The 72089-nt window shown below is 37.4% G+C and overlaps 2 protein-coding genes and 1 pseudogene across 2 annotated transcripts; 2 read left to right on the top strand and 1 right to left on the bottom strand.

The window, feature by feature from the left end:
• Positions 1-25532: 25532 nt before the first annotated feature.
• LOC120088714 (GDSL esterase/lipase At2g30310-like) lies at positions 25533-27233 on the top strand. The gene is made up of 3 exons (XM_039046145.2): positions 25533-26165; positions 26687-26948; positions 27043-27233. Exons 1-3 carry the CDS (start codon positions 25533-25535, stop codon positions 27231-27233), a joined length of 1086 nt encoding a protein of 361 aa, XP_038902073.2.
• A 4916-nt stretch (positions 27234-32149) lies between these two features.
• LOC120088950 (GDSL esterase/lipase At1g06990 pseudogene) lies at positions 32150-34012 on the top strand (annotated as a pseudogene).
• A 6099-nt stretch (positions 34013-40111) lies between these two features.
• On the bottom strand, positions 40112-57959 carry LOC120088948 (uncharacterized). Its single transcript, XM_090306292.1, is given in 10 exon segments — positions 40112-40345; positions 40541-40645; positions 53409-53509; positions 53574-53704; positions 53858-54605; positions 54672-54691; positions 54765-55379; positions 55836-56093; positions 56497-57626; positions 57693-57959. Coding segments are annotated over 10 exon segments (3609 nt in total).
• Positions 57960-72089: the final 14130 nt, after the last annotated feature.

Raw genomic sequence — 72089 nt, 5'->3', positions numbered from 1 at the left:
CGGTCCTAACTACTGCAAGTATCACAAGATCATTAACCACCTGATCAAAAAATGTTGTGTTGAAGGAGTTGATTCTAAGGTTGGCTCGTGATAGCTTGTATAAATACAAGATATTGCAGCCTTTTACTTAGAATTATGAGGGTTGATAAGTAGAGCATGCATTGATATTGCTAAAAATTCATGAGGAATAATAAACTTGCATTGATCTGCAATAAAAATCCCCACTAACCCTGTATCATGCGTTATCTTGTGTCAAAATGTCCATTTTGTAGTTGTGACGGGAGTCGATCACATGCGTTGATCCCAAAGCATCGCAAAGTTGGTCGCATACGATGATCTCAAGGAAGAAAAATTGATCACATGCATAGCCACAAGATAGAAGGATGATCGCAAAGAGTGGATGGAATACATTGATCCTTCAAAATAAACGATCATGAACGGGAGTATCAAAGAGATAAGTTCATGATGACATTCTCACCTACCGCGTCAGTAATGGCAGTGTTTCAAAGCAGGATTATCAAAGTTGTCGATGTTTTGGCTCTATAAATAGAGCCTTAGAAACTAAGATTAAGGCATCCGAAACTTTTGCCTTGGGCAGATTTCTGTGATCACAGACGAGAGCATGAGCAAGAAATACTTTGAGAGTTCTTCACTTCCACAACTTCGATCAGAGCTTCGCTGGAGATAGATCTTGAGAGGAACTACTCCACCACCCATCCATTGTATCAGCGGCAGCCTTGACACACATCTGATGGAAGCAAGAGATTGCCTATATCTAGCCATCCATTTCTCTTCTCACCTCTGTATTGTATTACATTTTGGCTTAAGACATTAATACGTTTTATAATCAATGCATCTCTTTAGTTCCATCAATATCATTTACATCATATTCTTTTACTCCATCTTTTAATCTAAGCGGCATGAGCTAAGTACAGATTGCAAGAGTTATTGCATACTCAATCCTGCATCATAGAGATATGATGCATGTAGCAACCACCAAGAGGTGTGCATTACACGAGTATAGTGAGTCAATCCTGTTTGCTTTGTGTGAGACTATCGCAATGTTTGTCTATGAGCGGAGTAGTTATAACCAACTGCCCGATAGGGTAAGTAGTGGAACTCACTAAACGAAGTAAGCAGTGTTCCTAGAGATAGGAATAACCTTATATTCAACGCAACCATACGGTATAGAGATATAAAGCATGTGGCTGACCACCAAGAGGCGTGTGATGCGCGAGTGTGGCGAGTTGAGATTACACTTGCAACCAGACTTAAGGACTTGGTGAAACCTCCTCCCCAACCCTACTTCTCCATGCATCTTATTATGCGTTAACAGTTGCCGCATCTCTACCGATTCTCATAGTCAAACTTCAATTGTTCAGTCTGTTTAGCTAAGAGTAGAAGTAGCGCATAGTTAATTAGCTTCTTTCTTTTTAATTTTTTTATTCTCTACCCCAAACACGTTACTTTACAATCATCTTTTAGTTGCAAGTCCCCGCGTTCGACTTCGGATCACCCCGAGTAACTTGTGATCTCGTTATACTTATGATCATCGCATACACAATTAAGCATACTCTTCAGACCATCGCATGATCATCGCAGAACCATCAACGCATATCAATTAATGCAAACCAATTATTTTCCCAATAGCTCATGATAGAAAAATTGAGTTGGATCTAGACGAGGTTGCTCAAAAAAATCATGCCATAATGGCAGTAACTCTGAGTGCTCCAACATCAAATATGTGTTATGACAAAAAAGAAAGTTTACTCCAGTTAGGGACCTTTGAACCTGTAATCATTTGTTTTAGAAAGTGGTTCGAATGAGAGATTTTCAAAATAAAGAAGAACATGTTAATGATTATAATGATGAGGGATATATTCTCGTAATGCATCGAAAGAAGAGAAAGTTGAGTTCTACCCAAAAAGATTTGTGCTTCTATCGAAGTTACAGAAGAGGGAACATGACTCAGGAAAGGAAAAGAAAAAAGAAGACTTCGAAGCCCAGGCTTGTTAAGGAGGAAGATGAGGACTTCCCTCAACCCAGGTGACAGGTGACGTTAGCAAATTTCTTGCCAGAGAACTTCTATGGCCGCTATCGAGGAAAACACCAAAGGTTGTTGCATGTCACACCTTCAGCACGTCAGGAGAAGAGGATACTCTTCTAAGTTCATCGAAAGTGATGGAAGAATCAAAAGACTTACTATTGTTCAGCATAGATGACCTGTTGTCACTCCCTCAAGCAATTAAGACGACTCTCAATGATACGTTGTTAGAGTCCAATGCATCTAGTGTGCCAACCTCTACGAAGCGCATGTATGCCTCTTGATGTACGTCTATAGGTCTCTCAGACGAGGATCTATTGTTGGGATCAAACCTGCATAATAGGCCTCTGTACGTCTTAGGATACATTCGAGAATAGAGACTTGGGCGAATTCTCATCAACAATGAATCATCCATCAATATAATGCCTAAGACGACCATGAAGCAATTGGGCATACTCATGGAAGAATTGTCGAATAGCAAGTTGGTAATTCAAGGTTTTAACCAAGGAAGCCAAAAGACAATAGGCATGATACGCTTAGAACTCCTCATTGGTGACTTGAAGGCCGACGTGTTGTTTCATATCATAGACTCGAAGATCACTTATAAGCTGTTGTTGGGACGTCCTTGGATTCATGGAAATGGGGTGATAACGTCAACACTGCATTAATTTTTTAAATTCTACTAAAATGAGATTAAGAAAGTTGAAGCAGACTTTAATCCATTTTCAGAAGCTGAGTTTTACTTTGTAGATGCGAAGTTTTATTTAAAGAGTGAGGGTGTTGGTGAGGTAATGCCTATGGAGGTGAATTCAAGTCAAAATCATAAGTAGATGCAAGGAAGGAAACAGGCAACAAGGCACGAGCCTCTAGTTCAAAAGGGAGTAAGGCATCCATCAGAGTTACAAAGACACCGATTTTAAAAGTTGAAAAGGCTTCAAGTCCTCCAATCTTGTGCTATGTTTCTTTATCGGGGCACAAGAAGGGCGAGTCACCTTTTATATAGTGCTCAAAAGGCTTAAAGGTTGGGGATATTGAAAATTTTAAAGAAAGTTTTGTTACACCACTCATGCCGATAATGAAGTAGAAAATCCATGAACCTAAAGGAGACTTGACAAAGTTAAATCTGCCCAGAACACGAATGAAAGACAGATTCGATCCTAAATCTTACAAATTGCTGGCAAAAGTAGGGTATGACCATAACTCACACCAAATTTAAGAGTTTGAGCATTTATGAGCAACCCGAGCTTTCACTGGCCCAAAAGAAGCTTTTGTAAGAGGGGCATGTTATACCTGTATCGAGGAAAGGAGTTGGATATAAATCTTCAGAGCCAGTTCACATAACCAGAAAGGCGAAAGAAAAGGTGGTCGAAAACAATCATATAACTCTAAAAGAAGTCGATGATGTAGGAGAAAAGAAGGGCAGGGATAAAAGAACCTTTGCCTTCGATCGCATCAGACCACCTATCACGCACACTTTGGTCTTTAAGAGATTGAGCATGATGAAAGTAGAGAGAGAAAGTCTAGACACAACCCCCAACTTTACTCGATACTTGATGCGTTATTTTATGAAGTGAAAATATGGAATGAAATGCGGTGATGGAAATGCATTGAGCAACAAGTTTTCTCGATGGAATCCAAGTATAAACCCCACTGAGTTTCCTGGTAAGTCCAGGGTCGAACTCAGGGACTTGGGAAAACGATATGCGGTGGTAATTTCTTAGAAGACTTTACGGTAACCAAATAAATCAAGTAGTTATTTGGATTGTTGTTTGCGGTAATAAAATAAACAAATGCGGCGGAGTTACGAAAATAGTTGATAATACAGAAGATACGATGAGTATGCGGTGAATGGGTTGAGAAGGGGTTCGGCTAACACTTCCTAGGATGCGTTCATGTTACGCGACCATGCAACACACATATGATAGCAAACCATCTCTCGATGCGAATGCTACGACTTCTAATACTAGAACGCATGCGATAAATGCTTGAGTCTATAGGACCTACACATAAACCTCTATTCTTATCCATGTGATGACAAAATGACACACACACAAGACCACATAATATCATAACCTATCTCTAGAGTGCATGCATGCAGGTTGGCAAACAGAGCTTATCTCTAAGTCCCTATCTCTTGCTTATGCAGATCTAATCTTGCTCTCTCGAGTCTAGATTCTAACCTAGCTCTCTCAAGTCTTAGGTTTTTTCTTTATACTCTCTCTCGAGTAGCTCTAGAGGGATGTTGGGCACAGCATAAAACAAGATAATCGCATGCAATGAAAATCCTAGGTCATGTTAGCTTAGTTCTTCTCAACCCATTCGATAAGTTTATCTACTCATGCGTACTAAGAGAGTGAACAGATGTAGATAAAAAAATTCCATTGTATAGAAATAGAGTTGAAATACAAAATAACAATGCAAGAAGAGAATAAAGAGCCCGGTAGCAATCTCTTGCTTCCCAAGGCTTTTATACTGTATTTTCTACTCTGTTTAAAAGATAGTTTCGGTCTCGTGAGAGTCGGCCCACTCTCTGCTTTCCACGCCTCCAAGTTCTCTCTCGAGTTGCCCTAAGCAATCTTCTAGCATCTTTTCCCTTTTCTCGTTCCGCCTTCTAAAAATAAAGTAAAACTATGAACACGACTATTCTAAGGAATAATTCTTATAGAGCTTCGGGGTGAAAGGCGACTTCTCTCTTATGATTGCACAGATGGAATGGCTTTAGTTCTCTGACTGATGCGTTGAATATTTGTCACCGAAAAGCTGAGTGTACTTGTTATCGTTAGCGCCTTGTCAACTTAATTCGGATTCGACCGTCATCAGCTTTCTGTCCCATCGTGATTAATTATGTTTTTCACCCAGATGCGCCCATCAAGTTGCGTCGGCTCTATGCGGAAATCCTTCTTGAGCGGATGTTTGCGAGCACAAATCACCGCAAAGCCTTGCGGTAATGCTGCGCTCGATCATTGATTTCTTGTGATTGCATTTTTCGCCTTGCATCAACGCATATTCTACATAAAAATACAAAAGTTAACTGTTTTTATGCGATAGACGCATGCGACCACAATGCCATGAACTTAATGCTTTTTGGATGCAATCTAATATATCTTATCAACGTAAACCTTCATTGTTTAATAACTTAGCACTGTAATAACGTGCATTTCTGCCGTTATCACACCTCCAAATTTAAACAATGCTTGTCCTCAAGCATAAGCTAAAGATTTCCTTTAGAGAGTCGACCGCGATTTCTTTTCCTAGATTTCTCAAGGATACTTCATTTAAATCCTATACACCAAAATTTCCTTGAGTCTTATTGAAGTCTCTTCTTAAAGTATTTCCAAGACCTAGGGACTGAAATTTTAACCTTCAAAAGGACTTTACTAGATTCTAGGACATCACATGATTTATTTCAAAAAAACTTTTTCACTGGGGTGTTAAATGATTTTTATCCTTGCATATTTTTTCTGACCTTGCGCTGATTCAAGTGCCTCGCCTTCGTTTTGGCTTGCCCCCACGTGTCTCATGCGAACATCCAACTACGAGCAAGACACTCCTTCTCAGACTAAACTCATACCTACTTGGCAGCGGAGTTGCGGTCATTTATTTATGCATTGATCCTGGCGACTTACTTTCGTTTTGGCTTGCCCTCACGTGTGTCATGCAGACATCCAACTATGGGTAAATGCCTTTCACAACTTAACTCTTATCAACATGGGTTTCCCCACTGCGTTGACAGTGGAGTTGTTATTCTCAAAATTTTCCTTTTTTTTTTATAGAGTTAAAAATAGCAAGATCGAAAATAAATACCTCACCCCTAAATTTAAAATGCGGCAATATCCTCATTGCCAAAAGATTGAAAGAAGTCATGCGATGTTCTTAGGAAGTTTGATAAAGGGTCAATTTGAAAGAAGGCTAGCAGACCACTAACTTCTAGAAATATTTCATGAGGTAACTTTTCTAAGATTAAGTTAACTCTAGCGTATACGAAAAGATAGAAGCATGTGTGTCATCATTGAAATCATAATTGGCAAAGAGAAAGCATGGGTGACTTACTAAATTTATCAATATTAAATGATTGTGGTAATTAAAGAGGACGCGGTGATAAAACTTTCAAAATTAAAATGCGATGTGATAGTGCAGAAATTGGAATAAAGTCAAGGAAGAATACAACCCCCAAATTTGTGCTGTCGTCTGCATTGTTTGTTGACGCATCCTACATTGCGTCAATCTCTTGTCTTTAGATTGCGGTGACGATATAAAGTAGTTACGTCTTCGTGTAGCGCCTCCATAATCGTTCGCCTCGATCGTTGCAAGAAAAACATTGAGAGAGTCAAATAATTTTTAAACAAATCAAAATCTTTTACCGCAATCTTTCAGCGCGATTGCTCTTTTATATATATATATATATATATTGAAATAGATAGTGAAATGAAAATATTGAGGAGTAGAGAAAAGTTGAAGATTTCATGATTCCAACGGGTACTTCACAAAACTTGTGTCCCTGATGAATTTCGATCATCTGACAGCGCAGGGACCACCCACTTCTTTCTTATTCATAGTTTCTCAGTTCCATAGAGTCGACTTGGCGATGCCAGCCTTCTCCGTGGTACACATTCACTCATTGCCCATTAACTTTGAATGTGTTGGTTCCATCATCATTAGATAACTCGGCTGCACCATGCGGGAATACCTCTCTGACTATGAACGATTCGGACCAATGTGTCTTTAATTTTCCAAGGAAGAGCCGTAGTCATGAGTTGAATAGTAAGACCTTCTGTCCGACTTGAAGGTTCTTGCCGCATATGTGTTTGTCATGCCAGCGTTTTGCACGCTCCTTGTAGATCTTTGTGTTCTCATATGCGTTGATCCTCCATTCCTTCAGCTCGACCAATTGAAGTTTTCTTGCTTCTCCTACTGTCTTTAAATTAAAGTTAAGCTTCTTCACCGCCCATAGCGCTTTATACTCTAGCTCTAATGGCAAATGACATGCTTTACCAAATACCAACGCATATGGAGACATGCCTATCGGTGTTTTATAAGCAGTCTGGTATGCCCACAACGCATCGTCCAACTTTGTTGCCCAATCTGTTCGCGAAGGTTTTACCACCTTCTCCAATATCAACTTAATTTCTCAATTGGACACTTCAGCCTGACCATTCGTCTATGGCTGGTATATGGTGGCCACTTTATAGAGGATATTATATTTCAGTAGTAGATTTTTTATAGAGTAATTGACAAAGTGGGAGCTTTCATCACTTATTATGGCATGTGGAGTGCCAAAATGCGTGAAAATATTTTTCTTCAAGAATTTGGAGACTACTACCGCATCATTTGCGACGCATGTTATTGCTTTTACCCACTTGGACATATAGTCGACGGTTAGCAAAATATACTTGTGATCATTCGAAGGTGGGAATGGTCCCATTAAATCAATGCCCCATACGTCGAACAATTCCAGTTCTAGAATGATGTTCATGGACATCGCATGTTTCCATGAAATATTACCCGTGCATTGGCACCGGTCACATTTCATTGCATAGTCTCTGGCATCCTTAAATAATGTTGACCAATAGAACCCACTTTGTAAGACTTTTGCTACGGTACACTGCCCTCCAAAGTGTCCACCATATGGTGAATCTTGACATTGTGATAATATGCGTTGATGAGTAGCCTCTGGTACACATAGTCGCATAACCTGGTCTAACCCCCTATTATACAAATTCAGCTCATCCCAATAATAATATTTGCATTCATGTTTGAACTTCTTCTATTAATGGTAGGTATATTCTTCAGGAAATTGCTCACAAACCAGATAGTTGACTATGTCAGCATACCATGGCACTTCTTCAATCTAAAACAGCTGCTCATCTGGAAACACTGAGCTTACCTCTGACTCCTTGCGGTCAACCTCAGGATTTTCCAATATGGATAAATGATCCGCAACTTGGTTTTCTGTCCCCTTGCGGTCAATTATTTCCATATCGAATTCTTAGAGAAGGAGAACCCATCTAATCAACCTCGGCTTTGCGTCCTTCTTTGTCATTAGATATTTTATCGCCGAGTGGTCAATTTGGATGAGTACTTTTGTTCCCAGCAGATATGCTCTGAACTTTTCTAACGCAAATATTACCACAAGCAACTCTTTTTCTGTGGTGGTGTAATTAGTCTGAGCAGGGTTTAACGTCTTACTTGCATATGAGATGGGATGCAATATTGTTTTTCTCTTCTATGCTAATACTGCTTCTATCGCATACCCGCTCGCATCGCACATTATTTCAAAAGGAAGTGTCCAATCTGGCGCGATCAAAATGGGCGCAGTCATTAGTGCGTTCTTTAAAATCATGAATGCGTTGCGGAAATTATCATTAAAGTCAAATTTCCTATTAGTTTCCAACAATGCACTCAGCGGTCGTGCTATTTTTAAGAAATCCTTGACAAAACGGCTGTAAAATCCTACATGCCCCAAGAAACTTCTTACAGCCTTTACACTTGTTGGAGGTGGGAGCTTTTCAATTGCTTCTATTTTTTCCTTGTCCACTTCCAATCTGTCTCGAGATACCTTGTGCCCCAGCACAATTCCCTCCTTCGTCATGAAATGGCATTTTTCCCAGTTAAGTACGAGATTCGTCTCCTCGCATCTTTTCAATATCTTCTCCAGGTTGACAAGACAGACTTCGTATGTGTGCCCATAGACAGAGAAGTCGTCCATGAATATTTCAACGGAATCCTCAAGATTATGAGAAGATGGCCATCATGCACCTTTGGAATGTGCTCGACGCATTGCAGAGGCCAAATCACATGCGGCGAAAAGCAAAAGTTCCATATGGGCAGGTGAGTGTGGTCTTTCCCTAATCTCTGGGAGCAATCATAATCTAATTATAACCAGCATACCCATCCAGAAAGCAGTAGAAGTCATTTCCAGCTAGACGATCCAAAATTTGGTCAATGAATGGTAAAGGGAAATGATCTTTCTTTATTGCCACATTTAGCTTGCAATAGTCCATGCAAATACGCCACCCGGTGACGGTTCTTTGTTGTACCAGCTCATTATTTTTTTTGGGGACTACTGTCATGCTACCTTTTTTCAGCACGCACTACATGGAGCTGACCCACGTGTTGTCTGTTATCGAATAAATGATGCCCGCATCTAACCACTTGATTATCTCCTTTTTAACAACCTCTTTCATCGCAGGGTTGAGTCTGCGCTGATGTTCGATCGATCCCTTGTGGTTTTCTTCAAGACGAATTTGATGCATACAATATGTGGGGTTAATTCCTCGAATGTCTGTGAGCGTCCAACCAATTGCTCGTACATGTTTTCTTAGAATTCTTATCAATTCATTCTCTTGGTCTTCATTAATTTTCAAGGAAATAATGACTGACAGCTTTTCATTCTACCCCAAAAATGCGTACTTTAGGTGATTCGGCAGGGTCTTCAACTCTATTATTGGTGGTTCTTTCAAGGACAGTTGCATTGTTTTTCTTTCTTCATTTTCTGCTGGCTCTTCTTCTTGGGTTGCGATCATCTCATCTTCCTTGTTTGTTTTTTCTATGATCTCATTACATGTCACAATGAATATGCTAGCATCCTCTTCTTCATTCTCATCATTAGGCTTCTCTTCTTCATTCAAACTCTAGTCGTCGTCAGATTCATTCAGGTCTTCGTCGTCATAAAACTTCATAGCACAGATGATGTTGAACTTGAGCTTTTGTCCATTCACGCTCAAGGTGATCTCTCCTTTGTGCACATCAATCTGGGCACGACCTGTTGATAAAAATGGTCGCCACAAGATGTTAGGAATATCTTTGTCGGCTTCGTAATCTAAGATGATGAAGTCGGCTGGTAATATAAATTTGTCAATGGTAATCAGCACGTCCTTCACCTTCCCCTCTAGATGCACCAGAGATCTATCTGCTAGTTGAAGAGTCATGGTCGTGGGCACAAGTTGTCCCACATTTAGCTATTTAAAGATTGATAGAGGCATTAAGTTGATGCTGGGTCCAAGGTCACACAATGCTTGCCCGATGTACAGTTCTCCAATGGAGCAAAGTATAGTAAAGCTCCCAGGATCGCTCATCTTCGGTGGGATTATTGATTTCAAGCTCTGTGTCAAAGCTACCGTGGAAAACTTACCAGTGCCCCTCTTCTTGGTTACCATATCCTTCAAAAACTTCGTGTATTTTGCAGGCATCTCCTGAATCGCTTCACTGAACGGAATATTAATATGCAATTGTTTTAACATAGTCATGAAGCATTGGTACTGTACCTCATCATTCTTCTTCTTTCTGAGTCTCTGCAGGAAAGGTGACAACTGTACTCTCACGGTCATCTTTTCTGTGGGCTGTGATGTGGACACAACTTCTGGTTTCATCACTTCTTTTTCTCATTCCTCTTCTTGAGCCACCACAATTTCAGGTTCCAACACAGTTGGAGTCGTTTGGCTAGGCTCTTTCCTTTCCCCCACCACAATCTTTCCACTCCGCAATGTCACGACCTGACATTGCTCTTTACCTGTTCCCCCTGGGTTTTGTGGGAGTTCTGTTGAACTCGGTAGGGCCCTTTGCGGTATGTTCTTTAGCTCGCTCGCAATCTGGCCCATCTGTAATTCCAAGTTGCAGATGGACGTCGCCTGGTTTTGAAGCATGATTTCATTTTTCTCAATATACTGCTTCAACAAACTTTCCAAGAAGGAAGAATGCGGCGGTTGCGAGCTACTGGCTTGGCTGCTCGTCTGACCGTTATTTCGCGGGAAGAATCCGGGTCGCCCTTCTTTCTGCGCCACAGATTGGAAACTTTGCTGTTGATTCTACCACGCAAAGTTAGGGTGGTTTCTCCACCCAGGGTTGTAGGTGTTCGAGAATGGATTATTTTTCACAAAATAAATAGTCCGTGGATTCTGCAGGCATTCTTCCATTGCGTGTCCGTCACCGCAAGTTCTTGCGACATTCTGATTAATTACGTTTACTTGCCCATTATACGGTGTTGGGCTGCTGATCGTAATTTTCTGAATTAAGTTCATCATTGCGGTCATCTGACTATGAAGCGAAGCGATAGCACCATTGTTTGCGTCGTTATCCTTTATTCTCAATCTCTAATCACTCTCCCTCCAATCCTCGTGATTTTTAGAGATGCGATCTAAGATGTTCTTAGCCTCATCATATGTTTTTTCTAGCAGACCACCAGTGGTTGCCGCATTGGCAGCGGTCTACGAAGCGAGATTTAAACCGTGATAAAAGATCTCCATTTGCAAGCAGTCTGGTAATCCGTTGTGTGGACAGTCAGTTGGTAAGCATCGCTGAGCGATTCGCCCATGTCTTGTTCAAAATTGGTTATTAGTTTCCTTCGTCTAGCATTCTTAGTAGGTGGGAAATATTTCTTCATAAACTTCTCTACGACCTGTTCCCATGAAGTGATCTATCCCAGATCGAGGGAATACGCCCATTTTCTTGCCTGATCACATAGATAAAATAGAAAGAAAGTTAGTCGAACTTTTTCAGCAGAGATATTCGGAAACACAAAAGTGTTACAGATTTCTATAAAGCTTCGGAGGTGGGCGTGCGGGTCCTTGCCATTCCTTCCTCCGAACTGTCCTACAGTCTGGATCATCTGCAGCATCACCGGTTTCATTTTGAATCGGATTCCATCAAGGATAGGCCTCATGATTCCTGGAGAGAAATCATAGAGGTTTGGCGATGCATAGTCCTGAATGGGCCTATTGCAATCGGTTTCCAGTAGGATTGGATTTGCCATGACGTTGTTTTCGTTTGGTGCTCCGTTTCCAGGCTGCTCCGCCATATCGTCTTTGTCTGGCTGTTATTGTTGGCGGCTATCTCTTAATCATCGTCGAAACGTCCTCTCAATCTCTAGGTTGTGATTCTCCAGAGATTGAGAGCTGCAAAGAAATTAGAAAAATTACCGTTAGCACACTGATTTTCCGAAGTCCCCGGCAACGGCACCAAAAACTTGATGCGTTATTTTATGAAGTGAAAATATGGAATGAAATGCAGTGATGGAAATGCGTTGAGCAACAAGTTTTCTCAATGGAATCCAAGTATAAACCCTACTGAGTTTCCTGGTAAGCCCAGGGATGAACTCAAAGACTTGGGAAAACGATATGCGGTGGTAATTTCTCAGAAGACTTTGCGGTAACCAAATAAATCAAGTAGTTGTTTGGATTGTTATTTGTGGTAATAAAATAAACAAATGTGGCGGAGTTACGAAAAGAGTTGATAATACGAAAGATACGATGAGTATGCGGTGAACAGGTTGAGAAGGGGTTCGGCTAACACTTCCTAGGATGCGTTCATGTTATGCGACCATGCAACACACATACAATAGCAAACCATCTCTCGACGCGAATGCTACGGCTTCTAATACTAGAACGCATGCGATATATGCGATGAGTCTATAGGGCCTACACATAAGCCTCTATTCTTATCCATGCGATGACAAAATGACACACACACAAATAAGGCAACCACATAATATCATAACCTATCTCTAGGGTGCATGTGATGCAGGTTGGCAAACAGAGCTTATCTCTAAGTCCCTATCTCTTTCTTATACAGATCTAATCTTGCTCTCTCGAGTCTAGATTCTAACCTAGCTCTCTCAAGTCTTAGGTTCTTTCTTTAGACTCTCTCTCGAGTAGCTCTAGAGGGATGTTGGGTATAACATAAAACAAGATAATCGCAAGCAATGAAGATACTAAATCATGTTAGCTTAGTTCTTCTCAACGCATTCGATAAGTTTAGCTACTCATGCGTGCTAAGAGAGTGAACAGATGAAGATAAAGAAATTCCATTGTATAGGTATAAAGTTGAAATTAAAATAACAATGCAAGAAGAGAATAAAGAGCCTGGTAGCAATCTCTTGCTTCCCAAGGCTTTTACACTGTCTTTTCTACTCGGTTTAGAAGATAGTCTCGCTCTCGCGAGAGTCGGCCCACTCTCTGCTTTCCACGCCTCTGGGTTCTCTCTCGAGTTGCCCTGAGCGATCTTCTGGCGTCTCTTCCCTTCTCTCGCTCCGCCTTCTAAAAATAAAGGAAAGCTATGAACACGACTATTCTAAGGAAAATTCTCTAACTCTCCGAACTTGTTGAACCCTTTTCTGAAGGTTGCCTTCGGTATTTATAGAGCTTCGAGGTGAAAGATGGCTTCTCTCTTATGATTGCACATATGGAATGGCTTTAATTCTCTGACTGATGCACTGAGTATTTGTCACCGAAAAGCTGAGTGTACTTGTTATTGTTAGCGGCTTGTTAACTTAATTCGGATTCCACCGTCATCATCTTTTTGTCCCATTGTGATTAATTATGCTTTTCACACAGATGCGCCCACCAAGTTGTGCTGGCTCTATGTGGCAATCCTTCTTGAGCAGATGTTTGTGAGCACAAATCACCGCAAAGCCTTGCGATAATGCTGCGCTCGACCATTGATTTCTTATGATCGTACTTTCCGCCTTGCGTCAATGCATATTCTGCATAAAAATACAAAAGTTAACTATTTTTATGCGATGGACGCATGCGGTCGCAATATCATGAACTTAATGCTTTTTGGACGCAATCTAACATATTTTATCAACGCAAACCTTCATTGTCTAATAACTTAGCACTGTAATAACGTGCATTTCTACCCGTTATCAATGCTCAACCTTTCGAAGGTTGATTTTGTCTTACGAAGGAGAAGAGGAAATTGTCTATCAATCTTCGTAGTGACGCGACCACTGGCCTTCGAAAGATTAAGTTCAATTTCAAAGAAAAGCGAAGGAAAATCCCGTGCGTCCTTTTTTAATTGCCTTAAGCGCAACAGTGTTGAGGATCACTTCAACAAGCTTATCTCCAGTGAGATAAGGGTAAAGGAGAAACTCACAGTGTCGTCCCCAATATAGCCATAAGAAAGAAGGAGTCGATATCTCATGCGTCAATCTGGTGGCACTTCAGCCATAAGGATATCGAAAGTCCATCAGGTGAGAAATCATCTTGTGAGGCAAGAAATGACAAGGAACTTCGTAGTACTATTCCTTCACATATGAAAAGAAAGACCTTCGTTACTCTCAACACAAGCGAAGGTTCATTGAAGGTGAAGAGGCGCGATGTTGTCTTCACTAACCCTCAAAATGGAAGCTTGGAGCATAAGGAACGTGAAACTTCATGTCACCACATTACCATCATTGAATAGTCCGAAGATGAAATGACAGAAGAGGAGGTGGAAGATGCTCTACTAGGTCTGGAGGATGGTGGTCAATCCATGGTTGACAAACTCAAAAAGGTGAATCTTGGCACAGTAGAGAAACCGTCCTGACAAAGCAAATATATTAGTTTGCTCACTAAATACAAAGATGTTTTCGCTTGGTCATACAAAGAGTTTTCGGGGCTTGATCCGAAGGTAGCAGTCCACCATCTCACAATCAAACAAGTGTGTTAGTTCGTTAAGCAAGCTCAACAACGCTTTCGACCAGAACTTATTCCCCAGATTGAAGCTGAAGTCAATGAGTTGATTGAAGCAGGGTTTATCCGTGAAGTCAAATACCCAATGTGATTAGCCAACATTGTCCATGTTAGAAAGAAGAATGGACAACTTCGTGTTTGTGTAGACTTTTGTGACCTAAACAATGCATACCTGAAAGACGATTTTCCATTACCCATCACGGAGATCATGGTTGATGCGACAACAAGGCACGAGGTCCTATCCTTTATGGATGGATCGTTTTGGTATAACCAAATACGAATGGCTCTCGCTGATGAGGAAATGACGGCCTTTCGAACTCCAAAAGGAATATATTGTTACAAGGTAATTCCCTTCAGGTTGAAAAATGTTGGCGCTAATTACCAACGTGCCATGCAGAAGGTGTTTGATGATATGCGGCACAAACATGTAAAATGTTATGTTGATGATCTTATGGTCAAGTCCAAGAAACAACAATATCATTTGAAGGATCTGAAAGTTGTATTCAACAGCCTATGAAAATACCAGTTGAGGATGAACCCTCTCAAGTGCGCGTTCGGTGTAACCTTAGGAAGTTTCTTGGTTTTTTTGTAAGGCATCGGGGGATCGAGATAGATCAATCCAAGATCGATGCCATTCAGAAGATGTCAAGGCCAAAGAATTTACATGAGTTAAGAAGTCTTCAGGGATGTCTAGCTTACATCCAAGGTTTATTTCCAATTTGACTGGTCGATGTCAACCTTTTCAAAGGTTGGTAAGAAAAGGAGAAAAACTCAAATGGGATGAGACCTGTCAGAATGCTTTTGATAGCATGAAGAAGTACTTGCTTAGCCCTCCTATCTTAGGTGCTCCCGGAGTAGGCAAGCCATTGATTTTGTACATTGCCGCACAAGAAAGATCGTTGGGGGCATTGTTGGCATAAGAAGGGGAGAAGGGAAAAGAGCGTGCTCTCTACTATCTATGCATAACTTTGACCGTAGCTGAAATCCATTACTTTCATACTGATAAAACGTGTCTTGCACTCTTTTTTGCTGTCGATAACCTGAGAAACTATATGCAGGCCTTCACCGGTCAACTAATTGCGAAAGTCGACCCCATCAAGTATGTTCTATCTAGGTCAATCATCTCTAGGCATTTGGCCAAATGGGCAATCATGTTTCAGTAATACGACATTGTCTATATGCCACAAAAGGCAATCAAAGGACAAACATTGGCCAACTTCTTAGCAGATCATCCAATTCCATAAGATTGGAAGTTACGGCAAGACTTGCCCAATGATGAAGTTCTCTTCACAAAAATCACGGACCCTTGGATCATGTTCTTCGATGGTGCAACACGAAGGAGTGGTGCGGGGGCATGCATCATGTTCATTTCACTGGAGAAACACTTGTTGTCCTATAGTTGTGCACTTACTGAATTATGCTCAAACAATGTCGTCGAATACCAAGCTTTAATAATTGGCCTCCAAATGGCTTTGGAGATTGGGGTATCGTGCATGGAGATTTTCGATGACTCAAAGTTGATAATCAATCAACGCTTACTCCTGTATGATGTGAAGCATGATGACTTGTAGCCTTACTTCATTTATGCCAGAAAATTGATGAAGAAATTCGACAGCGTGACGTTGGAGCATGTCCCAAGATCAGAAAATAAGAAGACAGACACCTTGGCAAACTTGGCTCCTGTCCTGACAATTCTAGATGATGTATCCCTAAGTATATCATTTTGTCGAAGGTGGGTTATACCTCCGATCAAGATTGAATGTGAAGAAATGAATGCGATAGCAGTTTATTTAATTGATGAGGAAGATTGGCATAAACCCATTATAAATTACCTTGAGCATGGAAAGCTTTGACCTCCGCCAAAAACTCGAGATCCAAAGAAGAGCTGCTCACTTCATTTATTACAAAGAGGTTTTATATCGCCGCTCCCTTAAAGGACTTTTTCTTTGATGCCTTGGAAAAGAGGAATCAACGAAGGCTTTAGAAGAAGCGCATTCAGGTGTTTGCGGCACGCATCAATCTGGACCAAAGCTACAATTCCAACTTAAAAGGATGGGTTACTACTAACCAAGAATATCCAAGATTCAATGGAGTATGCAAATAAGTGTGAGGCCTGTCAATACCATGCAAACTTCTTTTATCAACCATTCAAGCCTCTATATCTGACTATAGCTTTGTGGTCTTTTGAAGCATGGAGACTTGATCTTGTTGGCCCTATAACACCTAAGTCATCAACAAGACATTCTTACATCCTCGCAGCAACTTATTACTTTTCAAGGTGGACTGAGGTCATCGCCTTGAGAGAAGCTAAGAAAGAAAACGTGGTGAACCTTATCTGCACTCACATCATTTATCGATATAGTATCCCCCATCGAATTATGACAGATAATGGGAGGTAGTTCTCTAATGGTTTGATGGAGAGGTTATGTGAGAAGTTCAAGTTCAAGCAGTTCGAGTCATCCATATACAATAACGCTGCAAATGGGTTGACAGAGGCATTGAACAAAATTTTGTCCAACCTGCTAAAGAAAATTGTCTCTAAGTCAAGGAGAGATTGGCAAGAGAAGATCAGTGAGTCATTTTGGGCTTATCAAATCACTCATTGTACCCCAACATGAGTCACATCATACTCTCTTGTTTATGGAGTAGAAATTGTCCTCCCTTTAGAAAGAGAAATTTTTTCACTAAGGATGGCGGTGCAAAAGGGATTGACTACAGAAGACAATGCCAAGTTATGTCTTCAAGAGTTAGAAGCACTTAAAGAAAGACTACTGGAAGCTCAGCAAGCATTGGAGTGTTACCAAGCATGAATATCTAAAGTTTTTTATAAGCACGTGAAGCCTCGATCTTTTCAAGTCGGTGTCTGGTTATTGCTATAAGAAGACCCATTATCACGATGAGACATACAGGAAATAAGTTCACACCTAAATATGACGGACCCTACATCATCAAAGAGGTCTATACAAATGGAGTATACAAGATCATTGATCGAGACGAATTAAGAATTGGCTCAATCATTGGCAAATTTTTTAAGAAATTTTATACTTGATAAATGTAAAAAAAAAAAAAATTAAAAATCGTCTTTATCGTAAGAGTATAAACTACATGGTGCTTCTAGTCTGCATGAGCTTAAAAGGTGAACGACCCAAAAAAAATCTTTTGAACTACATTATGATTTGATCCCTATTCATTTTAAATGGCACATAGGCATCTTGAAGAAAACTTCAAGTTCAGTCTAGTAAAAGAAAAGTTGAACTACGTCATGGCTTGATCTCTTTCTTAAAGGGTACGTAGATAACTTAAAGAAGTTTAAGTTTAGTCCAAGGAAAAAGTCACCACCACATAAAGTGTGACGCTAGAAAATTGGCGGTGTTCATCTATATTAAAAAAATGTCACCAAGAATTGAGGAGGGCTCTAATAGACACAATTCAAAAAATTGAAGATGTTCATCCTTATTAGGGGCAACCCAACAAATCAAAGAAGTGCAGCATTAGGAGCAAGACATTGCAAATTAAATGCTTATAAGAGCATTGCTTAACTAAAGTTCAACGCTTCATCTTCAAGTTTAGAAATTCTTCAAAATTAAGTTCAGACGTTTCATTGATGCTTCTTCAAATTCAAATTTGAAGGTTTCATCGAGGCTTGTTCAAATGCAAGTTCGGTGATTTCGTAGAAGCTTACTTAATAAGCATTCGTCAATGTTTCTTCAAGTTCAAGTGAGGAGGATTCTCTGATGTTTCATCAAGCTCAAGTTTAGAGGATTCTTCAATGTTCCATCTTCATACTCAAGTTTGGAGGCTTTGTGATTCCATCTATATGCTTAATTCACGAAGTCAAACTTAACGTGGAAGGCGAAAAGTAAAGACCGATGTAGAACGTGGAAAATCAAGTCTGATGCAAACTGACAGAAAAACAAGTTTGGTGTGACTTTACTTCATCAAGTTTGATCTTTCTGGCTCTACCTCATATGTGAGATCACATCTGGTCTGCTTAGTTCCACCTCGTATGTAAGATTAAGTCAAGTCTGCATGGCTCCACTTCATCTACAAGATCAAGTACGATCTGTCTAGATCCGCCTCATATGCGAGATTAAGTCTGGTCTACTAGGTTTTACCTCATATGCGAGATTAAGTCTGGTTCGTAATGTTCTTCCTCTTCTACGAGATCAAGTCCAGTCTGCTTGGCTGTGCCTCATAGGCAGGATCAAGTCTCGTTTGCCTCTTTGTCTCATATGCGAGATTAGGTTCGGTCTGCCTAACTCCGCTACATATATAAGATTAAGTCTGGTCTATCCAGCTCCGCTCTAAAGCTCGATGTCATATCCGCCTCATCTTCAAAACTTGATGGTATATCTACGCCATCTTCAAAGGCGGATCAAGAAGGGACATAATAAGGTTGTTTAAATCTTTTCGGGGTCATCCCTATGTGAACCAAACCATGATATAATAGTGGATCAAGAAGTGATGTAATAGGGTTTTTTAGACCTTTTCGGGGTCATCCCTATCCTGATCAAATAGGGTTGTTAGACCTTTCCGGGTCATCCCTATGTTGATTAAGAAGTGACGATGTAATAAGGTTGTTTAGACCTTTTCGAGGTTGTCCCTATGTTGATCGAGAAATGATGTAATAGGGTTGTTTAGACCTTTCTGGGGTCATTTATATGTTGATCAAATATGATTGTTAGATTTCTCTGGGCTCATTCCTATGTTGATCAAGAAGTGACAAGGTAATAGGGTTGTTTAGACCTTTCTAGGGTCATTCTTATGTTGATCGAGAAGTGTTGTAATAGGATTGTTTAGACCTTTCTGGGGTCATCCATATGTTGATCAAGAAGTGATGTAATAGAGTTGTTTAGACCTTTTCGGGGTCATCCTATGTTGATCAAATTTGGTTGTTAAACCTTTCCAGGGCCATCCCTATATTGATCAAGAAGTGGCGATATGATAGGTTTGTTTAGACCTTTCCGGGATCACTATGTGTGTCCAAGTGACAGTCACGTATCGGGGTATTACTAGAAAAAAAAACTCACCCTTTGCAAAAAAATAAATAAATAAATAAATAAGGAGTTGGCGAGATTAAAAAAAAAAAAGTTACTCCCTTGAATGCAAGTTACGAGTAACTTAAATTCCTGTAAGAAAATGGGAGCAAGCTAATAAAAAAAATTAAATTCCAAATGATGGAAAATGGAAATTAAAAAAATGAAGAAAGAAAAGGAAAATTTTGAAAAAAAAAAAAAAAAAAAAATTCTCTTATTTACCTTTGTGCAAGGTTGCTTGAGTTGAGAATGCAGGGCTTTGGGTCCTATTTATAGAAGATTCACCAGTTTCATGATGAATTAGGAATCAAAGCAGATAAAGATTTAGTTTGAATTATTCGATTTTATTAGATTTCCTAATTTGATTTTATCCTAAATTTATATTAAATTAAAAAAGAAATCAAATTAAGGATTCTACCGTTGTCAAGGTTTTTTTATTTATATTTTGTCGTCAAATTTATCTTCAAAAGAGATTTAGACATATTTTAAATTTCATCCCCAAATTCAAATCATCCAAATTTAGCCTCATATCCCAAAGCCAAATTAAATTAAGGATAAAATCTTAAATCCATCTCAAATTAAAATTTGACTAAATTCCAAATTTTATCCAAAATTCAAATTACACACATTGGGATAAAGTCTCAAATTGATGTAAAATTCAAATTTAGGCATCTTCCAAATTTTATGTCAAATTCATCTAAATTTATGTTCTTATTCCTATTTCCAAATCAAATTTAAACATTAAAATTCCTTTCAAATTAAAATTTGACTATATTCCAAATTTTATCTCAAATTTAAATCAAATTTAGCTTTTGCTCTCAGTCCAAATCAAATTGGAGGTAAAATCTCAAATTAAAATTTAGTCATATTCCAAATTTTATCCCAAATTCTAATACTAAATTCATAGTTTGGCTGACACATCAAATGAAATTTAAATCAAGAGCAAATAACTTGTATTTTGACTTCAACTTCGTCTTTTCGAGATTCATCTACCTGCATAAATCTCAAAAATGGGGTATTTGGTGAAGAAAAAATTTTGGATCAATCACAAATTGTCACTTCATTTACTAAATTAATGACAAAACTCCAAATAATTGAACTTGAGATCAATTAGAAGTTAACATGTGTCCCCAAATCAAAGTTGAAGACATAAATTGGCAAAGTCCGGTGATGTTGCATGTTTCATCTAAAACATTAGATTGAGTAAAATTAATTTGACCCAATTTGATATTATAATTTAGGCTAAAATCCAGTTTGAGCAAAAAAAAATGGCTTAATTGACCCAAATGTCAAAGTAGGTCTAAGTCTAATTAATTAGGCCGAAAGGATAGACCCATGGACCAACCAAGCCTGAGTTCACGAAGTCCACTAGAGAACTCTATAAATAGAGGAGTTCTCTTCATTAGTGAGCGTCGACAATTCTACATTCCAGAGAGTCTAGAGAGAATTCTGAAAACTGAGATCAAATCAACATCAATACAAGTTTCACTCCACAAAACAAGTTTCTTCGAAAATTTCGTGCAAACATAGACATCAGAATGTTCAAAATGCATAGTTAAATTAAGTGAACATTTTTCAAATTTTCTAACATTTGTCTAAATAAATTTTAATGTGTATTGTTTCATGAAGCATTCGTCTAAAAAAATCATCTCGTGGGAGAGATTATACATATACTTTTTAGAACAAAATAGGACAATAATTATTTTGTTAGATGACATTAAAAAAAAGTAAATTTTTAATACAATAAATATGAGGTACTGAGATTTGGACTTCCGATCTAAATTATTATGTCTTTATTGCTTATTGTTTATTTTAAAAAAATGACAAAAACCAAAAACAAGTGTGCACTTGTTAAATTTAAAAAAAACAAAAAAAAACAAAACTTATCCATCTCATTTCACATCATTAGGAAAACACATTCAAGTTCGAGATGGTTCCGTTATGAATCACATAAAACAAAAGTCAACAGTTGAAAGGCCATTTAAAGCCTCACGTAACATTCGGAAGTACTTGGCTGAAGTAGCATTTTTTTTTCCCCTACTTTTACCACGTACGAGCGGGGATCAAAACTCTAAGCTGGAGATTCATTATACAAGTTTATGTCGCTCTAGCTATATTTATATGGGCAATGGGTCGAAGTAGCTATGAAGTCATGTTTGTTTTTTCTTTCTTTCAAAATTAGAAGTTTAAATCTCTACATCTCCACTAGTTATATTAAACAAAATGATGAGGAACTAAATTGAAATTTTTTACATAAATTATCATCAACCAATTGTAACATTCATCAAGAAGATGGACTAATGTGAAAAATAAAAGTTTAAAATAATAAGTTATGGGTAAATCCATTGACAAGTAGAAAATAAGAAAAAAGCAAGAAGAAATTGACACACGGATTTTTGTTGTTCATTAACCGTGTGTTAGTTACATCCATGACTATGGAGAGAAATTGTTTTATTATCTTGAGAATATCAAAGTATACACAATGGGGTTATTTAGCTCACCAACATGAGTTGAGTTGAATTGGTATAATATATCATCTCATTATTTAGTCCACCAACTTAAATGTTGGTGGAATTGAGTTGGTATGTTTTACCAACTCATCCCAACTCTCCATTCTTCCAACGTTTTCAATGACTTCATTCATCGGTTACCATCAACGATTATCACTGCCACACTATGGGAACCAACTTCAATGACCACTTTGACACACCAACTCCGATGACCAACTCCAGGCCCCAACAACCACCTCTGACGATATTTTTGGCAACCAATTCTAATGACAACCTTCGTGTGACTAACTCCCACGACCAATTTTGGGCTCCGACAAACCACCTCCAATGACAATTTCGATAACCAGTTTTGCGCGACCAACTCCAACGGCCGATTTCGAACTCCAACAACCACCTCCGACGAAAACTCTAGTGATAAGTTCGAAAACCACCTTCGCGTGACCAAGTCCGATGACACTTTTCAGGCTTTGACAACCAACTCTAACGATCAATTTCGAGCTGCGACAACTACCTCTGATGACAACTCTGACAAAAAACTCTAATGACCAACTATAACTACAAACTCTAGTGAGAATCATCTTCAATGATCAACTTTGACGACCATCTTCGCATGACTAATTCGATGACTAACTCTGAGCTTCGACAACCATTTCTGATGAAAAACTTTGACAACCAACTTCAGTATCATCTTCGTGCAAACAACTTGGAGCTCCGACAACCACCTTCGACTACAAACTTCGGGAAAATCACCTTCGATAATCAATTTTAATAACCACCTCCGACTCATATGTTCATGTGACCAACTTAGGGCTACGACCACCACCTCTAACTACAAATTGGTACATTATTGGCCATTAATGAAAAACCTATTTTTTGTGCACGTTCAGCTCATGCGTTCCATGACTGTTAAAATATATTGTATGGTTGTTGATTATATAAATAATAATATTTTGTTTACTTTAAGTACAATATTTATATGTAGAAATTATAAAATATATCTTTATTTAATTGAATTCACAAATCAAATGAGTGTTTAAGAATTTGGAAAAGTATATATGTAGTTGAATGGTGGTACAAAAAGTTAAGAAAAACAAACAAAAACAAAAACAAAACAAAATAAGAAATAAAAAAAAATCATAAAATGGATATTTGTTTGAAAAAATTTCATAGATAGAAAAAATGTCAAACTATTTACAGATATAGCAAAAAAAAAAACACTAACTTCTATCAGTGTCTATCAGTGATACACTTCTATTAGTTCTATTACTGTTAGACACTGATACACTTCTATCAGCCTCTATCAACTTAAGATTAAAATTTTACTATTTTTTCATTTTTCCTTATTTTTCTAGTTTTCAAAATCTCCAGTTTGTTTTATGGAACATTTTCTGGCAAAAATTAGTGAAAAAATTGAGATTTATTCTTTGACAATCCTCTAAATTTGGCGAAATTGAAAGTGGAATTATTTAAGAAACAAGGTGCCATTATATTGGTTGCTAAAATGGTGTTAGAGATTAAACTAAAAAAAAATCATCACAGAGTAAAAATATAGAGCAAAAATAGGAAGAAGAAAAAAAAGAATAAGAAGATGATGAAGATGAAATTCATGGAGAAAAATTAGAATCAAAAGTTTTTATTTTTCTTTGGTTTCTAATTTTATCTAACCATATTCATGAAAGAAATGCAGTTAGTTAATTGTTGTTCATTAAAAAAAAAACAAATAAGAGAAAGAAGACAAACTTTAAAAAATAAAATAAAATAATTACAATTCATATTTAATTAAAATGATAAAATTATTAAAGAACAAAGTTTCAATACAAAAATAGTAATCATAAAAGCAGATTATGAAGAATTTAAAAAACGACACAAGATATCCTTAATATATGAACTCAACTCTACACCCCAACACGAACATATGAACTCAGACAAAACAACTCTGCACCCCAAACACAAACATATGAACTCCACAGATATATGAACTTCAGATATCGCATGTCTCAACTCAGCACCCCAAACAGTCCTAATAATATGAGATGAGATGCATGAAAGGGGTTAGAGGCTTTATATATGACACCTCTCTTAAACCCCAAATAGAGTGTACCTAAAATAGAGCATAAAATATAAACTTAATTGATAATCTCTATATAATATATTTAGTCATTCGGAGCATCAAATAACATATTTAAGTTATTGAATATTTACCTAAACATAAGAGATGACTAAAATGGTAATGTAGCCTCATTAAACCATTGCATTCATCTAACTCCTTTTTCATTTTTTTACGATATAAATTACATTTATTTAAGAGGGTGTTTAGCCCACCGACTTCATAAGTTAATATTAAATAACTCAACCTAACTTTAATAGTGCTCAATACTGAAGTTTGAACATTTATCGATGAACTTATTTGTCCATCTTTCTCTCTTTTTCACATTTATCGAGAAACTATATTTTTACAACTCTGCATCTCGAACATAGATTTTCTAACTCTAACATATTGATTCCATGTGTTCATAACTCAACTTAGCACATCAAACACCCCCTTAATTCATATTTTATATAAATTGTTCCGCTGATTAATGCATTTCTTCAGAAGGTAGGTTTTTTAATACCATTATTCATCAAGCATTGACAATTTCTTTTGGTACGTAAGAAGTTAGTAATTCAATCTAGGAGTGTTTGCTAAAATTGAATAAACCAAATTAAATTAACTAAAAAGTTCTTTTTTACAAAGGTGTCAGTTTGGTTTAAAAGTATAGTGAAACCAGATTTTTTTATTCAGTTCGGTTTTAATTTGAAATCTGTATCCAAAGTCGAACCGAATCGAACCATATATAACCGAAGTTATTATTATTTGTGGTTTAATTCGGATTGGATCAAAATAATCGGTCCAATTGGGTTTGATGAGAGATTAGATGCTCAATTTCTTCACCCGACATATAGTTGTTAAAAAAACAATAATAACTTTGTCAGCCCATTCGATGAAGTATTTACAAATTACAACTACTTTTTAGGTAACAAGATAATTCATTAATCAGTTGAAACACTCGAGGAGCTATATAGCAGAGCATTCAAATAAATAAGGGGGAAAGCTATGAAGGGGGATTATCGACCCCCACATTAGACCACTCTCAGCTTGTTAGTGATTAGCAAAATGAGTTATTATATTTTTTTAATTCAGTTTACGAAATAAACATATAAAACCAAATTAGCCACAGTAATTCCAGCAAGTTATACTTTCATGCGATCAAACACCTAGCTTTCAATTCCTGGCGTTTTGAAGGTGATGAAAGAATAAACAGTCCACTCTTTATGTATACAATAACTCACCTAATTAAGTACACAAGGTGTTCTTCTACGTTAGAACGGTTTCTTCTGTAAATAAATGCAAAAATAATAACAAGATTTGTGTAACATTCAACAGCTCCCTATAAATTCATGCACCAATTTGGCAAAGATGAATATCAAAGAACAAGAACTTTGAAGAATACCTGCAATGGCACGAGCTAATTACCTCATTGTTGCTCTCTCACTCCACGTAACCTGGCTGCTATTTCTTAGCAAACCATGCATCGCTTTGACACCTGAAACTTCTCCATCTTTTCCTGCCATTCTCATATTTGGTGATTCTACGGTCGACACCGGAAATAACAACTTCATCCCCACTATTTTCAAGGCTAATTACTCTCCATACGGCAAAGATTTTCCTGGCCATGTTGCTACTGGAAGGTTCAGTGATGGGAAACTCATTCCTGACATGGTGGCATCTAAGTTGGGGATAAAGGAGCTTGTTCCTCCATTTCTGGATCCTGAACTGTCGGATGATGATGTGAAAACAGGGGTCAGTTTTGCATCCGCCGGCACAGGACTCGATGATCGAACAGCCGCTATATCTACAGTCATTCCTGCGATGAAACAAATTGGTATGTTCAAGAACTACATTCAAAGGCTTCAAAGAATTGTGGGTGTGGATGAAAGTAAGAGGATTATTGGCAGTGCTTTGGCTGTCATTAGTGTAGGAACCAATGACTTAACCTTCAATTTCTACGACCTTCCAACCAGGCAGTTGCAATTCAATATTAGTGATTACCAAGATTTTCTACAGAATAGACTACAAAGCTTGATCAAGGTAAATGATATTCAATATAATATGCACTCATTAATCTTCACCGATATTTGACACTTATAAAAAAAATCTTGATTTCAAAAATACCCTTTTTTTTCTTTTTTCCAAAGTTGCAACGTTATATTTGACCTCAAATAAATATTTTAGAACTAGAAATCCTTTGAAATTTTGGATATAATTGGGATCCAAAATTGGGTGGCGGTGAGCTAAAATAGAAATTTAGATTGTCACACCATTCCAAGTAGTTCTAAAATGTTCGTAAAAGGTGAAAGATACATTGTAAGTTTTGAAAGAATAAGGGTATTTTAAAAATAAATAGCAAAGTTAAAGAGTGTTGTTTATAATTTAGCCTTGACATAATAATCACCAATGCATCAGTTACAAGTTCCACATCTTCAATTTTGTATGCTTCAGTCCTATTCTTGAAAAGTTTTTAACCTTCAAAGTTTGATCATTCTAATAGACTTATCAACTACTCCCTGCTTCAAACGAACACTTGTTTAACTCTGTTTTACAATGGACAGGAAATTTACCAGCTTGGATGTCGCACTATAGTGGTCGCTGGCCTCCCTCCAATTGGTTGTCTTCCAATTCAAGAGACCATATCATTCCCAATTCCTCTAAATCGAAAATGTTTGGAAGATCAAAATACAGATTCCGAAGCCTACAATCAGAAGCTTTCAAAGCTGTTGGGCAATTTACAATCACAGCTACTAGGAAGCACAATTTTGTATGCTGACATTTACACTCCTCTCGTGGACATGATTAATAATCCCCAAAAATATGGTAAGCCGGTATAAATAATTAAGGGAAATCAAGTTATGAACAAAAAAATCAATGTAATTGACCTGAAATTTGTTTGGGGCATTTCGTCGAACAGGTTTTGAGCAGACGAACATTGGTTGTTGTGGAACTGGATTGGCTGAAGCAGGGCCTCTATGTAATGCATCAACTCCAACGTGTGAAGACCCATCAAAATTTATGTTCTGGGATAGCATTCATCCCACTGAAGCAACCTACAAATTCATCACAGAGTCGCTTCTTAAGCAATTTTCCGATCACTTGAATTAGAAGTGAAGGATTTTGAACTCACAGTTCTGGGCTCTTAAGGCTTTAAAATCTTTATCTAATTTATTATTCATTGTATTCGCAATATTTCTTTTAAGTTTCACTTTATAAATTCAAAGCTTGAAATTCAAATCGAATGGAATTGACCAATTATTTTGAAGTTGCATGTGTTTTTCTAATGACGTGAAATAAAATCGACATGGACAATTGAAAATTAGTTAGAGGAAGAAGTGCTAAAGTAGAGTTTTAAAAAAAATAAAAATAAAAACAATATATTTATTAATATTTGGTTTACATATCTCCGTGCATCCTACTAAATTATTCAATTAAAATCTAAACCTGCTAAGTTTTCAAAATTTTTATTTATTTATTATTTCTTTTTTGTGTGGGATGAAAGCGAAATATTTTCGAAAAGTATAAGTTAAAACTTGGAAATCTTAAAAACAACTTGCAAATACATATGCATTTTTTCTCTCATACGTCCTGAAAAATGCAAATCCACATTATGTTTCTCGAATAGTTTCTCCAAATACAAATTTCCAAACCTTAGTCCATTGTTACACTAAACAACAATAAAAGTAATGATCAAAATAAGGACAATATTTAGTGAAACATAGTCATTAACCAAGTTGAATAATAATCATCAAGGACGTGTTTGGAGCGATGATTATCCTAAAACTATAATAACCACATTTTGTTACTGTAAATATTATTTTGCATTCTCTAACTAGTTACAGCTAATATTTTTTCAAAACCCTTGTTTGCTACAGTATTTACTATTTACTACCGTTTTTACTATTTTACATTTATAATTTTTTTATTCTTTGCTACAGTGTTTACTATTTTCTTCTCAAACTAAAATAGTTTACACCTCAAACACATACTATTATAACTCAAACTAAAATAATCTACACCCAAATACAAAACTATTATAACCTAACTATAATAAACTATAATTATAATAACCAACTTCTTGTCTCAAACATCCCCAAGAGTTTAGAGAATCGAATCTCTCCAACCTCTACCTAAATTTCAATCCCAACAAAAGAAAAGGTGTGAACAAGATGGGGACTTTTGCAAGTTATTTAGCATTTGCTAGCTCTTATGAAAATATATTGTATCTGATTCATTACTAATAATATCAAATCAATAACAATTTGCAGCAAAAAAAATGGAAATCACTTGTAGTTATATGTGCCCACATGAATCTTGTTCATCGGTCATTGGTATGTACTCATTTTTATATGTTGATGATTTAAATTTACATATCCTTGTGCTCATAAAGTGCCGCAGTTTGTCGTTTGAATTTTTTAATTTATTGAAAGTGTTAAAAAAAAACTACAGTTAAACATTTGAGAGTGGTTTCTAAAATACAACCATTTCTAAAATATATGTACCAAATGATATTTAAACTTAGAGTTGTTTTCAAATATAGAAAAATAAATTAAAATACTTATAACTAATAGCAAAATACAAATAGTCTATAGACACAGTTAGTAGTCTATCGCAGTATATCACAGATAAACTCTGATATTTTACTATTAGTTGTAAATATTTTTAGCAGTTTTGTCATTTAAAATATTTTCCCTTAAACCTATAAAACTTTAATTTTTTGGGAAAAAAAAAACGAACAGCTATATGGTTAAGTCCCAGTGAGAAAGCAAAAGTTTTTTAAATCTCTCTTACTTTCTTTAATAAAATTTCTTTATTAGATTATAAATTCAGTTCCTGAATCATATGAGATACACAGAGTTGAAAGTTTAGAGAACCGTTAAACATAATTAAAATTCAAATTTATATATGATTAAATAATAAAATAAAATTCAAATTTTTTAGAAATTTATTAAACAAAAAATTAAAAATTTATATAATTATTAGACACTCTTGAAAGATAAATACATTACAGTTACAAAGTTGACCAAACTTTAAATTTAACCTAAAATTATAAGTTTTATCGTTACACTTTTTTCCTCTGTTTTTTTCTGAATTCACCAAAGATCATATCATGTAAGCAAGCCATTAACATCAACAAGGTTATAAGGGACTAATGAAAGGAGTAACTAATACATAAATGGCTAAATATAAATTTTGTAAACAGTGCATACTAAATTGAAAAAGAAACATAAATATTAGAGACTAAAACATAACAAAAAGCTTATCTTATCTTTACCTGAACCCTTTTTTTTTAAACCTTAAGAAAAAATAATGTTTGTGTAAAAACATTCCATTGATTATTGCATTGAAATTTGTCAACCTGACACAAAATTAAGGGGGAAATTGAAATTTTCACCAAAGTTATGATATACACTACTAATCAATAAGTATGGTTTGCATTTTGGCCCTCTAGGAACTCATAAAAAAATTAACAGTCACCATCAAGGTCAATTGTCATACCAAAAAGTTGTCCTCGAAACAATCAGACCCACCACCACACACTGCATTGGTCACAAACTTCATTTTTAATTCAGGGAGCATTTTCTGGTCCACACCTTAGAATTTAAGACTCGAACAGAGAAGTCTTACCTACTAACAAAGAACCGACAAAGTTTGTTGCTTAAGGCACGGCCGGGATTTCCCCCTTACAAGTAAGCAAGTAAACAACCTCTAAAACCATCTAACTTGTATTTGATCTTATAAGCCAACCTTGACCCAACAATCTTGAACTCTCCTTCCAATGATTAATAAACTACTGGTGAAACATGGAAGAATTGAAATCCAAGTTATGTATGGATGGTATGAACTGCCTAAACAAGAATTATAGAACAGCAAACAACCAGAGTTATTACTCACAACATCAACCAATTTCCATTAATGAGTAAATACATTGGAAAATAAAAAATACGCATGTCGAATGAAATGATTGTTGCTATCTGTTACAATAACGAATCATTGGTTTTAGCTGCTCAAATGTTTTAGTTCGCAAAGTTTGAAAAGTCCAAAGTGCGCAGACTAGCCACGGAGCTTGGATACTGTTTCCCGATTGGAGATCCATGGATCACAGACAGTATCTCCTCATGGTCTTTCACCCAAAACCGGAAACGATCTTAAAAACCAATCACGTTCCGGTAAAAAATCTCAATATCGTATTCGTTTAGAAGAAAAACAAAAATTGCATTTTCATTATGATCTTACAGAACGACAATTACTTAAATGCGTTGAGTGTAGTGTGGGTAAGGTAAGGAGGCCGCCAGATAGGAAGCCAAACCGGCCTATTAACCGTAGCTAAGCTAATATGCGCCAGAGAAAGCTAGCGTCGGAGGTAAGCTCTATTCGGCTCGAAGCATTGATTCCCCATAACGAATAGGCTAGCTCGAGATCTCGAAGGCAGCAGTCAAGTGAAAAAGGAAGGTCAAATCAAAGGTTGAAGGAAGCAACTTAAGAGTCTTAGGGGAATACTTTAGCTCTCCAACTGGCTCTGCAACTTCAAGGGATTCAAATCAGGCCACCTTCCTAAGGGGTCAAACCTACAAATAGATCCCTCAAACTGGTAATGGAATTGGATGACTCGAAACTACTACTTTCAGTGTTTATTGAGTATCCCGCCATGGGAGAAAATACCCCCTACAATCCTCAAGAATGCCTTCTCGACTTCTTTGACAAGAAGCTGAACGAGCAAGACACCCACCTGGAGTGGAGCCTCGTGGAACATGACTCCAAGAAACTCACTTTTTTAAATGAACTTTTAAACAATCTCTGAAGACATGGGCCAACCTCCGTCTATATAAAGGAAATACTTGGTAACGAGTAACGAAAAAAATGGGGTTTCGAGTCGAACAGTTAAGGAGAGCTAAGAGTCACTGTCCTGTTCCCCAGGCTTTCCCCTTTCTCAACCAAATGAAGGAGATATGAACTATATTCAAATGGGCCAAGACCTTACCCTATGTTCTCTCCAGGTGGGGTTGGAGGCGAAGACGGGTAAAGTTCATCATTCAATGGTTCAATTGCCCACTTATCTATAACTGAAAGGAGAGGAAAAGCAAAAAGTATGTGCTCAAAATACCTCTATCACCCCAACCCACCTTGTTTATGTATTGGAACTACTACCACTTCCTTAGAACTTTGATTCGTCCGGCCAGCAGGCGGGCGGCGTGCCTATTTTATGTGACAACACTACAGAGCGAGTGGCTCTTCTAGGCGGGTTGCTGTGTGACAACACTATAGAGAAAGCTACGCTTTTGTGTAACATGCTATGGTCTCAACGCCCTTACGAGGTAGTGATGAGTTTCATGCGTTCTAAGGCCGACCTGCACGCAGTTAGGAAGATTGGCCACAATCTGAGCGGTACCACCTACCGTATCCTACCACCTATAGGCAGTCGTCCGTCCTACAACCACCCGAAAAGGAACTACATTTTTTACTTTTAACAATTTATTTTTTAGATTTTAAGTTAGAATTCCACGGCGTGGTAATGTTATCAATTGCCTATTTAGCTGATTTGAATGTAGTGGGAAGACATATAATCAACCAAAATATTATGTTCAAAGTTTAAATCATGACCTCTAGACAATGTCAAACACATCCACTTAATATATTATGAGTAATGATTAGATTGCACTTAACGTCAGGTTTCCTTCCTTCATAAAAAAAATAATAATAATAAATAAATCATTTAAAAAAATTCACACATGACCATTGTTTATTGGGGAGGTAGGCTGCACCAAAGTATTTTCCCTATAATATCAATCATTCACATAGCCTGACAACCAACTTGTTCAGTTAGCCAATTTAAGCTTAAAAACAATCGATTAAAATAAATATTTTATTATGTTGAACTGAAAAAATCTGTCCACCTGGGATGAAATATTTAGAACCCAGGATTAACAAATAAAATAAAATAAGTTGTGAAAAGAGGAAAAAAATTAAAAATAAAAAATAAAACCAATCATCCATAATTGCTTTAGCCAATTACAAACGTTCAAACGTATGGCTTTCAATGGCTTTCATTGGCTTTAAATTGCTGAGGTTTTTTAAACCGATGAAGGCATAAATGATCAGCAGTTTTACACATTCTCATTCTGTATTCAGTAACTGATCAGCCTCTTAGTTAAAAATGTTCTTCGTTTGAACGGTTCCTTCAACCACTATAAATATATCAACCAATTTGCAAAGATAAATATCAAACACAAGAACTTGACGAACACCAGCAATGGCACCATCAAATTACCTCATTGTTGCACTATCACTCAACATAATTTGGCTGCTATTTCTTAGCAAACAATGCAGCGCCCGCCATTCTCATATTCGGGTCGATACCGGAAATAACAACTTCATTTCCACAATTTTCAAGGCCAATTACTCTCCATACGGCAAAGATTTTCCTGGTCATGTCGCTACTGGAAGGTTCAGCGATGGGAAACTCATTCCTGATATGGTGGCCTCTAGGTTGGGAATAAAAGAGCTTGTTCCTCCATTTTTGGATCCTAAATTGTCGGACGGCGATGTGAAACTGGAGTCAGTTTTGCATCTGCCGGCACAGGCTTCGATGATCTCACGTCTCTGTATACAATGTCATTCCTGTGATGAAGCAAATTGATATGTTCAAGAACTATACTGGAAGGCTTCAAAGGATTGTGGGCGTGGATGAAAGTAGGAAGATTCTTAACAGTGCTTTGGTTGTTTTTGGTGCAGGAACCAATGACCTAAACATCAATTTCTATGACCTTCCCACCAGGCAGCTACAATACAATATTAGTGGTTACCAAGATTTTCTACAGAACAGGCTACAAAGCTTGATCAAGGTAAGTTATACAATATGCACCCTCCATAATTCTAATCAATATTTGACATAATAATGAATAACTAATGAGCATAGACACGACACGACGATGCATCAATTTCAATAAAATTGAGATACGGACTCGTTAGGGATACATTCATTTTTATTGTTATTTTTTTACGATATATTTAAATTTAGCATAAAATACCATACGCACCCCACTAAAAAAACATAAAATATCAAGTTAATTAACCATTATTATCGATGAAATGTTTATGTTTCTAATTTCAGGTTTGTATATTTATGTCTTTTTTAATCTATGATTAAAAAAAGGGTTTTACTCTAGATTTTTTAATTTTAGTTTAACATATAATTGTTTTGGGCTTTAAATTTGAGTCTAACATGAAAGGTGGGCCCATTTTCTTTTTAAAAAAAATTTCAAAAGTGTCCTAAACATGTCTCACATGTCTGAAATTTGCAGATCGGATATGTGTCCGAACATGTTTGTGTTCGTGTTCCATAGACGAAGAAAAAGGTTAATTATTAGTTTAAACATGTTTGTTTACAATTGTACCACCAAACCCATGAATGTTTTAACATTTTAACTCATTCTTTGTTTCAAAATTGGGTAGGAAATTTACCAACTTGGATGTCGCACTAAAGTGGTAGCTGGGCTTCGTCCAGTTCGTTGCCTTCCCATTCAAGAGAGCATAGCATTTCAAAACCCAGAAGATCGAAAATGTTTGGAAGATCAAAACTCAGATTCCCAAGCCTACAATCAGAAGCTTTCAAAGCTGTTAAGCAATTTACAGCCACGACTTCCTGGAAGCACACTTCTATATGCTGACATTTACACTCCCCTCCTAGACATGGTCAATAATCCTCACTATTACGGTAAGCCAATAACTCGTTTGAGAGAAATCAAGTACTGAATCCCATTTTTACCGAATTTTTTCTTTGGAGCGTTTCTGTTGGAAGCGTTGACGAGCCCACTCTAAATTTCACAAACTTTTAAGCAAAGAAACTTGTTCTCTTACAAAACTCAAGAACGCACAAGAGAAGAATATTGTTTTCTTGATTCTTTTCTCTTGCATACAAATGAGGGAAATGAATTCTTTATATAGTACTCAAGAGACACTTCCTAAAAGACACAAAATAAATGAAGTACATGTATACATACCATTCATGTACTTGAACAATTACATGTATCTAGAAATGCATGTATCTTGAAATTAGAAATGTATCTAGGAATGTGTTATCCATAATGTATCTAGCTTATTAATTTCTAACATGCCCCCTTAAGCTGGATTTCCCTGACTCCGAGCTTCTCTTTCATTTTCAAGAATAAGTCTGTCTTTAATGCTTTTGTGAATATATATGCAACTTGATCTTGTGTCTTATAATACTTGATATATACTTCTCCATCTTTGATCAATTCTCTGATGAAATGATATTTGATCTGTATGTATTTACTTCTTCCATGAAAAACTAGATTATTCGAAAGTGAAATAGATGATTATTGTCACAGAACATGACGGTCCCTTTCTCTTGAGGACACTTCAATTCACGTAGTACCTTTCTAAGCCAAAGTGTTTGACAACTAGCTGCAGACAAAGAAATGTATCCAGCTTCCATTGTTGACAATGCTGCAACATCCTGCTTCTTTGATGCCCATGAAACTGCTCCAAAACCAATATTAAATACATATCCAGAAGTACTTTTGAAATCATCAATATTTCCTCCCCAATCACTATCACTGTAGCCAACAAGAACATTATCCACATTCCTTTTATAGTGGATTTCATGATCAACAGTTCCAAGAATATATCTAAGAATTCTCTTTCCAACTTCCCAATGACTTCTCTTTGGTGATGTCATAAATCTACTCAATAAACTTACTGAGAACATAAGATCAGATCTAGTTGTAGTTAAATACATTAAACTTCCAACAAAACTTCTATAGATGGTGGCATCAAAAGCTTCACTATCATCATGTTTGCTTAACTTTAAACCCAGATCCATAGGAGTACTAGCAGGATAAGCATTCTCCATTCTGAACTTTAACAACAAATCTTTTGCATACTTCTTTTGAAAAATTGCAATCTCATTATCACCTTGTTTAACTTCAATACCAAGAAAGTAATGAAGTAAATCCATATCAATCATCTCAAATTCTTTATTCATGCTCTCTTTGAACTCGTCAATCATTATGTTTGAATTTTCCGTAAAAATTAAATCCTCAACATATAGACAAATCATCAAGAAATTACCATTTTTGTCTTCTTTGGTGTAGAGAGCATGTTCATATGGACATCTTCTGAAACCATCCTTCAAGAAAAAATCATCGATACGTTTGTACCAGGCTCTTGGTGCCTGCTTTAGCCCATACAATGTTTTCTTCAATCAACACATCTTATTTTCTTCTCCAATTTTGGCATAACCAGGGGGCTGCTCAACATAAATTTCGTCCTCTAAATACCCATTTAGAAATGCTGACTTAACATCCATTTGATGAACTTTCCAGTTATTTTGTGTTGCAAGGGCTAACATCAAACGAACAATCTCCAAGCAAGTTATTGGTGCAAAAACTTCTTCATAATCCACACCAAATTTTTGTTTGTAACCTTTTACTACGAATCTGGCCTTATATTTCTGTACTTCTCCATTTTGCTTCAGTTTTGTTCTATAGATCCATTACCAAGAGCTTTTCTATTCTCTGGTAATTTGACTAACTCTCATGTCTCGTTTCTTCTGATTGCATCAATCTCTTGATCCATTGCATTTTTCCATTTCTCATCTTAAATTGCTTCTTCAAAGTATATAGGATCAACATCTGCAAATAAAGCAAAATCAGCATGTTCATCATCTTGTATTCTTCTTAAAGTATTATAGATCTCTTGAATATTTCTTGTCTTCCTTGGAGTAGTTTCTTCATCACTTGTGGAGTGTGATGAAGAAGGTGAAGTTAGTAGTTGAGTGTCTTCAAGCTCCAAGTCTCGAGCATCTTCTTTACCATTCATGTCAATAAGTAAGGGATTCTGGTTTTTATTTGGTGCATCCCATTGCTAGAATTTTGCTTCATCGAACTTGACATCTCGACTAATAATAACTTTCTTACTTACAGGGTTGTATGTATCTTTCTTACTTTCTAATTTGAAAATACATATTGAACTGGGTTGGAAGTACTCCTATGGAACTGGGTTTAAAGTTAAGCAAGCATGATGATAGTGAAGCTTTGATACTACCATCTATAGAAGTCTTAGGTTTAATTGCTAGTACTCCTACGGAACTGGGTTTAAAGTTAAGCAAGCATGATGATAGTGAAGCTTTTGATGCCACCATCTATAGAAGTCTTGTTGGAAGTTTAATGTATTTAACTACAACTAGACCTGATCTTATGTTCTCAGTAAGTTTATTGAGTAGATTTATGACATCACCAAAGAGAAGTCATTGGGAAGGAAAGAGAATTCTTAGATATATTCTTGGAACTGTTGATCATGGAATCCACTATAAAAGGAACGTGGATAATGTTCTTGTTGGCTACAGTGATAGTGATTGAGGAGGAAATATTGATGATTTCAAAAGTACTTCTGAGTATGTATTTAATATTGTTTTGGAGCAGTTTCGTGGGCATCAAAGAAGTTGGATGTTGTAGCATTATCAACAACGGAAGCTGAATACGATTCTTTGTCTGCAGCTAGTTGTCAAACACTTTGGCTTAGAAAAGTACTATGTGAATTGAAGTGTTCTCAAGAGAAAGGGACCTTCATGTTCTGTGATAATAATCATCTATTTCACTTTCGAATAATCTAGCTTTTCATGGAAGAAGCAAACACATACAGATCAAATATCATTTCATCAGAGAATTGATCAAAAATGGAGAAGTATATATCAAATATTGTAAGACACAAGATCAAGTTACAGACATATTCACAAAAGCATTAAAGACAAGACTTATGCTTGAAAATGAAAGAGAAGCTCGGAGTCAAGGAAGTCTAGTTTAAGGGGGCATGTTAGGAATTAATAAGCTAGATACATTATGGATAACACATTCCTAGATACAATTCTAATTTCAAGATACATGCATTTCTAGATACATGTAATTGTTCAAGTACATGAATGATATATATATGTGTACTTCATTTATTTTGTATCTTTTAGGAAGTGTCTCTTGAGTACTATATAAGAGTTCATTTCCCTCATTTGTATGCAAGAGAAAAGAATCAAAATCAATAGAAGCAAATTGAAGTTTAAAAAAGAAACTGAGTTTCAAGAAAACAATATTCTTCACTTGTACGTTTTTGAGTTTTGTAAGAGAACAAGTTTTTTCTCTTAAAAGTTGTGAGATTTAGAGTGAATATAAAGTGGGCTCCTCAACGCTTCCAACAGGTTTTTTTCTTTGGGGTGTTTCATCAAACAGGTTTTGAGCAGATTAACGTAGGTTTTTGTGGCATTGGAATGGTTGAAGCAAGACCTCTATGTAATAATGAAACAACTACAACGTGTGAAGAGCCATCAAAATTTATGTTTTGGGATAACATTCATCCCACTGAAGCAGCTTACAAGTTCATCACTGAATCGCTTCTCAAGCAATTTGTCGATGATCTTAATCGGAATTGACAGGCTCCAACGCTTGAAATTTTCTAGCTGATTTAGAAAAATAGAATTTGTCATCTGTATCTGCAGGATTTCTTCTTTCTCTTCAACAGAGCTAACGCACAATAGGAGCAAATTTTGATTTAGTTCAAATTGACTAGAATTGTGTCTTTCTTTGTCATCAACGAACCATTTCGAAGTTGCGTATGTTTTTCTAATGACATGAAATGAGATGGGAAATGACGTGATGAATAAAGTAATTTCAGGGCTTTGTTGTTTTCTAAGAAACACGTGCGCTTTTATTTTTGTCTTGTTTTCAATTTTTTTTTCCTTCTAAATAATCATAAAATTGAATTAAAAGATTTTCGATGCGTATAAAATTCACATTATTATTATTATTTTAAAATTGGAACCAAAATGACCTTTTTTGAACTAAATCTAGAAATACAGAAACCAATATAGTATTCAATTAGATGTTTGAGGTAAAGTGTCGAGTTGTGAACACCTGAAAATCATAATATAAGAAGTTAATAAAATATAAAATTGATATTTTTTTAATAGTTAGATTTGATCCAAACACTTTAATTGATTTCAAGATTTCATTTAGAATATGACTCATTTCTAAAATAATATCTTTTAATATATTTTTTAGTAGTGAGATTTGATCCAAATACTTTAATATTTTTCTCCCTTTCATTCTCCGTCCCGTTCTTCCTCATTGCCCCAATCTAAAGAACCCTAATTTCTTTTCGTTCATCATCTTGTTTATTTTAAAAGCTCCCACTTGAAACACCACCCTTATATTCTCTCCAAAACTTCGCCATTAATCTCCTTATTCTCAATTTGGGTCTCCTCATTTACACACCAATTAGCTTCGTTTTGATTTATACTATGCAATATGGGTGGTTTTATAGAGTTGGACTAAACAGATGAAGAGAGCATGGACAGAAGGGAGTAAGGGATAACGTTTTTATTACATGCTGTTGCAAACAAAATGTTATACATCTCTATTTTTAAAATCTAGATCAAACATGATTCCTTCAGGCTGGTGGTGGCTCTGATTCCTTCAGGCTCTCCTTCAATGCGAGGACCTCACATACATGAGTCTCTTCTTCAGGCAACTCAATACTGTTTAGTTGACAATCTTCACTGTCTGGGAACTTTAATGTGTTGAGCACATTAAATTTCATCTCTTCATTGTCCACGCGCATAGTTAATTCACCTTTATATACGTCAATTAAAACTTTCCCAGTAGTTAAGAAGGAGCATTCAAGGATAATTGGTACCTCTCTATCTGCTTCATAGTCCAAGATAATAAAGTTTGCTGAGAATTGAGATTGTCAACCTTCACCAAAACATCTTCAATCTTCCCTTCTGTGTACTTAATTGTCTATCAGCGAGCTGAAGAGTAACAGAAGTAGGTTATGCTTCACCAATTCCCAATTTCTTAAAAATTGAGAGTGGCATGAGATTAATGCTGGCTCCTAGATTGCACAATGCATGACCCACATCCAATTCTTCTATCGAATAAGGAACTGTGAAGCTCCTAGGGTCCTTCTGCTTCTTTGCTTACTAATGCGTTACACTCCTACGTTAGCACTATTACTTCCTTCTCACTGACTCTTCTCTTCTTCGTCAAAATGTCCTTAAAAGATTTTACATATGTTGGCATCTACTTCAAAGCTTCTATAAGTGGAATGTTGATGTGCAGCTGCTTCAAGAGCTCAAGAAAGTGCTTGAATTGATGCTCATCATTCTTCTTCATCAGACGCATAGGGAATGGTGCATTCAGCGGCACCTCAGGCTTTCCCGTGTTAGACGTACTGATTTCCGAATGGCTTGTGGTTTCGGGCATTTTTTCTTTCTGATCCATTGAACATGTAATGCGTTCTTTCGAAGGACTGTTGTTTCTTGGATTCATTCATTTTTCTTCAAGAGCTCTTCCACTTCGTAACGTCACTACGTGGCATTGCTCCTTCCTATTATTGTTCCCAAGTGTTTCAGTATTGCTAGGTAGAACTCCAGGCTGCTTGTTTTTCAGCTCGCTTGCTATCTGCCCTACTTGGATCTCCAAGTTTCTGATAAATGACGTATGGCTTTTCAACAACGCGTCATTCTGGGCTATGTATTCCTTCAATAGGTTCTCAAGCGGAGATTCTGAGCTCGACGTCTGTCCTCTATTAAAGGGCTGTTGATACTGCTGATGCGTTTGTTGAAATGCAGGCGGCGATCCATTCCTTTGTTGATAGTTCACCCTTGGGTGGTGCTCTTGCTGATTTCCTCCTGTCCAAGAAAAATTCGGATGGTTTCTCCATCCAGGGTTATACGTATTAGAGAATGGGTTATTTTTTATGAAGCATACTAAATAAGGGTTTTGTGGACATTCAGCATAGGAGTGAGGATCTCCACAGCCCACACAGTTAACCATGGGCTGCCCAAACGCTTCTACCTGATTCACCTTCTGTTGATTTGATGAATTTCCTAGCGTTATGTTCTGCAGAAGGCTAGTCATCGTAGCCACTTGAGCAGAAAGTGTGGCTATTGCGTTAGAATCAACAAAATTAACATTCTAAGATCTCCTTCTCCTGTCATTTCTTCCATCATATGTATCATCCACCCATTCTATATTATGTTTAGCAATGTGGTCTAATATGTCTTTAGCCTCAGTATAGGATTTGTCCATAAGTCCACCAGCTGCTGCTGCATCTGCTGCCATCTGTGATGCTCTATTCAGTCCTCCATAAAACGTCTCCATTTGGATAGTCAGTGGTAGTCCATGGTTTGGGCAATTTTTGACTAAGCCCTTAAAACGCTCCCATGCGGCGTTTAAGGTCTCAGTATCTTCTTGTACCTCCTCGCGTTAATGGTAGGTGGGAAGTATTTTTTTCATAAATGTTTCCACTAACTTCTCCCACGTGATTTCACCAGGCTCTAATGAACTCAACCATTGTTTTGCGTCATCATGCAAATAATAGTGAAACAAGGATAGCCTGATCACCTCTTGGGTGATTCCAGGAATCATAAATGAATTACATGTTTCCAAGAAACGCTTCATATGGGAGTGGGGATCTTCACCACGACCACCCCCAAATTGTCCAGCACTCTAGAGTATTTGGAGCATAACAGATTTCATTTCGAACCTAGTTCCATCTGGCGTTGGGTATATGATTCTTGGAGAGAAATCATACAGTACAGGGGACGCGTAGTTCCTCATGGGACGCGTGCTGCTATTTGCCATCAAGATCAAATTCTGAGCAGCATGAGCTAGTTGCTGATTTGCCTATTCTTCCTCCAATGCTCGTTGTCTGTCTTGTTGTCTGAGAAATTGTTGCCTTAATCTTCGATGGCGGTTGGATCGGTTCCTACGCCGGAAGGTCCTTTCAATCTCGAGGTCGTATCTGAATTCAGGAGTGCACTCCCTACTCATAAACGTTCACAAGCTTAGGCATAGCTTGTAATAGTCCCTCGACTGAAGTGTTCCTACAATAGATACAAACGAAATTTCTGAGTAGTTCTTGTTTCTGAATCCCCGACAACGGGACCGAAAACTTGTTTGTTGCTATCGTGATTTGCTCTAGGAGTGTATTGTACAAAATAAATTGGAGAAATAAGTTCCAAGTACAAGTGATGCGTTTATGCTTTGATGCGTTTAAGTAATTGTAACGCGTTGGGGCGTTAGATTATGCACAGAACGCACACAACTCCTAATAATGACGTTCAAGTTTCCCTAAACCAGATCCAAGTATAAATCTAATTTAGGTTCCTGGTAGGTCCAGGGTCGAACTCAAGGATTCAGTTAACCAAACACAGACCTTGCATTGTATCTACTGTAGGTGTTTTCCTAAATGAATGTGAGAAATGTATTATTTACATTAAATTGTTGTGCCTATGCAAGAAGATACAATAGAGTTGAGTGGGGGATGATGGATCATGCGAAAATGGAGTTTAAGGTAAGTGGACACGTCGATCTAAGATGAGTGTACACAACTTAAGATGTGATGTGGATGAGATGGAATGATTTGCTTATCTTTTGTTTATGCGTTAGACCTAATTCAACACTTCTCAATGTGAATGACATACAAAGCCTATCTCTAGGGTGCATGCGTCTAACACATAATGTAAGAAACACCAGTAAGTCTATTTCTAGCTGTACTAGGCATCCTACTTAATTCAGCTTAGTTATTCCTTCGAACAATCTAAGTTAAAGATGCTTTTACCAAGTTGTCAAGTTGGCTTGAGCATTAGAATGAAGTTGTGCATAAAGTATTAATGCATTCAACATAAACAAGGAATAAACAATAGTAAGTATGATGGATCATATATGACTTTTATAAAGAAACAAGGAGTCTTTACAAAAACAATATTTAATCAAATGGAATGAAGGCGTTAAATAAGAAGAAAACTGAGTCAAGCCAAAGAATACAATCTCTTGTATTTCTTTGGCTCAATCTCATTGTGTACAATCACTTGTATAGGAAGTGGATGGAGTGTCTTTCTCAAGAGTGGCTTCCTCCGCTCCCTGACTGGCGGTGGTGGTGGTTCTCAACCCTTTTTATCGTCTCAACACCACGGCACAGCTTCTACAGACTTATGACTATAATTTACAGAGAGTAAGGATCTTGATAATTTTCGAACTTCCTAACTCTTGAGAGACTTCATCTATTTATAGGTGTTGGTCACGTCAACTTAGTGAATGGGCAGCATTAAAGTCTATGTCCTGGTCAGCATTAAAGTCCATGCCCTGGTTAGCCGCCTGACTCTTGGAAGCTTTTCAGATGCCGCCTGCTGCTTGGAAGCTTTTTAGATGCCGCCTACTGCAGGTGCCCATACTTGCAAGTGGTGAAGTGACACAATCAACCTAGAGCAATGAATCTTCTCTATGTCAAACTCCCTCCGATGCATGGCCCTTACGTTAGAGCTTTTCCTATGGCACTTGTCTAATGCGTTAGCATTAATCCTTGCATTGAAATCCTAGCATACAATGCGTTAGTGCCACGATATTTAGTAATAAAACTTCTTTTGTATGATTTTGCTAATGTTTGAATAAATTCATGCATTTCTTCTAAAAATAAGAAGAATTTATCATTAAAAACCTTAGTTATTCCAACTTAAGAGCAAAAATAACTTGTATTTCTACAAGTTATCAGCATTGATAAAATATATAAGAATGCGTCCAAAAAGTATTAAGTTCACAGTATTGCAGTCGCATGTGTCCATCGCATAAAAATAGTTAACTTATGTATTTTTGTGCAGAATATGCGTTGACGCAAGGTGAAAATTGCGATCACAAGAAGTCAATGGTCGAACGCAGCATTACCGCATAACTATACGATGATTTGCGCTTGCAAATATCTGCTCAAGGAGGATTGCCGCATAGAGTCGGCGCAACTTGGTGGGCGCATCTAGGTGAAAAGTGTAATAAATCACGATGGGACAGAAAACTGATGATGGTCCATTCCGAATTAAGTTGACAAGCCGTAACGAACTACTGTAGCAAGTACACTCAACTTTTTGGTGACAAATATTCGACGCATCAGACAGAGAATTAATGTCATCCCATCAGTGCAATCTTAAGAGAGAAGAAGCCTTTCACCCCGAAGCTCTATAAATACTGAAGGCAACCTTGAATGAAATGTTCGTCTGGTCGTCAAGTTCGATGGATAGATAATTTTCTCCATAGTTAGAGTAGCCTTGTTCTTAGTTTTTCTTTTATTTAGAAGGCAGAAGCGAGGGAAGTGAGATTGTACCGAGAGATCATTCCAGTGAACTTGGAAGAGTTCCGAAAGCATCAAGATCAGAGAAAGGGCCAACTCTTACAGAAGCAGGAACATCTGTTGAACAGAATAGATTAACAATGTAAAAGCCTTGGGAAGCAAGGGATTGTTACCAAGCTCTCTATTCTTATCTTCCATTATCATTTTGTACTTTGAACTCATCTATAGATTTCAGTGTATCTACTGCATAATCAATCTTTTCTCAAATCTACCGCATACTTTTAAACCGCAAACAACAACCCAAAAACAACTCTTTGATTTATTGGTTGCCGCAAAGTCTTCTAAAAAATTATCACCGCATACTGTTCTCCTTAGTCCCTGAGTTTAACCCTGGACTTGCCAGGAAACTCAATAGAATTTATACTTGGATTCTGCTGAGAAAACTTGTTGCACAACGCATCCTATCACCGCAATTCATTTCATTAATTTCACCACATAAAATAACGCATCAAGTTTTTGGCGCCGTTGCTGGGGACTTCAGCAATTCAGTGTGCCAACGGAATTTTTTTTTATTTCTTTGCCGCTCTCAATCTCTGGCAAATTACGACCCACAGATTGAGAAGACGTTTCGATTAAGACTGAGAGATAGCCGCCAACAACAACCACAAGAAAAAGATCGCAATAGGCCCATGAACAATGGGGCCATCACATCCCTTCAGAACCAAATGACTGCGATAAGTTTGATACAAGGCATCGCAATTAATAGCACGGGAGCGAAAAAAAGGGCAGGTCAACGCAATTGCTCAAACGACTGCAAGTTGTGTCATTTGTGGAGACGCTCATCCGATGGAAGAATGCCCAGGAAATCTGCAGTCAGTATGCTTCATAAAGAATAATCCCTATTCCGATACATACAACCCCGGGTGGATAAACCACCCAAATTTCACGTGGAAAAATCAGCAACAAAGCTTTCAACCAGTGGCACAAAAAAAAAGGCCACCCGAATTTTCCCGTGAACCAACAGTCCAACGCATAACCAAGCCGGAAGTTCGCAGACACCGCAATCTTCATCCTTAGAGAGTTTGCTGAAGCAGTATATTGATAAGAACGAATCAATGCTTCAGAATCAAACATCGTCCATCCAAAATCTCAAAATTTAGCTAGGACAGATTACGGGTGAACTCAAAAATAGACCACAAGGAGCTTTACCGAGCTCAACTGAGCTTTCTCGCAATGCTAGGGGTACAAGGAAGAAACAATGCTTATCTTTCTCCTTGCTAAGCGACAAAGTGACCTCGAAAGTAGGGGAGAAACCCATCATGACCAACTTGAATGCGGTAACAACCAACGACCCGTTGACTTATAATTCAGAAAAGCCCAAGAAGATGAATCCCGAAGTTGTGTCCACCCTCAAGCCTTTAGATCAGGAGACAAAAGAAGTCCAACCACCACCATTCCCGCAAAGATTGAAAAAGAAACAGAATGATGAAGAAAAGATCGCGACAGTGGCAGTAACGCAAAATGCCATGATCCCACAAAAAATGTGCGACCCAGGAATCTTCACGATACCATGTTCAATTGGAGGGGTCTACAAAGGCCAAGCACTATGCGATCTTGGGGCGAGTATAAACGTAATGCCACTATCAATCTTCAAACGATTGAATATGGGCAAACGCATGCCCACAACGGAGACTTTCCTACTTGCGGACAGATCCCGATACATCCTTAAGAAGAGTTGAAAGATGTCGCAATCTCAATTGATAAATTCATCTTACGGACAGACTTCATCATTTTGGATTATAAAGCGGACGAAGATGCGCCCATCATATTGGGAGACCACTTCTTTCAACCAGTCGCTCTCAAATTGATGTGCGCAAGGGGGAAATTGTAATGAATGTTAATAAGGAAAAGCTCCGGATTAAGGTAGTCAAAATCCTAGAGGACTGAGAAAAGAAGAAAAGGCCGTCATGGACGTAAAAAGTCCAGCTTGAACCACAAAATAAGCAGTCCCTGAGTGACTATGCAACTCAAACTCATCAGGGATGCATTCCTTTTGAAATATCCTTTTTATACCAATGCTTTATGTACTTTCATCACCTGTCTTTTCATTGTTATCGTATCTTTGCCTTTATATCATTGTTACTTATCTAAAAAAATAAAAATAAAAATAAATAAAAATAACAATGTGATCATATTGAACGATCGTGGTCAACGATTTTTTAACTTTGTTTTTTTTTTTTTTTTTGTATTTGACCCTCTCAATGTTTTTCTTGCAACGATCGAGGTAAACGATTGCGGAGGCGCTGCACGAAGACGAAACTACTTAATTTCGTCACCACAATCCAAAAAAGTAAATCGCCGCAAAGGAGGATGCGTCAACAAATAATGCGGGCGACAACGCAAATTTGGGGGTTGTATCTTTCCTTGACTTTATTCCAAATTTTTCACTATCGCATCGTATTTTAATTTTAAAAATTGTATTACCGCATCCTCTTTGATTGCCACAATCATCTAACAATGATCAATTTAGTAAGTCACTGCATGATTTCTCTTTGCCAATTATGATTTCAATGATGAAACGCATGCTTCTATTTTTTTTCGTATACACTATGGTCAACTTAATTTTAGGACAGTCACCTCATGAAATATGTCTAGAAGTTAGTGGTTTGCTAGCTTTCTTTCAAACTGACCCTTTATGAAAGATCCTAAGAACATCACATGACTTCTTTCAGTCTATTGGCAATGAGGACATTGTCGCATTTTAAATTTAGGGGTGCAGTATTTATTTTCGACCTTGCTATTTTTAGCCTCTTTAAAAAAAAAAAAAAAAGAAATCTTAACGTTGCGATCAGATCCTACTCGTAGTTGGATGTCTGCATGACACACATGGGGCAAGCCAAAACGAAGGTAGGAATCGTGATCAACGTATAAAAAAAATGATGATCGCAACTCCGCTGCCAAATGGTATGAGTTTAGTCTGAGAAAAAGCGCCTTGCTCGTAGTTGGATGTCCACATGACACACGTGGGGGCAAGCCAAAATGAAGGCGAGGCACTTGGATCAGCGCAAGGTCAGAGAGAAAAAAATAATAATGTCTAAAATAAGCAAGGATAAAAATCATTTAACACCCTCAATGAAAAAGTTTTTTGAAAAAAATCATGTGATGTCCTGAAATCTAGTAAAGTCTTTTTGAAGGTTAAACTTGTGGTCCCTAAATTTTAAAAATATTTTAAGAGGAGACCTGGATAAGAATTAAGAAAAATTTTGGTATATAGGATTTGAATAAGGCATCCTTGAGAAATCTAGGAAAAGAGATTGCGGTCAACTTTCTAAAGGAAATCTTTAGTTTATGCTTGAGGATAAGCGTTGTTTAAATTTGGGGGTGTGATAACGGGCAGAAATGCACGTTATTATAGTACTAAGTTATTAAACAATGCAGGTTTGCATTGATAAAATATATAAGATCGTGTCCAAAAAGCATTAAGTTCACAATATTGCGGTCGCATGCGTCCATCGCATAAAAATAGTTAACTTATGTATTTTTGTGCAGAATATGCATTGACGCAAGGCAGAAGTTGCGATCACAAGAAATCAACGATCGAACGTAGTGTTACCATAAAGCTATGCGGTGATTTGCGCTCGCAAATATCTACTCAAGAAGGATTGCCGCATAGAGTCGGCGCAACTTGGTGGGCGCATCTAGGGGAAAAGTGTAATAAATCACAATGGGGAAGAAAGCTGATGACGGTCGATTTCGAATTAAGTTGACAAGCCGTAACGAACTATTGTAGCAAGTACACTCAACTTTTCAGTGATAAATATTCGGCCCAGCAGACAGAGAATTAATGTCATCCCATCAATGCAATCATAAGAGAGAAGAAGCCTTTCACCCCGAAGCTCTATAAATATCGAAGGCAACCTTCAGTGAAAAGTTCGTCTAGTTCGTCGAGTTCGATAGATATATAATTTTCTCCATAGTTAGAGTAGCCTTGTTCTTAGTTTTTCTTTTATTTAGAAGGCGGAAGCGAGAGAAGTGAGATTGTACCGAGAGATCGCCGGTGAACTTGGAAGAGTGCCAGAAGCATCAAGATTAGAGAAAGGGCCAACTCTTGCGGAAGTAAGAACATCTTTTGAATAGAATAGAGTTAACAGTGTAAAAGCCTTGGGAAGTAAGGCATTGCTACCAGGCTCTCTATCCTTATCTTCCATTATCATTTTGTACTTTGAACTCATCTATAGAAATGGAATTTACTTCTTTATATCTGTTCACTTTCTGTCTATTACGCATGATTAGCTAAATATGTCGAATGGGTTGAGAAGCACTTAGTTAGCATAACTGGGGATCTTTATTCTATGTGATTATCTTGTATTATATATGCATCATTCGTCCATTGGAGATACTCGAGAGGGTAGTATAAGGATAGAATCTAGGCTTGAAAAAGTCAGGTTAGAATCTAGGCTCGAGAGAGTCATATTAGAACGCATAATCAAGAGATAGGAGCTTAGGAATAAGCACTGTTTGCTATTAACGCATCGCATGCATCCTAGAGATAGGTTATGATTGTATATGGTCACCTTGTCTTTATGTGCATCTTGCATCATCGCATAGGCAAGAAGTAGAGACTTAGGAATAAGCTCTATGGACATTATCGCATTCCTCGCATGCGTCCTAGAATTAGGAGTACCGAATTTGCATTGAAAAATGATTTGCTATCGGATGAATGTAGCATGATCACATAGTTTGAACGCATTCTCGGGAAACGCTAGCTAAAGACCTTCTTAACCCATTCTTCTGCATACTCAGTGTATCTACTGTATAATCAATCTTTTCTCAAATCCACCACATACTTTTTATACTGCAAATAACAACTCAAAAACAACTCTTTGATTTATTGGTCACTGCAAAGTCTTCTAAAAAATTATCACCGCATATTGTTTTCCTTAGTCCCTGAGTTCGACCCTGGACTTGCCAGGAAACTCAGTAGGATTTATACTTGGATTCTGCTGAGAAAACTTATTGCACAACGTATTCCTATCACCGCAATTCATTTAATTAATTTCACCGCATAAAATAACGCATCACCTACCTCTACCAAATTCACCAAAGACCACACTTTGGATTCTCACTCTGAGAATACCAAAGGCTCCAACTTGTGTTTTCGTCCCCGCTGCTTACTTCTTCATGTTACTGTCGTTCGTGTAGACAATCGTGTTATCACAACCGACTGATTTGTTGGATGATAGAGTTCATGTAGAGGTTCTTCCATTGTTTTGAGTTCGACATTTGAAGAGAGTCTTCAACTGGTACGAGAACTCTTTCCTTTGTGTTTTATTTATCAAAGCATGTCATTAATTAGTGTTAATTTGTATAACTATCTGTTAGAATGTATGTGTTGTATTTCGATCACAATGAAATCGGAAAGATCTGAACGCGCTAATGGATGCTCTTCGTTAAGAGTTCCTTCAATTGGTATCAGAGCCAGGTTCTGATATTCCAATTTCATTGTTACAACGAATTACATATACATTCTTGGTGGATGCATGTCTGCTTTGTTTAATCGTTAAATTGTTGTGGATGTGCGGATTAATGGATTTTTTCTAGGATGTTTACCTTAATTTGATTTAATTCTTTTACATTTTCAGTTTATTGTAAAGGCCCCTGTGTTTTTTGGCATTATTAATCGTTATCGAGTCTATAATTCAAAGTCAGTTTGAGTCTTGAGTCATTTAGAAAGAAGATCGGAGCAAGAGTTACAGTTCTTCGAGGAAGAAGATGATCAAGGGTTGATTGGATCGTGTAGACGATGGGGGTAAGCGATTACTGAGTATCAAGTCGTGTAGACGATGGGATGCTCACGTATCATTTAACGCACGCGCGCACTAGACGATCCTTTAGCTCAGTAAGCTTCATCTCTTAGTAATTGACTAAATGATCACTTAGCAATGCACGGTAAATCATTTACCTTTCGTACCGTTAAGCAATCGCCAAGACGATTAGGCTTCGCAGCCTCGTTGTCGTCTAAGTAGTCATTTAGCTTTTGTGCCTATCGTCTAGTGCACATGATGCTTGGTTTTATGAAGTGGAAATATGAATGATATGCGTTGATGGAATTGCATTGTGTAATCAAGTTTCCCCAGTGGAATCCAAGTGTAAATTCCTCTGAGTTTCCTGGTAAGTCCGGGGTCGAACACAGGGACTTGTGAAAATAGATTGAGCTGGCAATTTTTTATGAAGAACTTTGTCGTAACCGGTTAAATAAATAAATCGTTGGGTTTTTTATTTGCGTTGATGAAAAATAAGTAAATACGACGGAGTTTGAAAAGAGTTGGTAAACGGGAGATGCGATGAATATGCAGTGAACGGGTTAAGAAGGGTTTCTGCTAACACTCCCTAGAATGCATTCATACTTTACGATCATGCAACATGCATACAATAGTAAACCATCTCTCGATGTGAATGTTATAGCTTCTAATACTAGAACGCATGCGATATATGCGGTAAGTCTATAGGACCTACACATAAGCCTCTATTCTTATTTATGCAATGACAGGATAGCACACACACAAATAAGGCGACCACATAATATCATTCCTATCTCTAGGATGCATACGATGCAAGTTGACAAGCAGAGCTTATCTCTAAGTCTCTATCTCTTGTTTATGAAAGTCTAATTTTGCTCTTTCGAGTCCAGATTCTAACCTAGCTCTCTTGAGACATTAGGAAGCTCTCTCTCAAGTAACTCTAAAGGAGATTTTGCACAGCATAAAACAAAACAATTGTAAACAATGAACTTTCTAAGTCATGTTAGCTTATTTCTTCCCAACCCATTCGACTAGTTTAACTACTCATGTATATTAAGAGAGAGAACAGATGTAGAAACAGAAATTCCATTGTATAAATATGACGATGAAGTATAGAATAACAATGCAAGTATAGAATATAGAGCCTGGTAGCAATCTTTTGCTGCCAGGTGTTTACACTGTTTTCTACTCGTGCTCTAAAGATAATCTTGCTCTCGCGAGAGTCGGACCACTCTCTACTCTTACACCCCAAGGTTCTCTCTCGAGTTTCCCTGAGCGATCTTTGGTGCCACCACTCTTTTCTTGCTCCGCCTTAAAATGGAAAGAAAAAACTATGGACAGAGGCGTGAACTTGTGGAACAAAGGTTGTAAAAATGGTGAACTGATCAACCCCTTCTCTTAAGAATGCCCTTGGCATTTATAGAGCCTCCATGGTGAAAGGCAGCTTCTCTCTCCTGGTTGTACAAATGGGACAACTTTAATTCCTGACTGATGTGCCGAATAATTTTCACTGATAAAGCTAAATGTACTTTGTGACTGTTATTGGCTGTCAACTTAATTTGGATTCGACTATCATCAGCTTTCTGTCCCATCGCGCTTAATTGGCCTTTCTCCCAGATGCGCCTACCATGTTGCGCTGACCAAGTTGCGGCGATCCTTCTTGGGCGAATGTTTGTGAGCACGATCAACGCAAAGCCTTACGATGAAGTTGCGCTCGACCAATGATTCCTATGATCGCAATTCTTGCATTGCGTTAACGCATATTCTGCACAAAAATACAAAAATCAACTGTTCTAATGCGCTGAATGCATGCAACCATAATATTACGAAATTGATGCTTAATGGGCACAAAATAACATATTTCATCAACACAATCCAACATTGTTTGAGAACTTGTGTATTTTTGCCCGTTATCAGTGCGCTGAGTGATCATTTACCTTCGGCGTTTACTAAACGATGGAGTCCTTCTGGCGGTTTAAGACCCGATTTGCCTGTGAACCGATTCGCTCAGTGGAAAATGTAATAGATAGGGTTATTTCATTTCGGTTTTTTGTAAAGGCTCATCCCGGTCCATTAATCCTTAGTTTAATACATGCGATGTATGATTTTTATATGTCATATGGTATGCACATATAGTAAATCCCACCTTAGGTTATGCATTGGTCATGCATCATCTATTTATTGTAAATGTTATAATTTAGAGAAGCATAATTTAATTTTGTAAGTGTATGCTCATGCATCATATAATATAAGAGTTATATTTATGTTAAGAAGAATTAACATGCATCATCTTTATATTATAATTGTTATAGTATAAGGGTGAATGGTAAGCATGTTTTATTTGGTTATTACGCATATATAAAAGTTATGTATAGTAATGACCGGACATTGCATGAAGCATAACATATAGGTTATTTTATAAGTGTTATAAACACCTTGCTGTGCGTAATGGTTTTTTAGTTGTTTCTTTTTAAAAGTTAAAGAGAAATTAAAACTAAAAGAAATAAGAAAGACATGCATGCTCACTTAGGTTTAATTCATGGTTTTAAAATGTTTAAAACTTAGATCACATAGACCTAAGATCACAGTTCTAATATGATTAGCAACCCTAAGGCTTTAATCTTTTTCATCAGTTTAATAGGATTAAATTGACTAATAAAAGGTTAAAGTGTAACAAATCTATCTATAAGGGACCTTTTGTCTAAGGCGGGTTCTGTCTAGGCTGGGGTATTTAAGTTGACGGAAATGTAATACCCCTACCTGGGAACTTACCTGGAAAGGTGAATTAGATAGATTTGATGCATGCATACAAATTAAGGACAATCCATTAAAGTGTTTAAAATATGACTACTTGAACTTGTTCATATTTTATAGATAACCGTTGTTTATGAGTAAGAATTAAAAAGACGACTTAGACTAAAATCAATAGCCGGATTGTCTAGATTAATGAACCCCTAGGTAGAACATTCAGTGGGAGGTACTTGGGGCATAAGATGCTTCACTTAAAACTTTCACATTTCTCCTAAATAGTCCACACCATGAGATCTACTCTCGGCCTCGAGGCACCTTTGGCGTGTCCCCCTAACGGATGGTGTTTAGGTAGGTCAATATCAAGGTGGATGGAGAGAGTGTTCATAATAAGTGGGAACGGGAAGTGCGACAACATATCCCTCAGTCTCCCTCGTTGGATTGAATAAAGTTACTGCGCATCGCCTCGAGGTGACCTGAGAGTGTCCCCCTAAAGGATGGTAATTTTGCTCGTTTCTTTATTTGATCTCTTGTAAAAGGATAAGGTAACTTAGTCTCTTGTCCTAATCTGCTTCTTCCCTATGGTAGGCTCATTAGGGCAGGACTCTGGCACCGAAAGCGAGGGGTCACACTTACGCGTAATTGTCAAAGGTTAACAGTTCTGGACCGAAAAATGGTGACTATTAGGTTCAGTTCCAAGAGTTAGTTCTGCCTAATGGTTAAGAATGTTTCATCCCAGTGAAGGGACATCTGATCACCCCACCGGTGACGTTTGTCCTACCTAACTGGGGCATCATTGCAAAATAGAAGTCTTTCACTTAGGGTACTTGAAACTATTTTGCAGAACTAATTGGTTAAATTCGTGATGCTTGTTGGATGCAAAGCTAGAGGTCCTTCTAGGATCCTTGCAAACACTCACAAAGAAAGCTACTTAGATCGAATTTAGAATCTATGATGGTCACTCTTAGATCCCAAGACAACTCACTCCAGAATTAGCTTCATCAAAACTAATCCAATGAATTGATTTAAATATCAAATCTAAAGCAATATTTGAAAGAAAAAGACAACACCAAAGGGTTGAATAAGCACAAGCTTTTTACATTGATAATCTGAGTTTTGAAGAACATTACAAGCCATTTTTTAGGCTCAATGGTCGTGGATAGACCAAGAAACTCAAAAGTCATTCAAATACAATTAATTACAAATTGTAGAAAATAACACCAAGAAACTTGAAACTTAATTGCATACTAAATTATAAGTCAAAATGCAAAATTAGGAATGTAGAAAGTCTTCAAATTGTCTTCAATATCTCCTCTAGAAGGCGGCAAAGTAGATATGCACGTTTGACAAGGTTTGACATCACATTTCTCCATGCAGTGCACACTTGATAACATTTTCTTCACAAAATCTGCACACTTTTTTTTTACCATCATGTCATCTTCCAAACTATAGGATTTTTCCCATGCCATCTTCATGTCATTCTCTTCTTGACTCATCAAACTAACATTATATAAAACTTTAGTCTCAAAATTATTTGTCGGTTCTTGTGAATTTGCTAGTTTTTGAAGATGTAATGTGTGAATGCCTCTTGAATCTTCTTTACCTTGCTTATTATAATTGGTCCTTTAGGTATATGCAATGGTTCAATGATTGAATTCACATCATCCCCCCTTTCTTTAAAAGGATTTGTCCTCAAATCAAGGTCTTCATTCCCTACATCAAAAGGAGTCAAATCAACCATATTGAAAGATAATTACGTTGTACTCACCTCGAAGATCCAATTTGTAGGCATTATCATTAATCCGCTCTATCACTTGAAATGGACCATCTCCTCTTGGTTGAAGTTTAGACATCCTTTGATCTGGAAACCTTTCCTTTCGTAGATGAACCCAAACCCAATCACCGGGTTTAAAAATCATTTTCTTTCTCCCTTGGTTCTTGCTATTGATAAGCTTTTGATTCTTCTTTTCAATCCTTTCTTTGACTTTTTTATGAAAATTTTTTATGTATTCTGCTCTTGAAACAGCTGCATCACTAGTAAACATATTAGGTGGCAAGGGTGACAAATCTAACAGAGTTAATGGATTAAAGCCATACACAACCTTAAAAGGTGAACAATGAGTAGTGCTATGTATTGCTCTATTGTAAGCAAACTCTACAAAAGGTAGAGTATCCTTACAAGACTTGATATTTTCAGACATTAATGACCTAAGCAAAGTTCCTAATGTTCTATTAACCACCTCAGTTTTCCCATCAGTTTGTGGGTGACAAGTTGTTGAAAACAAAAGCTTAGTTCCCAATTTACCCCACAAAACTTTCCAAAAATGACTTAAAAGTTTTGCATCTCTATCACTAACAATGGTTTTAGGAATTCCATGCAATCTAACCACTTCTCTAAAGAAAAGATTAGCTATGTTAGTAGCATCATCTGTTTTATGACATGGTATGAAATGTGCCATTTTACTAAACCTATCAACTACCACAAAAATGCTATCATGATGTCTCCTAGTCTTTGGTAGTCCTAAAATAAAATTCATGCTAATGTCAACCCAAGGTTCACTAGAAACATCTAAAGGTGTGTAAAGACCATGTGGTTGTGTCTTAGACTTAGCCTCCTTACATTTGAAACATTGTTTGCACACTTTATTCACATCTTTTCTCATTTTCAACCAATAAAAATGTTCAGCCAACATGTTATATGTTTTAAATTCCCCAAAATTCCCTATTAATCCTCCCCCATGAGCTTCCTTCATAAGCAACTCTTGAATGGAACACTTGGGAATACAAAGTTTTTCCTTTCCTAAAAAACATTTCATCAAACACAATATAATCATGCACGTTTTCCCCTTCTAAACATTGAATATACATATCATGAAATTCAGATGTCTCTACTTTGTACAAATCAATCATGTGTTTAAAACCAAGAATTTTTGCACTAAGAGAAGAAAACAATGCATACCTTCTTGATAATGCATCAGCCACCACATTATCCTTACCTTTCTTGTAATGAATGACATATGGAAATGTCTCAATGAACTCTACCCATTTAGCATGCCTCTTCTTCAACTTTGTTTGGCTTTTGAGGTACTTCAAGCTTTCATGATCCGTGTGGATAAACTCTTTTGGCCACAAGTAATGTTGCCAAACTTGCAAAGCCCTTACAAGTGCATGTAATTCTTTATCATATGTGGGGTAGCTAAGCTGTGCTCCATTTAGCTTCTCACTAAAGAACAGGAATGGCCTCTTTTCTTGCATTAAAACAACTCAAATCCCTATCCCACTTGCATCACATTCAATTTCAAAAGATTGGTCAAAGTTAGGTAAAGCAAGGCAAGGTGCATTAGTCAATTTATCTTTCAATTCATTGAATGCATTTTCTTGTTTTTCTTTCCATTCAAATTTCACATTCTTTTTAATAAGTTCATTCAACGGTGAGGCTGTGCTACTGAAATCCTTAATAAACCTTCTATAAAAACTAGCCAAACCATGAAAATATCTCACCTCGGTTGCATTGGTGGGTGTTGGTCACTCTCGAATAGCCTTGACCTTTCCTTCATCAACTTTCACCCCCATCCTTTCCAATAATGAATCCTAAGAAATTGACTTGGTCTTAAAAAAAACTACACTTTTTGAAATTGGCATAAAGTTTTTCTTCTCTAAGTTTAAGCAAAATTGTTTTGACATGCAACATATGTTCATTCAAATCTTTAGAGTAAACAAGAATATCATCAAAGTATACCACAACAAATTTTCCAATGTATTCTCTCAAAACATGATTCATTAGCCTCATAAAAATACTTGGTGCATTGGTAAGACCAAATGGTATAACAAGCCACTCATAAAGACCAAATTTTGTTTTGAAAGTTGTTTTCCACTCATCTCCCACATGCATTCGAATTTGATGGTAACCACTTTTAAGATCAATTTTTGAAAACAAGTTTGCACCATGTAATTCATCTAGCATGTCATCCAACCTAGGAATAGAATGTTGATACTTTACTGTTATTTTGTTGATGGCTCGACAATCAACACAATCCTCCATGTTCCATCTTTCTTGGGCACTAAAATGACTGGAACCGAACAAGGACTCATGATTTCTTGAACATAACCTTTATCCATGAGTTCTTCCACTTGCCTTTGAATTTCCTTGGTCTCGATTGGATTGGTCCTGTAGGCCGCCATATTTGGAAGTGTTGCCCCGAGTATAAAGTCAATTTTGTGCTCAATTTCTCTTAAAAGAGGTAAACCCGTAGGTGCATCTTCATGTGGAAACATATCATTAAATTCCATCAAAAGAGATTTAAAAGCACTAGGCAAACCATCATTAGAGTTAAGTTCAATTACTAACACATTCCTTTGCATATAAGTACAAAGTTTGGTGCTTCGAATGAAAACATATTCCTCTCTTCCCCTTTTCTCATAACCAAACTCACACTCTTTCTTTTTTCCTCAAAATCATTCTTTTTTCTCTCTTGGTTTTCACTCACCTTTTGCCCCTCACTTTTCTCCTTTTTTTCACTCTTCTCCTTTAATTACTTTCTTCTCTCCTCTCTTGATCCTAAAATTCTTTTCTTTTCTTTTCTAATTTCATTTGATCGCATTGTACTTCATATGGAGATAATGGAAGCAAAGTAAACTTCTTCCCATTCAAAGTAAATGTATACTTGTTCAACAAACTATCATATGTGACTTCTCTATCATATTGCCAAGGTCGGCCCAATAACATATCACCCGCATGCATAGGTACTACATCGCAAAGAACCTCATCCTTATATCTTTCCAAAGTAAAAGAAACAAGAACTTGAGAGTTTACCTTCAATTCTCCTTTGTTTGTTAACCATTGAAGTTTATATGGTTTTGGATGTGGACGAGTAGTGAGTTGGAGTCTTTTTACAAGAAAACTACTTACTACATTTGTGCAACTTCCACTATCAATCACCAAGCTACATGGGGTTCCTTCAATCAAGCACCTTGTGTGAAATAAGTTTTCCCTTTGATCTTCAACTTTCTCCTCCTTGATCTGCACATTAAGTACTCTTCTTGCAACTAAGGATATGGAGTTACCTTCTTCAATGTACTCATCATCAAAGGCTTTAGATTCTTCCTTAAGGCTGCCACCTTGTTCATCACATTCATCTTCTAAATCAATAATTCCATTTCTTATGACCATGACTTTTTTATTGACACAATCTTTGCTCATGTGCCCAAATCCTTTGCACTTCCAACATTGAGTGGAATTAGATTTCTCTCTTTCCTCTTTTGAAGCTTCATTCTTTTTAGTAAAGGTGCTCCCGGCTTCCAATCTTTTAGGAGTCACAAACTTCCCTTTTGTTTCACTCCTATTCACAAAACCATCCTTGTTCCAAACATTAGAATTTGAAAAGGTATTAGCTTTAGAATTATACCTCTTGGAATGTTCCTTTTCTTCTCTCAATTGTTCTTCAATTTTGATTGCATAATGATACATATCTTCCAAGTATAGTTGTGGATATCTATCAACGATATGAACAATTTCTCGATTTAAACCTCCAAGGAATCTAGACTTGGTGTCTTCTTCTTCTTCTCGAATATTTGCTCTTTCTATCAAAGTTTCCATCTCTTGATAATATTCAGCTACACTTTTCGTTCCCTGCCTCAAAACTTGCAATTTATTTCTCAAATCTCTTTCATAATGTTTTGGAACATACCTCTTTCTCATGGATTCTTTAAGTTCTTCCCAAGTTTCAATCGGATCCTCCTCTTTCCTCCTTCTCTCAGATTTGAGATGTTGATACCAATTTCCTGCATGGTTAGTGAATTCGGAAATGGCAAGTCTCATCTTCTTGTTTTCATTGAATGTGTTGCAATCAAACACATGTTTTATCTTCCTTTTCCATTCCAAGTATGCCTCCGCATCCGACGTTCCACAAAATGGTGGAATTTTGAGCTTGACTCCACTATCTCTATCTTCATGGATTCTTTCTCCTCGTCTAGGGTGCATATTATTTCTTCCTTTTCCTCTCATGTTTCCTTTTCCTCTAAGTTGTCTTTCTTGTTCAACTAAGTCAATTACTCCCTCGTCTTCTTGTGAGACTCTTTGTTGTTGTGCCCTTCTTTCTTGCCTATCTTCCCTCATCATTTCCATCATGCCTTGAATGGCTTGAAGAATTGCCATATTAGTATCTTGTACTTGTGGTACTTCTTCACCCTGTGACATTTTAAAGTTAATGATAAAAGGACCTCACCACACTTCTCACCAATTTCACTCAAGAACAATCGTGTTTATCACTCAATGGTAGGCTTTTAGTACTAGGTCAAAGATGTAAGGGTTGGCAATTTTTTGGTGCAATCTCACAAAAAGTTTGATAAAAACCAATTCAAAATGATCAACTCTCACAAGCTAAGACTAGAGTAACTAAACTTAGGCTAAAAATGAAACAAATCAGATTTTTTTTTCAAATGAATGACAAGAAACTTTCATGTGCTTTGGATCTTTGATTTCTTTTCTTCTTTTTCTTCTTCTTCTTTTTTTTGCTATTGGTTTTTTTCTTGCTGGCTTTTGTTTTCCTTTATGATCCAAGAGCTGATTTGAAGAAGTTTTCAAGAAAAGTTATAGTATGTCTTGTTACAAGATTTAAGCAATTGCTATGGAGAAAAAAAATGAAATAAAGTAAAGATAACACCTCTAAAGTTGGCCAAGAACAATGAACAAATACTCTGATACCAAACGATAAGCGCCCGCGATGCTTGTTGGATGCAAAGCTAGAGGTCCTTCTAGGATCCTTGCAAACACTCACAAAAGAAAGCTACTTAGATCGAACTTAGAATCTATGATGGTCACTCTTAGATCCTAAGACAACTCACTCCAGAATTAGCTTGATCAAGACTAATCCAATGAATTGATTTAAATATCAAATCTAAAGTGATATTTGAAAGAAAAAGACAACACCAAAGGGTTAAATATGCACAAGCTTTTTACTATCGATAATCTGAGTTTTGAAGAATATTACAAGCCATTTTATAGGACAAATGGTCGTGGATAGACCAAGAAACTTAAAAGTCATTCAAATATAATTAATTGCAAATTGTTGAAAATAACACCTAGAAACTTGAAACTTAATTGCACACTAAATTATAAGCCAAAATTCAAAACTAGGAATGTAGAAAGTCTTCAATTTGCCTTAAATATCTCCTCTAGAAGGTGGCAAAGTAGATATGCACATTTGACAAGGTTTGACATCACAGTTCCCTATGTAATCCACACTTGACAACATTTTCTTCAAAAAAATTTGCACACTTTTCTTTTTATCATTGTGTCATCTTCCAAACTATAGGACTTTTCCCGTACCATCTTCATGCCATTCTCTTCTTGACTCATCGAACTAACATTATATAAAACTTTGGTCTCAAAATTATTTTTCAGTTCTTGTGAATTTGCTAGTTTTTGAAGATGTAGTGTGTGTTGGGATTGGTGTGCTAATTCTCCTAGAGTCCCGTTGTTTGTAAAGATACACATTGTTCAATGAATAAAATAAGTATTATTTAATTCTAGAATTTACTCATATCCAATAAACAAAGCTCCCTATTTATCTTATGTGAACTTAAGTATGTATATGTGATATACAAGTGGATCATGCCTTAAGTGATAACCTAAATTGGTCTGTAGTATAAGGATTAAGGTGGGATACCTGATCCTATGACACTACAGATACGACCCACTTTGTAGAGGTTTGCAAGTGTTGTAAACTACTACAGATGGTTGGTCCTGACCATTCGTGTGGAGACGTGGAGGGGGGGTGTCCTATACAAAGAGTTTGTATAAGACCTGTACAATGAGATGACTAGACTCTGTATATAACACCGTTGATACTAGAGACTTGCATTCTCACCTAAACGACCATAGGTGACACGATCTCAATCCTGAGTGTTTTGGGAACTCTTTCCTTTGAGGGTAGTCCTTTGATTAGTATGGGTGAGAGTGGCCAGATTGCTAACTCAATATGCCTACCTTTTTGGGGACTTGTCTGATGTGGGAGCTAGGAACTCAATCCACAAGATGAAATTCACTTCTTTCCCGAAGCAGTGATAAGTAGAGAGATTGCTCCCTTAAGGGATGATTCCGGGGTTTGAACATAGTGGCCACAGCTTCTCTTTGGAAGAGAAGACTCAGTCATAGTAGGACTATGATTTATGTTCATTAGAGGGATCAATGGTACTTAAGGAGATAGATGTAACTATAGGGGCATAACGGTAATTGGCCCAGCTGTACTTACAAGTGATCTGTGAAGGGTTATCGCAATGCTGATTGGTTAAGATAGATACATAATATATCTATAGTAAGGAGAGTTCAGCCGTCGGTCTTTAGTGAAGTGCCTGGCAGTTAACAGATGGTGGATCCCGTGACTAAAAAGTTCAGTCAGTTATTCACATACCGTTGGAGCTTTGGAGCAATAAGTCCATGAGGTCTCCTTGGTAGCTTGGATTCTGTTGAGGATCAGTTCTTGGTGTTGATTTGAAATGTTCAAATTGACAAGAGGTATTTTGATTATATATGATATAATCGATTTGATGTATGAGATACATCTAGTGGAGGATTAATGTAAATGAGATTTACATTAAGTACCATGGAATAGAAAAAGAACTATGGTTTATATGTTTCATGAGATGAAATGTTAAATCTATAGGTTATAAATATAGTATGATAAGTTGGTTATCAATTATATTTATAATAATATTAATTATTGGATAATTAATACTTTTTCTTTTAAATAACCAAAGTAGTGGGTGGTTATTGGATCATGATAACCGTGAGTTTAAAAGAAAGGGGGTTTCCTATTTTGAAAGGAAGTTTTTTACAAACGATAGAAAAAGTTTTTGAGTTTTCTCTCGCACAAAAAGGAACTCATATAGGTCGTCAAGTAAATTCAAATTTACTAAACGACGGTTGGGCGAGCTAAACGATCGTGCAGGTGCGACTAAACGATCGTGCAGTGTTTATCAAATGATCACCTAGCTTTGCTAGATGATCGTTGACCCAAGGTAAATGATTGTCTAGTGTCTGTACGCAATAGACCAAGCTAAACGATAGACTAAACGATTGCATAGCTTTTGCTATACGATCGCATAGTTTTATCTAAACGATTGGACATCGACTTATACGATAGGTCTCAGCCATCTCCCATTTGCCCAGTCGTGTACGCGATCGTTCTTTCCTCCGTTCGTCTGCCTCATACCAAGTCCGAACAGAGCCCACCCTCTGGATTCTCATACCGAGAATACCAAGGTAGCCTTATTGGTGGTGTTAGGCTCAACTCAACATCGTCGAGGTTTTCTAGAGGTCGTTCATAGTGTTGTGGAGGCCGTTCACTGTTGCAGAGGAGTTCGTGACCGAGGAGATCATTGAGGACGAGCATGAAGTGTTTGTGTAGATCGAGTGTTCATGGTAGCTATTGTTCGAGCGGTCGCACAACGGAGCGTGGAGACGTTTCTGCCTATTTGTGTAGAGTTTCTTCTCTTGTTCATTTGAGACTTTCATGCTGTAATTTCTATATGATTTGCATAACCGTTTATGTTTGAAGTCGACTGTAAATATATGCTCATTCATGATTATAATTTGGAATAGTCTTGTTCTGCTGCTCATGGAAATCTCAGTTTTGATTTCCTTCAGTGTGAATGCCTCTTGAATCTTCTTTGCCTTGCTTATTGTAATTGGTTCTTTAAGTACATGCATTGGTTCAATGGTTGAATTCACATCAGGTCACACTTACGCGTAATTGTTAAAGGTTAACAGTTCTGGACCGAAAAATGGTGGCTGTTAGGTTCAGTTCCAAGAGTTGGTTCTGCCTAATGGTTGAGAATATCCTATCCCAGCGAAGAGGCATCTGATCACCCCACCAGTGACGTTTATCCTGCCTCACTGGGGTATCATTGCAAAATAGAAGTCTTTCACTTAGGGTACTTGAAACTGTTTTGCAAAACTAATTGGTTAAATGTGGTTTAGCAAAATCTAATAAAATTTTGTTCGTATTTTCAGCAACATCTTTTCAAAATGGCAATAGCCACGTTAGCTTTGCTTAGCGCCGAAAAATTAACTGGTGACAATTTTTTGATATGGAAACATATGATCACGATGATTCTTATCATCGAGGATTTCATGTTCGCTCTTATGGAGGTCTGTCCTCCTATTCCAGCTCCAAATTCCACTCGAAATGTTCGAGAGGCATACGAGCGATGGACACGGGCGAATAAGAAAGCCCGCATCTACATCTTGGAAAGTCTTTCTGAAGTCTTGCCCAAGAAACATGAGCGTATGGTTTCAACGTGTGAAATCATGGAATCCCTGCGGGGGGATGTTTGGACAACCATCTGAATAGCTTATGCATGAGGCTCTTAAGTATATATTCAACTCCAAAATGGAAGAAGGCACCTTTGTTCATGAACATGTGCTTAACATGATGGTCTACTCAATGTGGCGGAGTTGAATGGGTCTACCATCAATAAGGGCGGCCAGGTTAGCATAATCCTGCATTCTTTGCTAGAGAGCTTCCTGCACTTTGTTGGTAATGTGATTCTTAACAAAGTGAAATATAACCTTACAACTCTCCTCAACGAGTTGCAGACCTACCAATCTTTACCGAAAAGTAAGGAAAAGAAGAAGAATGAGGCAAATGTTGTTTCATCCTTTAGGACGTTCCATAGAGGTTCGACCTCAGGGATGAAGTTTGTGCCTTCTACTTCTAACTTTGCAAAGGGAAAGAAGAAGAAGGGTGATAAGAGAAAAAGGAAGGCGCCTACTAACCCACCGCCTGTCGCCCCAAGAAGGCGTCCACCAGTTGAAAAAGAAAAGTGTTTCCACTGCAACCAAGATAGACACTGGAAGAGGAACCGTCCTCGCTGGTTGAAAGAAAGGAAGGCCGCCAAGGCTAAGGCCAAGACAGATAAAGGTAAATATGATTTACTTGTACTTGAAACTTGTTTAGTGGAGAATGATGATTCTTCCTGGATAATTGATTCAAGCACCACTAATCACGTTTGTTCTTCTTTTTAGGGGATTAGATCCCGACGAAAGTTGAAGGCTAGTGAGATGACGATGCGAGTAGGCACCGGGCATGTCGTCTCAGTTATGGCAGTGGGAGGGCTTCAGTTAGCTTTACATAATAGGTTTCTAGTTTTTAATGATGTATATATTGTTCCCGAACTTAAAAAAAACCTCATTTCTGTAAAGTGTTTATTTATTGCAATGTAAATACACTATTTCTTTCAATATGGATAAAGCGTTTACTCATAAAGATGGTGTTATTGTTTGTACAACAAATCTGGAATCTAATTTATATGTGCTTAGGCTGTTAGCCATTAATTCCCTCCATAACACAGAACTTTTTAAAACTGTCGTAACTCAAACAAAACGTTGACGTATTTCTCCAAAAGAAAATGCCCATCTTTGGCATCTTCTTTTACGGCACATCAATCTTAATAGGATTGAGAGATTGGTGAAGAATGGACTTCTAAGTGAGTTAGAAGAAAATTCTTTACCAGTGTGCGAGTCTTGCCTTCGACCTTTTACTGGAAAAGGTTATAAAGCCAAGGATCCACTTGAGTTAGTACATTCTGACTTTTGTGGTCCTATGAATGTGCGAGCTCGAGGTGGCTATGAGTATTTTATCAGTTTTACGGATGATTACTCTAGGTACGGGTATGTTTATCTTATGCAACAGAAGTCTGAATCCTTTGAAAAGGTCAAAAAGTTCAAGGCTGAAGTTGAAAACGCATTGGATTGACGAATTAAAACACTTCGATCAGATCGAAGTGGAGAGTTTTTGGACTCGGGATTCCAGGACTATTCGACAGAACATGGAATCATTTCCCAACTCTCAGTGTCGGATACACCTCAGCAAAATGGTGTAGAACCTTGTTGGACATGGTTCGTTCGATAATGAGTTACGCTTCCTTACCGGACTCGTTTTAGGGTTTCGCAGTGTAGACTGCGGTATATATACTCAACTGTGTTCCCTCCAAGAGTGTTGTGAGAACACCTCTGGAATTGTGGAATGGGCATAAAGCTAGTTTATGTCAATTCAACATCTGGGGTTGCCTTGCACACGTGCTTGAGGCTAATCCCAAGAAGTTAGAATCATGGTTGAGGTTATGCCTCTTTAGAGATTACCCCAAATGTACACGAGAGGATTATTTTAATGGTCCAACAAAAAATAGGGTGTTTGTTTCAACGAACGCTACTTTCCTGGAGGAGGATCATATAAGGGAGTACGGTCCACGAAGTAAAGTCGTGTTGCGTGAGCTTTCCAATGAAACTACTAAAACTTCAACAAAAGTTGTTGAAGAACCTGTTACATCAACAAGAGTTGTTGATGGGAGTTCATCTAGTAGGTCGGTTCCACCTCAAGAATTGAGTGAACCTCGACGTAGTGGGAGGGTTGCGGACTCGCCCGTTCACTTTCTGGGTTTCACGAAAATCCTTGCTATGGTAGCAGATGGCGACGTTGAGGATCCGTTGTCTTATCAGAAAGCAATGGGGGATGTTGACCGAGATGAATGGGTCAAAGCCATGGATCTCGAGATGGAATTGATGTATTTCAACTCAGTATGAGATCTTATAGATCAACCTGATGGGGTAAGACCTATAGGTTGTAAATGGATCTACAAGTGTAAATGGGGTGCTGGTGGGAAGGTACAGACCTTCAAGTCTTGGCTTATGGCAAAAGGTTATACCCAGGTAGAGGGAGTCGACCATGAGGAGACTTTCTCGCCTACTACCATGCTAAAGTTGATTTGCATCCTCCTGTCCATTATAGCTTATTATAATTATGAGATCTGGCAAATGGACGTTAAGACGACCTTTCTAAATGACAATATTGAGGAGACTATTTATATGGTGCAACTCGAGGGATTCATGGCCCAAAGTCAAGAGCAAAAAATTTGCAAGCTAAATCGGTCCATTTACGGGCTAAAACAAGCGTCTCGATCTTGGAACATACAGTTTGATACTGCGATCAATTCGTATGGCTTTGACCAAAACGTTGATGAACCTTGTGTATACAAGAAGATCATCAACGCTTCAGTAGTCTTCTTAGTACGTAGACGATATACTACTCATTGGGAATGATGTAGGTCTACTGATTGCAGTTAAGAACTGGCTAGAGCCCCAATTCCAAATGAAAGATTTAGGAGAGGCTCAGTTTGTTCTAGGTATACAGATCTTTTGAGATCGTAAGAACAAAGTGCTAGCACTATCTCAGGCATAGTACATTGACAAGATGTTGCTCAAGTACTCGATGTAGGACTCCAAGAGGGGCCTACTGCCGTTCAGGCATGAAGTCATTTTGTCTAAGGACATGTGTCCTAAGACGCCTTAAGAGGTTGAAGAGATGAGACGAGTCCCATATGCATCTGTCATTGGCAATTTGGTGTATGCAATGCTCTGTACTCATCCAGATATTTGCTATGTTGTGGGCATAGTCAATAGGTATCAGTCTAACCCAAGCCAGGGTCACTGAACCACAATGAAGAACATCCTCAAGTATCTTTGGAGAACGAGGGACTACATGCTCATGTATGGATCTAGGGATTTGATCCTTACTAGATACACGAATTTCGACTTTCAGACTGATAAGGACTCTCGCAAGTTCACATCAGGGTCAGTCTTTACTCTTAACGGAGGAGCTGTAGTGTGCCGAAGCACTAAGCAGGGGTGCATCGCCGACTCCACTATGGAGGTGGAGTACGTAGCGGCTTATGAAGCTGCTAAGGAGGTCGTCTAGCTCAAGAAGTTCTTGACAGAACTGGAAGTTGTTCTAGATATGTCTAGGCCCATTACCCTATATTGTGATAATAATGGGGCAGTGGCAAACTCCAAGGAGCCGAGAAGTCACAGGTGCGGCAAACACATAGAGTGAAAGTATCATCTAATCCGCGAGATGGTGCATCGAGGGGACGTGATCATCACGAAGATCATTTCAGAGCACAATGTTACTGACCCGTTTATGAAGGCTCTCACGGCTACAGTGTTTGAGGGTCACCTTCAGAGTATGGGTCTACAGGATCGCTCGCGGCTAGACTAGAGTAAGTGGGAATTTTCTTGTACTGGGCTTTTATGCCGTAGTTTATTGTTTTGTACTAGTTTTATGTACACTCCACTTCGCTTTAGGACAAGTATGAGATTGTTGGGGTTGATTCTCTAAAGTCTCGTGTCCTGTAGTTTGTAAACTATTTGTATTAACGCTTTCATTGTATAATATATGATATTTACTACACATCTTGATTTTGCTCAGTTGTATGTTTTATTTGCTTTACCACAAACCAATAAACATAAAATCTCTGGTTATCTGTATGTAACTCAAGCATGTATGTGGTGATATACAAGTGGATCATGTCTTGAGTGATAACCAAAATGGTCTGTAGTATATGGATATAAGAGGGAAACTTTATCCTAGTAAAGCTACGGATGGGGCCTGCTTTGTGGAATGGTCAAGATCATAAGGTTAATAAATTAATTTTAAAATTTTTAAAACTAATTAGATATAAGATCAACTTTTAATATGATTATAATTTTTTTTCTTAGTTTTTAAAATATTTTTAATGAATTAAGTAGGAAAAACATTACTATGATTATAAGGGAACTCTACTGGTGAAGTTCTGTCTAAGGCTGAGGGTTTTTAAGTTGACGGTTAACGAAACACCTTCTACCTGGGAACTGACTCGGAACCTGAATTGAATTAATTATAGTTTTATATTAGCATACATTGTCACTAGGTTAATTAAAGGAGTTTAATTCACCTAGAACATAGATTATTTTTCTTTTTATAAGTGTTATAATAAGAATAGACTTAGAAAGATTACTTAGTCGGATTTATCTCAATTAAATAAACCCTAAAAATACGGTAGGACACTTTAGTGGGAGAAAATTACAAAACGAGATATTTAAAATCAAGTTTTAAATTACAAAACAAGATATTTAAAATCAAGTTTTGCTCCTACGTCCCTATATTCACAAAGTGAGATCCATACTCGGCTTATTGTCGCCTTGGGCGCGGCCTTCCTTCGGAAAGCGTTTGTATGAGTCAATAACAAGGTGACTGGGGAAAGTGTCTATAGTAAGTGGGAGGAGGAAACGTGTCAACGTATCCCTCGGTCTCCACCTCAAGGTCACATCGTGAGATTTCTATGATCTGCCTACGTGTTGTCCTAAAGTAACCATCCCTTCGGAGGGTCTGGTGATAAGATTCAGAACACCATGAACTCTTGGAAAAGATAGGGTCTATTAGGTTAATCACCGACAGTTGTCTTTCCCAACGGTAGCCTGTTGGTGCATACTTTTGGGATCTGAAAGTGGGAGAGTTAGACTTAGGGGATAAGTTAAATGTGTTAACAAATCCTTGACCGAACAACGGTGGCTAAAGTCTATAGGAATATGAGTCATTATGGAATTAGATTTAGCTGAGAATTGTCTCATTTTAGAAGAGGAGTAGCTGATCACCCTTCGGTGGCGGTTACACTAAACCTCTGAAGCATCGTTGCAAAATTGAATCAATAGTTTTTTAGGATTCTTTGATTACTTGTTTTGCTGAATTTGATTGGATTTTATGCATTTATTTGCTTATGTGATGGGTTAAGGCAAAGATAACTAATACGGTCATTGCTTATTTTCAGTAATGTCTTCCTCTATAATAGAACTACTTAAAAATAAAAAATTAACCAGTGAAAATTATTCTACGTAGAAGTCCAACTTGAATACAATTCTTGTTGTAGACAATTTGCGGTTTGTCTTAATGGAGGAATGTCCTCCGACCCTTGCTTGTAATGCATCCCAAGCGATAAAAAGATGCTTATGAACGCTGAACAAAGGCAAATGAAAAAGCCTGATTCTATATCTTGGCCAGCTTATCTGAAGTCTTGGCCAAGAAACATGAGGTTATGGTCACGGCAAGAGAGATTATGGAATCTCTCCAGGAGATGTTTGGACAACCGTCCTACCAACTCCACCATGATGCCCTCAAGTACATTTACACTTGCCGCATGAAAGAGGGCACATCTATTCGGGAACATGTCCTAGACATGATGGTCCAATTTAACATTGTAGAGGCAAATGGAGTAGTTATAGACAAGCGTAGTCAGGTTGCGTTCATCCTAGAATCTCTTCCAAAAAGTTTTCTTCAATTTCACAGTAATGCGATGATGAACAAAATTCAGTTCAACCTGAGTAGTCTCTTGAATGATCTACAACTTTATCAATCTCTTCTGAAAAATAAGGACAGATAGAATGAGAGACAAATGTTGCCCATTCCAAAATAAAGTTTCACAAGGGTTCATCCTCTGGGGCTAAAGTTGTATATCAATCTTCTACTTTTAAGAAAATGCAGAAGAAGAAAGGAAACAAGAGGAAGGCTCTTGCTGCTACTGACAAGGGCAAGGGAAAAGCCAAGGTGCTGACAAGGGCAAATGTTTCCACAGAGGAACTTCCCTAAGTACCTCGCTGAAAAGAAGAAGGAAAAGGAAGGTAAATTTGATTTACTTGTTTTAGAAACATGCCTTATTGAGCATGATGAGTTTGCCTGGATACTTGATTTAGGAGCAACTAATCATGTTTCCTCTTCTTTACAGGGAAATAGCTCATTTCTGCAGTTGGAAGAGGGTGAGATGACGCTCAGGGTCGGAACGGGAGACGTCATTTTAGCTCGGGTAGTGGGAGATGCAAAGTTGTTTTATGGAAATAAATTTCTTTTATTAGAAAATCTGTATATAGTTCCTAAGATAAGAAGGAACTTTATCTTTTTTTTGTTTATTAGAACAATCATATTCAGTAAATTTTTCAGTTAATGAAGCGTTCATTTCGAAAAATGGTGTATAAATTTGTTCTGCTAAATTAGAAAACAACTTATGTGTTAAGACCAACTGAAATAAAAGCACTTTTAAATCATGAGATGTTTAAAACTGCTAATACTCAATAAAAACGACAACATATTTCTCCTAAAAGTAATAACATCTATCTTTGGCACTAGGTCACATAAACATCAATAGGATCGGTCGTTTGGTAAAGAATGGACTTCTAAATAAGTTAGAAGATGATTCTAAAAATGTCTAAAAGACCTTTTATTGGAAAATGTTATAGGGCCAAAGAACCCTTAAAGTTGATACATTCAGATCTCTGTAGTCCAATGAATGTAAAAGTTCGAGGAGGGTACAAATACTTCATATATTTTATAGATGACTATTCCATATATGGTTACTTATATCTAATGGGTCATAAGTCTAAAGCCCTTGAAAAGTTCAAGGAGTATAAGACTGAAGTTGAAACCTATTAAGTAAAACAGTTAAAATACTTTGATCTGATCGAGGAGAAGAGTACATGGATCAAAGATTCCAGGACTATATGATAGACCATGGAATCTAATCCCAACTCTCCACACCTGGTACACCTTAGAAAAACGGTGTATCAGAAAGGAGAAATAAAACCTTGTTAGACATGGTTCGCTCGATGATGAGATATGTTCAATTGCCTAGCTTGTTTTGGGGGTATGCATTAGAGACTACAGTTCACATCTGAACAATGTTTCCTCGAAAAGTGTTTCTGAAATACCTTTCGAGTTATGGAGGGAGCGTAAACCTACTCTGCGTTACTTTCGTATCTGGGGTTGTCCAACACATGTGCTTGTGACAAATCCTAAGAAATTGTAACATCGTTCAAGACTGTGCCAATTTGTTGGTTATCCAAAAGAAACGAGAGGTGGTCTTTTCTACGACCCACAAGAAAATAGGTATTTGTATCGACAAACGCTACTTTCTTGGAGAAAGACCACATGAAGAATCATAAACCATGTAGTAAGTTAGTGTTAGGAGAAGCTACTAAAGAGCCAACAAATGTTGTTGAAGAGGAAGTTGGTCCTTCAACAAAGGTTAATGAAGGAGCCAATACTTCAGGTCCATCTCGTTCTTCTAAATCGTTGAGAGTGCCTTGATGCAGTGGGAGTGTCAAGACACGACCCGACCGTGACTTGGGTTTAACTGAAACTTAAATTGTCATACCTGAGGATGGTGTTAATGATCCATTGTCCTATAGACAGGTAATGAATGACGTAAATAAAGACCAATGGGTCAAAGTCATGGACCTCAAAATGGAATCTATGTACTTCAATTCAGTATGGGAACTAGTAGATCTACCTGAAGGGGTAAAACCCATCGGGTGCAAATGGATCTATAAAAGAAAGAGAGTTGCAGTTGGGAAGGTACAGACCTTTAAAACTAGACTTGTAGCAAAGGGTTATATCTAGAGAGAAGGGGCTGACTATGAGGAAACTTTTTCTCCTGTTCCTATGCTCAAGTCCATAAGAATTCTCTTGTCCATAGCCACATATTATGACTATGAAATATGGAAAATCGATGCCAAGATTACATTTCTAAATGGTAATCTTGAAGACAATATCTTTATGTCTTAGCCCGAGGGGTTCATGACCCAAGGTCAGAAGCAAAAGGTTTGCAAGCTAAATCGATCCATTTATAAGTTGAAACAAGCGTACAGATTTTGAAATATTAGATTTGATACTGCAATCAAATCTTTTGGTTTTGACCAAAATATTGATGAGTCTTGTGTTTACGAGAAGATCATTAAGAATAAAGTAGTTTTTCTAGTACTTTATGTGGACGACATCCTACTCATTGGGAATGAGGTAGGGTATCTGACTGACATAAAAAACTGGCTAGCAGCCCAATCCCAAATGAAAGATTTGGGAGAGGCGCAGTATGTTCTTAGAATCCAAATTATTAGAGATCGTAAGAACAAAACACTAGCGTTGTCTCAAGCAACGTATATCGACAAGATATTGTCTAGATATTTGATGTAGAATTCCAAGAAAGGTTTGTTGCCTTTTAGACATGGGGTTCATTTGTCTAAGGAGCAATGTCCTAAGACACCTTAAGAAGTTGAGGATATGAGACGCATTCCCTACGCCTCAGTTGTGGGTAGTTTAATGTATGTTATGTTCTGCACTAGGCCTGACATATGTTTTACTATAAGGATAGTCAGTAGGTACCAGTCCAATCCAGGGTTAGACCACTGGGCAGCGATTAAGAATATCCTCAATTATCTTTGGAGAACGAGGGACTACATGCTGGTGTATGAGGCTAAGGATTTTATCCTTACGGGATACACCGACTTTGACTTTCAAACTGACAAGGATTCTAGGAAATCTACATCAAGGCAGTGTTCACCCTTAACGGAGGAGTTGTAGTTTGGAGAAGCATTAAACAGGGATGCATAGCAGACTCCACTATGGAGGCTGAGTATGTAGCTACTTGTGAAACAGCTCAAGAAGCAGTATGGCTCAAGAAGTTTCTCTTAGATTTGGAAGTTGTTCTAAATATGGATTTGCCCATTATGTTATACTGTTATAATAGTGGGGCTGTAGCCAATTTGAAAGAACCTCGCAACCATAAATGATGAAAGCATATAGAAAGGAAGTATCACCTCATACAAGAGATTGTGCAACAAAGAGATGTGATTGTCACCAAGATCGCTTCCGGGCATAACATCATTGATCTGTTTATGAAGACTCTCTCGACTAAAGTGTTTGAGAGTCATCTAGAGAGTCTAGGTCTGCGAGACATGTGTATAGTATAATCTAGGACAAGTGGGAGATGTGTAATGGGTATAAGGATGCCCTAGTTTATTATATTTGTATATTTACTTTCCATGTAATGTACATTATACATTTGACATTTCCAGCTTTGGATTATTTTTATATATATCCCACTAACTAAATTTTTAGTTCAAGTGGGAGTTTGTTGGGTTTTATGCCCTAAAACTTAGTAAATGTAACTTTTGACTATTCATTAATAAATTATTATTGATGTTTTTTAATAAAGCGTTATTGTTTATATTATGTTAATCTTGCCTAAATAACTCTAATCCAATAAACTAACATCTTGGGTTGTTGTATGAGTCTTGAGCTGTATATGGAGACATACGAGGATTACTATTCAAAATATAACCTAAAGGGTCTATAAGTATAGAGATAAGGTTGGGTATCTTATCTTGTAACACTATGGATATGATCCACTTTGTATTTGATACAAACAGAGTGATTCGACGTGTTCGTGTAGGAGACATGTGAGTGGGGGGTATCCCATGCAATGAGTTTGCATGAGACCGGACCGCGAAATAGTAACCCTTAGTTGTAACACCATTGACTAGTTAAGTTTCTATTTCACTAGGATGACCTAGGCAACTTAGTCTCAATCCCAAGTCAGTTATGAACTTCTGTTCATGAGGGATTGTCCTTTGATTTTCAAGGGTGAG

The sequence above is a fragment of the Benincasa hispida genome, chromosome 10 (genome assembly GCF_027475165.1).
Source record: "Benincasa hispida cultivar pf3 chromosome 10, pf3_genome.v1.1, whole genome shotgun sequence".
NCBI lineage: Eukaryota > Viridiplantae > Streptophyta > Magnoliopsida > Cucurbitales > Cucurbitaceae > Benincasa > Benincasa hispida.
The sequence above is the reverse complement of the archived record's forward strand: the minus strand, read 5'-3'. Positions and strand labels throughout refer to the sequence as shown.

Bases quoted from the DNA above. Each gene is read 5' to 3' on its own strand.
- LOC120088714 (XM_039046145.2), top strand. From the start codon at position 25,533: ATGGCACGAGCTAATTACCTCATTGTTGCTCTCTCACTCCACGTAACC. The intron at 26,166-26,686 runs GTAAATGATATT...TACAATGGACAG, and splicing joins GACTACAAAGCTTGATCAAG to GAAATTTACCAGCTTGGATG. The intron at 26,949-27,042 runs GTAAGCCGGTAT...TTCGTCGAACAG, and splicing joins TAATAATCCCCAAAAATATG to GTTTTGAGCAGACGAACATT.